This window comes from Erythrolamprus reginae, chromosome 10 (genome assembly GCF_031021105.1).
Source record: "Erythrolamprus reginae isolate rEryReg1 chromosome 10, rEryReg1.hap1, whole genome shotgun sequence".
Lineage (NCBI taxonomy): Eukaryota > Metazoa > Chordata > Lepidosauria > Squamata > Dipsadidae > Erythrolamprus > Erythrolamprus reginae.
The window spans coordinates 14908428-14977949 of NC_091959.1; the positions used below are offsets into that span (position 1 = coordinate 14908428).

General features: G+C 48.1%; 5 protein-coding genes across 6 annotated transcripts in view; 1 reads left to right on the plus strand and 4 right to left on the minus strand.

The window, feature by feature from the left end:
- The window catches only part of FURIN (furin, paired basic amino acid cleaving enzyme), a 25231-nt gene extending 7543 nt beyond the window's left edge, over positions 1–17688 (minus strand). The window contains exons 1-4 of one of the 2 annotated variants that reach the window (XM_070763542.1): positions 17555–17688; positions 9724–10026; positions 1012–1110; positions 208–303 (exon numbers count right to left, since the gene is read on the minus strand). In XM_070763542.1, the coding sequence (XP_070619643.1) occupies positions 208–303; positions 1012–1110; positions 9724–9903 (375 nt within the window). In that variant the 5' untranslated portion in view covers positions 9904–10026; positions 17555–17688. The remainder of the gene's footprint in view (positions 1–207; positions 304–1011; positions 1111–9723; positions 10027–17554) is intronic. The other variant, XM_070763543.1, reaches the window with a different exon arrangement.
- A 7891-nt stretch (positions 17689–25579) lies between these two features.
- Positions 25580–31228, plus strand: MFAP1 (microfibril associated protein 1). The gene is made up of 9 exons (XM_070763544.1): positions 25580–26088; positions 26178–26397; positions 26489–26618; positions 26967–27154; positions 27378–27486; positions 27570–27730; positions 29590–29749; positions 29916–30005; positions 30152–31228. The coding sequence occupies exons 1-9, from the start codon at positions 26007–26009 to the stop codon at positions 30332–30334; spliced, it is 1323 nt and encodes a 440-aa protein (XP_070619645.1). The 5' UTR covers positions 25580–26006; the 3' UTR covers positions 30335–31228.
- On the minus strand, positions 29560–33858 carry HYPK (huntingtin interacting protein K). Its single transcript, XM_070763545.1, has 4 exons — positions 33619–33858; positions 32293–32348; positions 31621–31672; positions 29560–31497 (listed from the first exon to the last, which is right to left on the minus strand). The coding sequence occupies exons 1-4, from the start codon at positions 33802–33804 to the stop codon at positions 31402–31404; spliced, it is 390 nt and encodes a 129-aa protein (XP_070619646.1). The 5' UTR covers positions 33805–33858; the 3' UTR covers positions 29560–31401.
- Positions 33859–39150: 5292 nt separating this feature from the next.
- On the minus strand, positions 39151–48688 carry PDIA3 (protein disulfide isomerase family A member 3). The gene is made up of 13 exons (XM_070763546.1): positions 48313–48688; positions 47950–48028; positions 47744–47861; positions 46504–46608; positions 45639–45768; positions 44926–45042; positions 43779–43904; positions 42139–42321; positions 41132–41240; positions 40520–40648; positions 40146–40225; positions 39898–39955; positions 39151–39546 (listed from the first exon to the last, which is right to left on the minus strand). The coding sequence occupies exons 1-13, from the start codon at positions 48453–48455 to the stop codon at positions 39427–39429; spliced, it is 1497 nt and encodes a 498-aa protein (XP_070619647.1). The 5' UTR covers positions 48456–48688; the 3' UTR covers positions 39151–39426.
- A 9201-nt stretch (positions 48689–57889) lies between these two features.
- LOC139173189 (zinc transporter ZIP1-like) lies at positions 57890–59081 on the minus strand. Its single transcript, XM_070762786.1, has 3 exons — positions 58957–59081; positions 58735–58852; positions 57890–58507 (listed from the first exon to the last, which is right to left on the minus strand). Exons 1-3 carry the CDS (start codon positions 59079–59081, stop codon positions 57890–57892), a joined length of 861 nt encoding a protein of 286 aa, XP_070618887.1.
- Between the last annotated feature and the right edge of the window lie 10441 nt (positions 59082–69522).

The following is a 69522-nucleotide window of genomic DNA, read 5'->3' on the forward strand; positions in this document are numbered from 1 at the left end:
ACACAAACACACACCCCTTGTCTGTGCTGCTCTCTTGCAGGGCCCACTCGGTCACTTCCCCCAGCTGCCCTTGGCCCTTGCTGGACACCAGACAGAACGCCCCTGGGACTCTCCCAGCCTCTGTCCCACTGGCTGGAGCCACCGAGCCTCCCCCTTCTTCCCCCGGCCAGCCCCGATCTGGGCCCCCAAGGCAGCTGCCTCACCTACCAGGTACCACTGCTGGGGGAACTTCGGATCTGTGGGCTCTGTGAAGGCATCCCGCTTGGTCCGGCGCTTGGCTACCTGTTGCTCTAACCACAGCACCTGGGGAGAGACGGGCATGCTGCCAGGCTTCTGCAGGGGCCAGACCAGCCCCTTCGGTCTAAAGAGCCAGTCTGGAGCCCTGCTAGCACACAGCCACCCTCCCATCGGACTCCACCAGGGCTGCAAGCCAAGAGGGCCACGGAAAGCCCCTGCCAGCCAAGCTCATGGCCAGGGGCTCTTGTCCAAGCAAGCAAAGAAGAACAACTCTCTCTACAGCTAAGCAAGCCCAGTGGAGGCTGCTCGGGTCCAGCCTTGGCCTAGTGGGGCGGAGGAAGCTTTTCCTTTCTTGGGCTTCCCTTGCCTTGTTTCTCTCCCAGGAGGACCCTGGCAGCCCTGATCCGCTCAGGAAACAAGCCCCCCCCTCCCGGCTCAGCCTGCAGACCCCGGGGACTCTGCTCAACACAGAGGGGGTGAAGCCCAGCCTCCCCCAGCCTCGTGTTTCCTGGGTTCACCTACTTCACCCACCGTGGAGCCGGAAGAGAAGTCAGAGGGAGCAACCCAACTAAGCACCTCCAGTCCCCACTGCCAGCCCCCCCCCCCAGACTTCTCCCCCAAAGACTTGGCAGGGGAAGGACCAGGACGGCAGACATCCCTGTCCCCGCGTGCAAGAGAAGAGGCCCGTGGCATGCGGGGGGCCAGATTCAGGATGCAGCCCTCCAGGCCAGCCCTCTCCCTCCGGGGCCAACTCCACGGGGCCAGAATCCGTACCTGCGGCTCCCTGGACAAGGAGCTGTGCCAGGACCGGTGTGGCGAGAGGGACCGCTTGGCTACAGCCCGATGGGAGAAGTGGTAATAGTCTCCGATGATCTGAGGAGCCAAGCAAGCACATCGGGGTCACTCGAGAGCGGGTCCCAGAGTGGGGGGTGGTCAAAGACTGGCGGGGGCATCAGGAGGCCACGGTTCCCCACAAGCAGGAAGATGCCCCCCACCCTTCTGCCCCGGCAGCCTCCCTCACCCTTTGGAGATGCCCCCCACATTCTGCCTCCCAAACAAGCATAGTTTGTTTATTTATTTATCTATCTATCTATCTATCTATCTATCTATCTATCTATCTATCTATCTATCTACCTATCTATCTATCTATCTATCTACTTACTTATTTACTTACTTATTTATGAACTTTTATTTATTTATGAACTTTTATTTATTTATTTATGAACTTTTATTTATTTATGAACATTTATTTATTTATTTATGAACTTTTATTTATTTATTTATGAACATTTATTTATTTATGAACTTTTATTTATTTATTTATGAACATTTATTTATTTATGAATTTTTTTTTATTTATTTGCTTTTATTTAGCTCTGTACTGATTGGTTTGGATCCCTCAATAAATGGAGCTGGCTCTGTCCAAAAGAGAAACCCTGAACTGCCATTATTTTCTTCGGCCACCAGAGGGGGCTGGAAATAAGCTGCAGCAGGCCATATTCCTAGAAAAGGAACTTTCTAATTCAAAAATATCCTTAGAGGTGAAGTTTTAAGAAAATTGAAAATTTACTAGATTTTTCTAGTATTGGATATGATTGTAAGCTATAAACAAACAAAAGCAAACATGGAAATTAAAGGTAGGGAACAAGAATATCCTGTAAAAAAAGATCTTTATTTTTTTAAAGCAACACTAGTTTTATTAAATAAAAAAATACAGGAAGAAGTTTTGTATGATCACTAAATGTCTTTTTAAAAAAGCCTCTTGAAAAAGCACCTTTGGGACAGCCACGACCTGGATGACTGAGGATCTCAACACGCAGGCAAAGACTGTTTTCCCAGGCTAAGTGGGGAGGGGTGGCTTTTAATTTCAAGAGGCTAAATCCACAGTAACTGAATTTAAACATGCCTGGGATAAACATAGATCCTTCCTAAGATAAAATACAGAAAATAGTAGAAGGGCAGACTAGATGGATCATGAGGTCTTTTTCTGCCGTCAGTCTTCTATGTTTCTATTATTATTATTATCATTATTATCATTACTATTATTCTCTCTCGAAGAGCCCAGCCAAAGTTTCCCAGGCTGCTTCAGCTAGTGCTCCTCGAGAGATAAATTTGCAGGGGGCCAAGCTAGCGTCCGTAAAGGACAACAAACTCCAGCTGCTTCTGGGGAGAAGGGGTTGACCATTTGGAGACCTGGTTTGTTTAGAACCATCTAGTACTGGGGGAGGGGGGGCAGATGTGCACCGGACGGTGGGATGGCAAACCCCCCAGGGAGCCGGCACAGCCTCCTTGGCTGGCGTCGATAGGAGAGGACTTTCAAATCATCCCTAGCTCCGGCGGTCACTGGGAAGGAAAAATTAAAGATATGTGCTGAAGCTGTAAAAAAACGGAGGCGAGTGATGGAAAAAAATTTTTGGGAAGAAGTTGAAAATTGGATTTGACTTAATAACAATAATAACAATTGAAAAAAATGAAATACGAAAGGCAGAGATGGGAGGTTGAACAACTATCCTTGTGGTGTGACCGGAACAATCTACAACTGAACACACTCAAAACCGTAGAAATGGTGGTAGACTTTAGGAGAAACCCTTCCACCCTTCCACCTCTCACAATAATAGACAACACAGTATCAACAGTAGAGACCTTCAAATTTCTAGGTTCTATCATATCTCAAGACCTAAAATGGTCACCTAACATCAAAAACATCATCAAAAAAGCACAACAAAGGATGTTCTTTCTACGCCAGCTCAGGAAGCACAAACTGCCCAAGGAGCTGCTGATAGAAAGGGATCGTTGAGTCTGTCATCTGCACCTCTATAACTGTCTGGTTTGGTGCTGCAACCCAACAGGACCGACACAGACTTCAGAGGATAATCAGCACTGCAGAAAAAACAGTTGCTGCCAATCTGCCTGACGGCAGAAAAAGACCTCATGGTCCATCTAGTCTGCCCCTATACTATTTCCTGTATTTTATCTTACAATGGATATATGTTTATCCCAGGCATGTTTAAATTCAGTTACTGTGGATTTACCAACCACGTCTGCTGGAAGTTTGTTCCAAGGATCTACTACTCTTTCAGTAAAATAATATTTTCTCATGTTGCTTTTGATCTTTCCCCCAACTAACTTCAGATTGTGTCCCCTTGTTCTTGTGTTCAGTTTCCTATTAAAAACACTTCCCTCCTGAACCTTATTTAACCCTTTAATATATTTAAATGTTTCGATCATGTCCCCCCTTTTCCTTCTGTCCTCCAGACTATACAGATTGAGTTCATGAAGTCTTTCCTGATACGTTTTATGCTTAAGACCTTCCACCATTCTTGTAGCCCGTATTTGGACCCGTTCAATTTTGTCAATATCTTGTTGTAGGTGAGGTCTCCAGAACTGGACACAGTATTCCAAATGGGGTCTCACCAGCGCTCTATATAAGGGGATCACAATCTCCCTCTTCCTGCTTGTTATACCTCTAGCTATGCAGCCAAGCATCCTACTTGCTTTTCCTACCGCCCGACCACACTGCTCACCCATTTTGAGACTGTCAGAAATCACTACCCCATAATCCTTCTCTTCTGAAGTTCTGAAGAATCACCTTTGAGCTATCTACGTAACTGGGTCAGTTTGTTCTATTGACCGCAACATGTTCCAAAAGACTTGGCCCCTGTCGTGAGCCCACGTCATGGGCAGGAGGCCTGTTTGCACTGGGCTGATGAAACGCTTTGCCAAGCAGACAGACAAGGGGGGGTGGGGGTGTTATCAGTTCCAACAGGGACCTTCCCACACTGAGAAAGAAGAGGAGCCTCAGTTTCCCGAGAGGAAAAGGGCCCCAGAGGAAGCAGGACTTCCGTGGGGGGTGTGAAGTGGTGGCTTCTGCTTTCCAGGCAGCCCCTACAAGGTCTCCCCACAAGCCAGCTCCGTCCCCTCGACCCACTCTCCCCCACACCCATAAGAACCTAAGAAGAGCCATGCTGAATCAGGCCAAAGCCCATCGAGTCCAGCATTCTGCGTCACACAGTGGCCCCCCAATTGTCCATGGGGATCTTGAGCAGAAAGAGAAGGCAAGACCCTCCCTTTCCCCTGACCCCCAACAAATGGTACTCGAGGGAATCCTGTCTGCCTCAACCAACATAGAAGTGGCACATGGACATCCGTTTCAATAACCACCAATGATACACTTGGCATCCATGAATCTGTCTAATCCTGCCTTGAATCTATCAAGGATGACAGCTGTCACGACCTCTTCTGGAAGAGAATTCCATCAACTAAGGACCCTCTGGGCACACACACACCCGTGTCCTCTCTCCTTGCCAGCCCCTTTCCCCCTAGGCCCAAGGAGAGGGATGGCTGTGGCCACGGGGCCAGGGAACATAGAAACATAGAAGACTGATGGCAGAAAAAGACCTCATGGTCCATCTAGTCCGCCCTTATACTATTTCCTGTATTTTATCTTACAATGGATATATGTTTATCCCAGGCATGTTTAAATTCAATTACTGTGGATTTACCAACCACGTCTGCTGGAGGTTTGTTCCAAGGATCTACTACTCTTTCAGTGAAACAATATTTTCTCACGTTACTTTTGATCTTTCCCCCAGAGCTAAAATCCCAAGGAGCCTTGAGGCCTCTCTGCATTCATCTTGCACTGGTCAAATGCCCAGAGAGAGAGAGAGAAAAGGGCAAAGGGAATGGGGAGCAAAAGAACCCGAGAGGTACCATTACCTGTGGACAGCATACAACCCCCCCTCCCCATCGTTTCCATGGTAAATGCTCCCCCCCCAAAGTCCATAAGATCATAAGCATCTAATACCACCCCCCCAGCTTTGTCGCCTTGCAATTTGCTTGACCTTTCCTCCTGTCCCCTCATCCAAGTCTTTCCTGACAACTCTGAGGGGTCAGCTGAAGAAGGCTGGTGTCCCCAGAGACCCCTGGCAGAGTCCCCTCCTCCTTGCCGACAGAGTGCCACTCAGGGCCAGCTGTTGGACATAGATGTTCAACAGGCCCACCATCTGGCGATGGGCTGCCCATCCTACACACAATTCCATTTCATCAAAAGGGTTATGGTCAACCTGGTCAGATATTTCATTGATGTCTAAATCAGTGTTTCCCAACTTTGGCAACTTGAAGATATTTGGACTTCAACTCCCAGAAGTCCCCAGCCAGCATTTGCTGGCTGTGGAATTCTGGGAGTTGAAGTCCAAATATCTTCAAGTTGCCAAGGTTGGGAAACACTGGTCTAAATATACAACCTCCACAGCTTTTCCTTGCTCTGATGATCTAGTCCAGTGTTTCTCGACCTTGGCGGTTTGAAGATGGGTGGACTTCAACTCCCAGAATTCTGGGAGTTGAAGTCCACCCATCTTCAAACCGCCAAGGTTGAGAAACATTGATCTAGCCACTGTGTCCAGAAAGACAGACTGACTGACAGCCTGTTTTTAAGTGACCCATGTGGGCTTCTGGTCATCACTCTGTTCCTTCTCTAGGATTTACGGATGTCCAGCGGATGGCTTGGTAGTTTCTAGGACCCAGTTTTCCCGCTTTTCGAAAAACAAACTAATGTCCTCTTGAAATCTTCAGTCCAGATGTTCTCTGTGGTTTTGAGTTCCTCTCTACCAGTTTATCCCCTTGGCCTCTAATCCAGTGTTTCCCAACCTTGGCAACTTGAAGATATCTGGACTTCAACTCCCAGAATTCCCCAGCCAGCATTCGCTGGCTGGGGAATTCTGGGAGTTGAAGTCCAAATATCTTCAAGTTGCCAAGGTTGGGAAACACTGCTCTAATCCATCACAGACTTACATTGCTTCACAGCAGCAAGGACTTCTCCCATCACTGGCTGCCTATTTTGGTCTGGATTTGGTCTTCATTAACCCACTGCCCCTTTTGACTTAATGGGACATTTATTTTTCCCTTTGCAAAAAGACAGGTGCAAAACAGGAACTATGCAATTCACGTTTTCACCATCTCACTGGCTTCTCCACCCCGCAGATCAACTTTCTCAAAACCTTTTGGGGTTATTTTTGGTACTCAGCTCATTCCGAATCTGAGCCCTCCTGACTCCATCCTTACAGATTGTGGCTGTTCTTTGAGATTCAACGGGTCCAAAGACAGGCTACAAGAATGGTGGAAGGCTGCAGAGGTATAACAAGCAGGAAGAGGGAGATTGTGATCCCGCTATATAGAGCGCTGGTGAGACCACATTTGGAGTACTGTGTTCAGTTCTGGAGACCTCGCCTACAAAAAGAGATGGATAAAATTGAACAGGTCCAAAGACGGGCTACAAGAATGGTGGAAGGTCTTAAGCATAAAACCTATCAAGAAAGACTTCATGAACTCAATCTGTATAGTCTGGAGGACAGAAGGAAAAGGGGGGACATTTAAATATGTTAAAGGGTTAAATAAGTTAGAAACATAGAAACATAGAAGTCTGACGGCAGAAAAAGACCTCCTGGTCCATCTAGTCTGCCCTTATACTATTTTCTGTATTTTATCTTAGGATGGATATATGTTTATCCCAGGCATGTTTAAATTCAATTACTGTAGATTTATCTACCACGTCTGCTGGAAGTTTGTTCCAAGGATCTACTACTCTTTCAGTAAAATAATATTTTCTCATGTTGCTTTTGATCCAGGAGGGAAGTGTTTTTAATAGGAAAGTGAACACAAGAACAAGGGGACACAATCTGAAGTTAGTTGGGGGAAAGATCAAAAGCAACGTGAGAAAATATTATTTTACTGAAAGAGTAGTAGATGCATGGAACAAACTTCCAGCAGAAGTGGTTGCTAAATCCACAGTAACTGAATTTAAACATGCCTGGGATAAACATGTATCCATCCTAAGATAAAATACAGAAAATAGTATAAGGGCAGACTAGATGGTCCATGAGGTCTTTTTCTGCCGTCAGTCTTCTATGTTTCTGCTTTTCGTCCCTTGAGCCCCCCCCCCCTTCCCACTTTTAAGCTTCTCCTTTTGGTTTTGTTTGGGCTTTGCATTTCTCCCGTTTTTCTTCCTCTTTGATGTCATTTGTATTTGGGTCCTAATTATCTTATTTTTCAGAACTTCCCAATCCTGACTGGGACCAAGTGGAGTAAAACCGTTGCTTCCTGTGAGCCGGGCTCAATGCACCCTCCACGCTCCCTTCCGGCAAGCCCGGGCTTTTCGGCAGCTCCATTGCCCGCGTGGGTGCAGGTGCCTTTGCCGTGGATGGCTGCCAAGCCAGCTCTCCTCAAAACATTTAAATATGTTAAAAGGTTAAATAAGGTCCAGGAGGGAAGTGTTTTTAATAGGAAAGTGAACACAAGAACAAGGGGAAACAAAAGTTAGTTGGGGGAAAGATCAAAAGCAATGTGAGAAAATATTATTTTACTGAAAGAGTAGTAGATGCTTGGAACAAACTTCCAGCAGACGTGCTTGATAAATCCACAGTCACTGAATTTAAACATGCCTGGGATAAACATAGATCCTTCCTAAGATAAAATACAGAAAATAGTATATGGGCAGACTAGATGGACCATGAGGTCTTTTTCTGCCGTCAACCTTCTATGTTTCTATGTTTCCTGTCTCCTCTGTTTGCGCCTTGTGTTTTCCTACTCAAAGAACAACACTGGATTATTTTCCCCCTTCAAATCCATCCTTTTCATTTCTACCAACTGTTTAAGCCTGCCTAGATCTTTTTTTTGCAATTTTTAGTTTTTCCCATCATAGCAATTTTGAGCTGTGGAGGTTCTCCTCTTTTGTTCTGAGTTCATCTGAGGCAGGGGTAGGTCAAGTTGGCTCTTCTACGACATGTGGACTTCAACACCCAGAATTCCTGAGCTGGCATGATTGGCGGAGGAATTCTGGGAGCTGAAGTCCACAAGTCATAGAAGAGCCAGGTTTGCCTACCCCTGATCTGAAGCATGGGTCATTCTTCCACCTTTGTGCTAACTGCAAATCTAATAACTGTTCCTTCAATCTGTTGAGCAGCTGTACCTTGGGGGCCTCCATTCAGCAATTCTCTTGAAAGCATCTATAATGTTTACAGCAGGGGTCCCCAAACTTGGCAACTTTAAGACTTGTGGACTTCAACTCCCAGAATTCTCCAGCCAGCATAGCATAGCATGGCACGCTGGAGAATTCTGGGAGTTGAAGTCCACAAGTCTTAAAGTTGCCAAGTTTGAAGACCTCTGGTTTACAGTTTCTTAGAAGTATGTGAGCTAGTGTCATTCAGTACCTTTATCCATTATTTTAAACTTCCAATCCTTAAAAACGAAATGGGAGGGGAAAGCTAAGGCTCAAACTGTAACAAAAATTAACTTTCATGAACAGTATTTCATTCTTGTCTAATCTTAGCCCATTTAAACCACTGCTAATGCAAAGTTTGAGGACAATTGTAAAGAGGGGGAGGGAGGGAGGGAAGGAAAGGAAGAGGGAGAGAGGAGGGGAGGGGAGTAGGTGATTTGTCCATTGATCCATTTGTTCTGGATTAAAACCAGTCCAAGGCTTCTTACACACCAGCTCACTCCCCAAACACCTCCAGCAATTTTCTCAGTTCTCCTGCTGTTCTCTCCTTCCCTCTTCCGTTTGTGTAGCGGATGATGCCTTACATAACACACCTTTCCGAAGAAACACTCCAGATTTTGAAGAAGGGGCACAGTGATCCTCCAAGACGTGTCGCAACAAATGTCTGTCTCTTAAGAAACTTGTGAAAGACGGTCTTTGTCAAAGCCTCCGGTGAGCGGTGAGCCTGCTCCTCACCCAACAGTGACGTGGGAGCCCTCGTTGGCCTCAAGGCCAGAAGACCGGGTGGGGACTGACGTCACCGCCACCTGGCTTTGCCAAGGGAAAGCGGCTTCAATCCGGCATCAACACTGGGCAGCTGGGCCCTCAGCCAACACCACCGATGCAAAGATAAGGGCCTGCTGCCTCTGCCACAGCTGACCAGTCCTCCAAAGAGCCAACACCAAACGTCCTAAGGAAGGGCACTGCCACTGCCCCCTTGCCAGGCCCTTGTGACGGGCAAAGGCAACCCAACGGCAGCCCAGCAGAGTTGCTCCCCAAAGGAGAAGTCAACACAAAAAACCAGCCATGAAAGCAAAGGATGCCCAGCCAAGAAAAGCCTTCTAGTCCACAAGATTCCCTCTAGCTTCAGGCTGACCTCGGGGGTCCTCAACACAGTCCATCTCAGTCCACTCCGGTGTGCTCGGTTCAGAAGCACTGAGATTGTGATCTCACCAGGTCACCCAATGCTCACAAGCTCAGAGCCAAACTCAGGGACCACCAAGGACACAGGACCAGCGAGGGCCAGGAAGGGGACCCCCCACTGTTCCTGGGGTCAAGAGCTGCACACGGGGATGTCGTGTGGCTCCTCTGGTATCCCAACATCCCAGGGCATTCTCCCCCAAGAGTCCCCACAGCAGGAAAAGCAACCCCCACACAGCCCCTCCCTCCAGCAGCACAGCCTGCAAACCTCTATGTCCATGCAGTGGCTTGGAGGCGGTGGGGAAGTCACTCACCGGTCCCAGGTTGAGGAAGCCATGCTTCCTGGCCATCCGTTCGGCTTCTTGCAGGCCAGCAGGCACCAGGACAGCCCAGGTATTGGTGTAGATGTGCTGGCCGCGTCCCTCGCTGACCAGGAAGGCCAGGGGCACCGTCATCGCCCACCAGAAAAGCAGCCAGGACAGCCTCCGATCCATGAAAGCCAGGAGGGGAAGCCGAGCTGGGCAGCCAGGAGAGGGCCTCGCGCCGCCCAGCCAGGGCTCAGTCGGCTTGCGAAACCATGGGGGCCGGTTCCGGGCCAGGCGTCGGCTGCACAGCACCTGGGGACCAAAGGAAAGCACAGGGGTCAGGCTGGGCCCCCCCCCCAGCCCAAGAGGTCAAGGAGAGAAAAGCAGGGTGCAGCCAGAGGCCAGGCCCAACGTCTGCTAACAGGAGCAGTTACCCATTTAGTAAGTAAACCCTGACTCTCAAATAACTTTGTGTTGTACCTACTATGTTATTGCTTTCCTTGGAGCAGTGTTTCCCAACCTTGGCAACTTGAAGATATCTGGACTTTTGCTGGCTGGGGGATTCTGGGAGTTGGAGTCCAGATATCTTCAAGTTGCCAAGGTTGGGAAACACTGCCTTGGAGCCCTGGGATCAAAACAATCTCATAAGGAGTTTACAGAAAAAAAGGAAAGCTGTACAGTAAGCATGTTCTATATCAGTGATGGCGAACCTATGGCACGGGTAGATAGATAGATAGATAGATAGAGATAGAGGAGATAGATAGATAGATAGATAGATAGATAGATAGATAGATAAAGAGATAGATAGATAGACAGACAGATAGATAGAGATAGATAGATAGAGATAGATAGATAGAGATAGATAAATAGAGATAGATAGAGATAGATAGAGATAGATAGATAGATAGAGATAGATAGATAGATAGATAGATAGATAGACCGACAGATAGAGATAGATAGATAGATAGATAGATAGATAGAGATAGATAAATAGAGATAGATATACTGTAGATAGAGATAGATAGATAGAGATAGATAGATAGATAGACAGACAGATAGATAATGGGCCTAGAAGTTAGAACCCCCTCAATCAAGCCCCCTGGCCCCCACCCTCTTTTGCTGACTCAGCAGGGCACGGGGCAGCATCGGTTCCCGTTGGGCAACCCCTGTTTGCGCTTCACCTCCACCTCTTGACCCAAAAACCTGCCTCCTGCCCAAGTGCTTCGGCACAGAGGATCCTGGGCTCCAGCCAAAGGGAGGCCGCGGCTCCTCTGCTCTCAAGGCTGAAGAGTCAGCAGAGAGACGACCGAGCAGAAGGTCACCCCAGCCGAGCGAAGGTCAAGCGAGCCAGAAAACAGGGAAACTCTACCCAGCCACGGGGCTTCGTTGCGCCATGCTTGGCCTTCCTGCCTGGCCCTGCACCAAACGTCAGCTCTCTCCCCCCTCCAAAAGTTGAGCTCTCCAGCAGTAGAACAAGCTGGCCGACTCACTCAAGAACCTTTCTTGGGGAGCTGAGCTCAAGGAAACAGGTGGGGGCCGTTTTTGTCACCCAAGGAAATGCCATTCTGACCGAGGACCAGGCACCGGACCAGAATATCTTCGGGACCGCCTCCTGCCGCACGAATCCCAGTGACCGGTTAGGTCCCACAGAGTCGGCCTTCTTCGGGTCCCGTCGACTAAACAATGTCGTCTGGCGGGATCCAGGGGAAGAGCCTTCTCTGTGGGGGCCCCGACCCTCTGGAACCAGCTCCCCCCTGAGATTAGGATTGCCCCCACCCTCCCTGCCTTTCGTAAACTCCTTAAGACCCACCTCTGCCGTCAGGCATGGGGGAACTAAAACATCTCCCCCTTGCCCATGTTGTTTTGTTGATTGATTGACTGTGTGCCTGTTTTTTTATATATATAGGGATTGTTTTACGACATTACTAATTTTAAATTGTAATTAGATTGGTGGGCATTGGATTTGTTATTATGTGCTGTTTTTATTATTGTTGTGAGCCGCCCCGAGTTTGCGGAGAGGGGCGGCATATAAATCCAATAAATCTAATCTAATCTAATCTAATCAGGTTCTGCCCCGGATGACAGACAGCGGTGTGTGTGTGTGTGTGTGGCAGAGGCTACCAGGAAGCTCCCCATTCTCTGGCTAGTTTGAGTAACTGATCCACCTTCAGAAAAGGGGGGGGTGCGATTCAGGCCACCTGTCTCATAGCAGAGAGGCCTCTCCCTGGATCAGTGTCAGCAGAGGGGGTGGGGGAGACATACCAGGCCACAGATGGACTTTCATGGACCCCTGGAAGGAGGATATGGATCACATACATGGTCCAAGAATGTGATAGGCAGATCACAAAACAGGCTTTTTGGGGGGGGGCTGCCACAAAGAGGGAGGAGGGGGTGGGCAATGTATTTTCCAAAGCACAACAAGAAGCAATGGATGGAAACTGAATAACGAGAGAAGCCACACAAAACAGAGAGGGGCGGCATACAAATGTAATAAATTGTTATTAATTATTATTAAAACTAAGGAGAAACTTGCTGGCAGGGAGGACTATTCAGTGGGACACCTTGTCTCCAGAAGTTGTGGGGTTGGAGGTTTTTCAGAAGAGACAAGATGACCACTTTCTAAAATGGTGTAGAACAGTGTTTCCCAACCTTGACAACTTGATATCTGGACTTCAACTCCCAGAATCCCCCAGCCAGCATTCGCTGGCTGGGGGATTCTGGGAGTTGAAGTCCAGATATCTTCAAGTTGCCAAGGTTGGGAAACACTGGGGTAGAATCCCCTCTAAGGTCCCTTCTAAGTGTTATTTATTTATTTATTTATTTGTTTGTTTGTTTGTTTATTTATTTGATTTGATTTGTATTCCGTCCCTCTCCGCAGACTCGGGGCGGCTAACAACAGCAACAAAAACAGCATGTAAATCCAATCCTAAAAATATCTAAAAAAAACACCCCTTATTTATAAAACCAAACATACATACAAACAAGCATACCATGCATAAATTGTAAAGGCTTAGGGGGAAAGAATATCTCAGTTCCCCCATGCCTGACGGCAGAGATGGGTTTTTAGGAGCTTACGAAAGGCGAGGAGTGTGAGGGCAATTCTAATCTCCGGGGGGAGTTGGTTCCAGAGGGTCGGGGCCGCCACAGAGAAGGCTCTTCCCCTGAGCCCCGCCAAATGACATTGTTTTGTTGATGGGACCTGGAGAAGTCCCACTCTGTGGGACCTAACCAGTCGCTGGGATTCGTGCGGCAGAAGGCGGTCTCGTAGATACCCTGGTCCGTTGGCATGGAGTGCTTTATAGGTGATGACCAACACTTTGAATTGTGACCGGAAATTGATCGGCAACCAATGCAGACTGCGGAGTGTTGGTGTTACATGGGCATTTTTATTCTGACATTTTTCCCAGGGGAAATCCCACTGAGATTTTGGCATCCTCGATTTTCCTGCCTGAGCAGGGGGATGGACTAGGAGACTTCCAAAGTTCCTTTCAACTTTGTTATTCCTGAGCTAAATACGTGAAGACCCTCATTGGGACCCTCTCTCTTTTGCTGCCTCTGGACTAATGAATTAACTCCAAACATGCATTTTAATAGATTTTTAGAAACCTGCAGCTGAAAGTTCTTCTTTCTTTCTTTCTTTCTTTCTTTCTTTCGTTCGTTCGTTAGTTAGTTAGTATGCCGCCCCTCTCCGAAGACTCGGGGCGGCTAACAACAATAAAAAGACAATGTAAACAAATCTAATATTAATAATCTTAAAAACCCCAATTTAAAGAACCAATCATACATACAAGCATACCATGTATAAATTCTATAAGCCTAGGGGGAAGTGAAATTTCAATCCCCCCATGCCTGACGACAGAGGTGGGTTTTAAGGAGCTTGCGAAAGGCAAGGAGGGTGGGGGCAACTCTGATATCTAGGGGGAGCTGGTTCCACAGGGTCGGGGCCGCCACAGAGAAGGCTCTTCTCCTGGGTCCCGCCAAACGACATTGCTTAGTCGATGGGACCCGGAGAAGGCCAACTCTTTGTCTCTTTGCCCTGAAGATCCAATTTCGTTTCGAATTCAATCCCAAAATTTAATCCCTTTTGGCATTGACACTTCTCCAAAACCCACCAACGAAGTCACATCTCTCTCACACACACACACAAACACACTCACACTCAATTTAAACAAATTCCCTTGTCTTGGAGCCTTTAGAATCATAGGCTAGAACAGGGGTGTCCAACTCAGGTTGTCACGACAGTGTCATGTGACGTATCAGGACTTTCCCCCCCTTCGCTAAACTGGGCGTGTGAAGGTTGATAGCTGGAGGACTTCTAGTTCAAACTTCTGCTCAAGGCAGAAGACCTCACACATCCCAGTCAAATATTTGCCCAGTCTATTTTTGAAAACCTCTAGTGATGGTGCACCAAAAAACTTTTTATATATAATCTTTATTTTTTTCTCCACAATTTCCACGTACATATCAATGCATATACAGTGATCCCTCAATTTTCGCGATCTCGTTCTTCGCGAAACGCTATATCGCGATTTTTCCACCCGATGACATCACTCTCTTCCTTCCTTTCTCATCTTTCTTTCTCTCTCTCTTTCTCTATCTTGCTTCTTCCTCTCTCACACTCTCTTCCTCCCTCTCTCATCTCTTTCTTTCCTTCTCTCTCTTTCTCTATCTCTCCCCCTCTTGCTGACGGGCGGCGGGCGGGCGAGCGGGGGCATCAGCGAGGAAGACCCAGGGAAGATCAGCTGCTGGGCGGCCGCAGCAGCAGCGAGCAGATGAAGATCAGGGTTTCCCCGCCGCCCACGCAAAGGGGAAACCCCGATCTTCGTCTGCTCGCTGCTGCTGCGCTACCGAGCAGATCAGCTGCTGGGCGGCCGAAGGAACCTTCCCTGGGTCTTCCCCGCCGCCCACGCAAATTCCACCATCTGCGCATGCGCGGCCATGAAAAAAAGGGCGCGCATGCGCAGATGGTGTTTTTACTTCCGCAACCCTACATCGCGAAAAATCGATTATCGCGAGGGGTCTTGGAACGGAACCCTCGCGATAATCGAGGGATCACTGTACTGTAAAATATATCAATAATATACACAATGATACATTTTTATCAATCATTCTCAAACCAATATATTATTTTGCACCTATTTTATATTTCTGTTCACGTCATTCTTAACCTCTTTACACTCCCCTCCCTCTTTCTCCATCTCTTCCCTCTACCTTCTTACTCCTTACACTTTTTTACTTCCTCTTCCTCCTTTACATTCCTGAGTGATTATTATCCTAATTCATCTCTTCTTTAACAGGCTGAAAGCTTGTTCCTGTGCACTTTGAATCCATCGGTGTCTCTTCTAAATTAGCAATGTTGATGATTTCTATACATACAACTCTTTATTTTAGACATATGCTGCTTATCTAATGCTACCTTCTTAAAATCTAATTTTGTCATTTGGGTCAACCACCATTCCTTCTCCATTTTCTTCTTTTTTAATCAATCTAAATTTATGCATCTTCATTTCATTTATTTATTTATTTATTTATTTATTTATTTATTTATTTATTTATTTATTTATTTATTTATTGGATTTGTATGCCGCCCCTCTCCATAGACTCGGGGCGGTTAACAACAGTAGTAAAAACAGCATGTAACAATCCAATACTAAAACAACTAAAAAAAAACACACCCCTTATTATAAAACCAAACATACATACAAACATACCATGCATAAAATTGTAAAGGCCTAGGGGGAAAGAATATCTCAATTCCCCCATGCCTGGCGGCAGAGGTGGGTTTTAAGAAGCTTACAAAAGGCAAGGAGGGTGAGGGCAATTCTAATCTCTGGGGGGAGTTGTTCCAGAGGGCTGGAGCCACCACAAAGAAGGCTCTTCCCCTGGGTCCCGCCAAATGACATTGTTTAGTCGACAGGACCCGGAGAAGGCCAACTCTGTGGGACCTAATCGGTCGCTGGGATCCATGCTTTGTTTCCAAAGCACTCATGTTGGGCATTCCTACCTCAGCACCAATTTGTACTTTCTTGGCAGATACAAGTAGCCATTTTCTCAATGATTAACCTAGGCGTTGGGTTAGCAGGACTGAGCAACTGAAGAACATGGGGAGACACAGAAATGTCCCGGCACAGGTGTGCTGAGGCTTTTTCTTTCCAACCAAGATGAGAAAGTACAGATACACTCGGGTCCTTTCAGCAGCTTGAGCAGACAACCACTTCCTAACCACCGAACTCATCTCGGCTCAGAGGCCCACGTCCCAGGCCCTGCTTGTTCAGGCCCCAAATAAGCAGGTGCAAGCCCGAAATCAGATGATCAGCCCTTCAATCCAGAGAGCTTCTCGACAGCCCACTTACTCCGAGTCTATGGAGAGGGGCGGCAGGGGGAGGGAGGGAGCGACCATGCACCTCTTCTGGGGATGGAGGAGCCCGCAGGGGGATTCGACTGAGGGGCAGGCAGGGTAAGGCCTTGTTTCAGGAGACCACTCTCCCCCCCAGCAGTGGAGCCTTAAAATCTCCTTTATTTCCCTCGACTGTCCTTCTTTCCTTCCCGCTGACTCTCTGCCCCCCACACGCTTTATTTTATTTATTCGATTTTTATGCCGCCCTTCTCCTTAGACTCAGGGCGGCTTACAACATTGTTAGCAGTGGCACTTTATAACAGAGCCAGCCTATTGCCCCCACAATCCGGGTCCTCGTTTTACCCAACTTGGAAGAATGGAAGGCTGAGTCAAACTTGAGTCAATACTTTATACTCCAAAAGTAACAAATAAGAACCCCAGCCATGCAGAGGATGAGCCCTCGAGAGGGGTGGGAGTTCCTGTGCATGGTTTGCATGGCTCTACTCCAGTGTTTCCCAACCTTGGCAACTTGAAGATATTTGGACTTCAACTCCCAGAATCCCCCAGCCAGCATTCGCTGGCTGGGGGATTCTGGGAGTTGAAGTCCAAATATCTTCAAGTTCCAAGGTTGGGAAACACTGCTGTACTCTACGGTGGCCAAAGCCAGCCACCGCTTCACCTGAGCGCCTGAGACCACCGGAGGAGGCCCGGAAGAGTCCTAGGTGCAGCGGGAGCCACTTTTAGGCTCTAAGGCTATGGAGGGTGTGTGTGTGTGTGTGCAAGGGCAAAGCGTTTGGGCAGAGGCTGACCAGGCCAAACAGGAAGGCTCTTTGGGACCAGACCCGTTCTCGGCGGTCTCCAGCTCGGGAGAAAAACCGAGTCAGAGATTTGGGCAAGAAGCGGCCTTAACTCGTCAAGAGGGGCAACTTCCGGCCCTTCGGACGTGGGGCCGCCGCTTTCACTCTCGCCGCCCCCCCCCCCCCCTCTCACGAAGGCCGGGTGTCAGACGGGCCGGGCGGCCGCAACCCCGAAACCCTCCCCGCCCTCGCAGGGCTTGTGACTCACTGGCGGCTCCGCAGGCATCCCGGCTTCGGGACCTGCGGGCGGCCTTCCTGGCTCTCCGCTGCCTCTTCCCGAGACGGCCGCACAGCCCTCCGCGACGGCGCCCGGCCCGCCCAGGACCGAAGCCTCGCGCCGCCCGATCCCTCCCGGGGGGCCCGCCAGCCCTGCACTTCGGAGCCCGGCGGGGGGCGGCTGTCCCGGGGCTGCACGCACCTCGCTCGCTGCACCGCAGTGGCGGCCTCCCCACCGGCCCGGCTGGCCCGAAAGCGACGCGCCCCCCCCCCCCCCGTCTGGATACGGGGGCCCCGGCGGAGGGCAGGGCGAGCGGGCGACAGCCGCCCGGAGGCCCCGCGCAAGGAAGCTCCACCGCCCGCTCCCCCCACCCCCACCCCGAGGCGGCCTTCGGCCCAGCCGGTGTCCCCCGCGCGCCCTCGGCCTTACCTTCCAGTCCGCGGGGCTCGTGCCGCTCTGCTCACCGCGGCTGCCCGCTCGGCCCCTGGGCGAGCGGGAGCGGCGTCATCGCGGCGGGCGGGAGGCGGACCGGGAAGCCCAGCCGAGCTACCCCCGCCCCGCAGGCTGCCAGCGGCCTGACGCGAGTTGACGCGCGGGCGGTGGGGCGGCGCCACACCGGCACCTCCCCTCGCAGCCAGGCAGGTCCGCCCTCCTCCGCCGTGGCGGGGAAGGCGATGCTCCTCCTCGGCTCGGCTCCGAGGTCCCTTCGGGGACACCGGCGGCGCCGTCGATTCCTCTGCCCAGGAACAGCCAGCAGAGAGCCGGGGGGCCGCCGGGCGGCGGGGGCCTGGTCAGGGGCCGAAGCAGCGGTGCAGGAGCCCCCAGCCAGCCGAGCCCGCCTCTCTTCCGGCCCGCGCTTGGAGGGGACAAGCGCCGTGGGAGTCCCGGGGGCTCCGAGAGCGAGGCGAAGGCCCGGCCCGCGGCGCCTCCGAGGGGAGGGCAAGCCGAAGAGAGCCGTGACGGAGCCCAGCAGCAGCCAAGCGGCCGGTTCGTGCGGAGAGAACCTGGGACCTCGGCTGCAAAAGACCGCAAGGGAAAGAAACCCGGGCCGGGGCCTTCCCATGGGGCTGGCGGACCTGGCCGAAGGAGACGGTGGGCAGGCCTCCCAGTCGGGTGTCCTGGAGTTGCGGCGCTGAAGCAGGCGGCCGTCTTTGGAAGATGAACTCAGGCGGCTGGGCCCGGACCTGGAAGGGCCATCGAGGCCATCAAGCCGGCTCTCCAGTGGGCCTGGAAAGGAAAGCCTCCCGACCCAGGGTTTGACCTCTGATCAGAGGGCATATTTGGAGAAACGGCGCCGAGATGGGAATTTTTCACTTTCAGCCAGAATTGGCCTATTAACTTGTCCCTTCCTCCACAGTCTGCATTCCAGAAGCTCTCGTGTGTCCCCCCCCCCCATGAGTTCTTTTGGAGAGGTTGTGTGGAGAGCATAGAAACATAGCAGATTGACAGCAGAAAAAGACCTCCTGGTCCATCTAGTCTGCCCTTCTACTATTTCCTGTATTTTATCTTAGGATGGATACATGTTTATCCCAGGCATGTTTACATTCAGTTACTGTGGTTTTTCCAACCACTTCTGCTGGAAGTTTGTTTCAAGCATCTACTACTCTTTCAGTCAAATATTTTCTCAGGTTGCTCCTGATCTTTTCCCCAACTAGCCTCAGATTGTGTCCCCTTGTTCTTGTGTTCATTTTCCTATTAAAAACACTTCCCTCATGAACTTTATTTAACCATTTAACATATTTGTTTCAATCATGTCCCCCCTTTCCCTTCTGTCCTCCAGACTATACAGATTGAGCTCATTAAGTCTTTCCTGGTAAGTTTTATGCTTAAGACCTTCCACCATTTATGTAGCCTGTCTTTGGATCCGTTCAATTTTGTCAATATCTTTTCGTCGGTGAGGTCTCCAGAACTGGACACAGTATTCCAAATGTGGTCTTACCAGCACTCTATACAGCGGGGTCACAATCTCCCTCTTCCTGCTTGTTATACCTCTAGCTATGCAGCCAAGCATTCTACTCGCTTTCCCTACCGCCTGACCGCAATGTAGGGACCTTTATCTTTTCTCCAGCACTTCCCATCTCTCTCCTGGGGAGCTGGCCAACTTTCTTAACCCTGGCTTCATGGTAACACACGCAAGTCACTGAAATCTCCAGGCATATTTTACCCTCTCTGGCCCCTGGTCCCCCCCCCCCCACTGCCATGTGAGGAAAGCCTGGAGGCGTCCTGGTTAAAAACCATCTTCAGGATTGAGTCTGTCCTTAGGGTTGTCTCCATAGGGCAAACTTGATTCCAGCTGTCGTTTCTTTCAATCTAATTATCCTGCACATTTAGACATAGGAAAAAGGGGTGCCTTCCTCTCACCCCCTTTCTTACTCCAAACCACTGTTTCTCCAGCAGCCCTACAGCCTTGTGAACAGACAAGGGCCAGCTTCGGTCTTCACACATCCCAAAGCCCCCCTTTCCCTCTTGGGAATCACCTGAGTTGGCCTTCCAAGCCTGCTGAGAAAGGAACATGCCATCAAGGAAGTGTGGTGATTGGAGAAAATAAAGGTCCCAGAGACTTTGGTGCTTAACGGTGCACTACCGTCCCCTGTCCTATTGTCTCTCCTATATCTTCTCTTCTATACCTATATCTTTTTCTGCTATTCTCTCATAGTTATATTTCAGTCCTTTATTTTCTCCTCTATTCCCCCTTTAATACATTCTACCTGATTATATTCTCTATAACCCTCATTGTGTATTATTGTGTATTGGACAAAACAAATAAATAAATAAAATAAATAGGGTTGCCTGAGACATCTCTATGGGTCCGATGGTTTTTGCTTTAATCAACCTTTGCTTGATTATAATCCAACTCGCTCAAAATACTGGAAGAAAATTCCATTTTTTATTGATCGCACATGCTAAGTGGTTGCAAAAGTCTCACTAAGTACAATTTGGCCTTGTGGAAAGCAGATAACTTGCCTCCAAAAATTGAATATAGCGATTCAGATTGTGGTAAGCTTTTATAAGTAAATGTAGTTCTTCTATCTAGACAGCTACACTGGGGAAGCCCCTGGGGTGCCTGAAATGAGTTTCTCAGAGAATTTGACTCAGTCAGCCAGCCCTAAGCCTGGTAGGGGCTCAGCTGGCCCAGAAGCAGTATTTGGGCAGCCACCCCCTGGCTCCTTGGGCTGCTCTGGCTGCCGGTGGGATTCAAGGGGCTGTTTATCTCCCATTAAGCCAGCCAGGCCCTTGCAGGACTGCATCTCCCATCACTTCTGCTCTGCCCCTCAGAGCTGGTAGGAGATGCACACTCTGGGTCCCTTCCAGTAAACGATTTGGGGCCTTGCTGTCTCTCTGCCTGGGCCTGCATGGAGTATGAAATTGTTGGCTCTTCAATCCACCCAGAGTCGCTGCTGTGGGACTGGCAGCCAAAGAACAATGTTTGTGCAGAGGCAAAAGAAGCTCCTCCAATAGACAGACATTGCCTGAACATGATAATATTCTTTGGGGTGGGTGGTCCACCTCATTTGCTCCCCTGGCTGCCTGTTTGACATAGTTATTTCTAGGAGAGAAGGGCAAGGGAGAGGATTCTGGCCTCTCTTAGTCAGGTTTTTGGATTTATTCATGATATATGTATTCAACCCTTTTCTGTTTTAAGAATTATTTATTTTTGTTTAATGAAGTGAAAAACATTAGCCAAAAATGATTGGCTGCTCTGACAGATATGTTAAAGATTTGTTCTGTAATCATTAGCTGATGTTTTCTATCATTGTTTATTCATTTGCTAATCCAATTCATTTGTATTTGTTGTGATTCTGTCTGAGGCTCCTCAGGGAACGGCTGACCCTCTGCCGGCTCCCTGCTCAGAGGGGGAGGATGAGGAACAGGAGGAGGAGGAGGAGGCCCAGGCAGAAGGGGAGGAGGAATATCAGGCCGAGGGAGAGGGAGAACAGCCAGAATCCCCCGGGGTGGAGCTCTCCCCAGCAAGCAGCCTGGAGTCCTTAGATGAAAATGCTCAAGCCATCATCGATCACAGGCAGAGAAGAGCAGCACAACGAAGGGAACAATTAGCCAGGTACCGTGTTTCCCCGAAAGTAAGACAGTGTCTTACTTTCTTTTTATCCCCAAAAGCCCCACTATGTCTTACTTTCGGGGTATGTCTTATATTGGAAAAAAATTGTCAAATTTTTTGTTTTAACCATAAAATTAACATTTAGATGCGGCGACGTATGGAGGGGGGCGGCGCAGGCGTGGGCAGGAGGCGGCGCTCATTTGGATCAGACGGAGGCGGCAGACGCGGTGATGTATGGAGGGGGGTGGCGCGGAAGTGGGCAGGAGGCGGCGCTCATTAAAATCAGAGGGAGGTGGCAGACGCGGCGACATATGGAGAGGGGGACGGCGCAGGCGTGGGCAGGAGGCAGCGCTCATTTGGATCAGACGGAGGCGGCAGACGCGGTGACGTATGGAGGGGGCGACGCGGAAGTGGGCAGGAGGCGGCGCTCATTTGGATCAGATGGAGGCGGCAGACGCGGTGACGTATGGAGGGGGGGCGGCGCGGAAGTGGGCAGGAGGTGGCGCTCATTAAGATCAGAGGGAGGTGGCAGACGCGGCGACGTATGGAGAGGGGGACGGTGCGGACGTGGGCAGGAGGCAGCGCGCAGCTAGATGAGAGGGAGGCGGCAATACCCCCGTGTTTCCCCGAAAGTAAGACATATGTCTTACTTTTGGCGTACGGCTTATATTAGCCGACCCCCCTGAAACCCCCGATACGTCTTACAATCGGGGGTGTCTTACTATCGGGGAAACAGGGTACTTCCAGTCCTAAATAGGTAACAGCTGGGTTTGGGTGTGGTTCTCCCCAGAAAGGCTGGAAAGGCAGACCCACCCTTCCTGTATTGTGGAGTATTATCTTTGGGTGTCCTGGGACCTGGCTGTGATCTTTGGCGTCTCTGATTCTGGCTTGTGGCCTTGAAGGCTGAAACCTTGGGGAAAAAGGCGTGGGGGCTTATTCTCTACAGTGGTGTGTGTGCCAGCAAGAAGTCTGCTGTATTGTCTGGCCGTCAGGACTTGTGAAGCCTCATAGCCTGCCTGTTGGGAAGAACAGGTTTTTCTCTGTGTTTATTTTTCAAACTATAAAGTGCTTTTGCTTTTACCAGCGTGTCTGGCTGCTTTTTCCAGTTGGTGTTGAAGTCTGGGGGCACCCAGACAGAACAGTATTAATCACTGCATACTATCACTGCATACTATTAAATACTTACAGTATTTAATGCTTACCTGGAAATGCCAAAAACACCCATGTCCTCCCACAATGTCAGAAAAATACGTTTAATGACGCAGAAAAAACCCTAATGCAGGAAGCCACTCCCATGATAAACCCTCATAAATATCAAACCAAAGAAGCACCCTTTGAATGAAACAGACATGCATATGCTACCATGATTTGTTTACTTGTGGGGAATTCCATATCAGGCTTCCTGGATTGGATTTTTTTTAAACAGGTTTTTTTTGCTGGCATTGTGGGAGGAGGTGGGTGTTTTGGCATTTCCTGGTCAGCCCTCCATCTCTGCCTTGTAGCGGAAAAAGACATAGTAAGATTTGAGGGCACTGTGCCTGCCACATTTCTGTGGCTCTAATTCTGGCACACCTTAACCGGGCAGCATTAATTCAGTGATTGAAGCAGCATATAAATACATGCATATAGAGTAGCTTCAGGTTCAAGCAGAAAGACAATCCATGTTTAAAATGTTCCAGCATCCAGAAATAAGGAATGTGGCTGATCGACAAAAAACAAGTAATTTATATTCTGATATACAAACCTGTTCTGTCTGGGTCACTCCAGAAGCCAATACCAACCCAAAAAGGGAAGCCAGACACACTGGTAAAAGGCAAAGGCAGTTTATATAATTCAAGGAAAACACAGGTAACAGAAAATGTCCTTACAAACAGGAAAAAAGCTGGAACTTCAAATATATACACGAAGGGAATAGTCCATGAAGCAATACCAGATTCTTGCTGCCAAGACGAAGCTGTAGATAGCAAACAGACACCTCCCACGAGTCTTCCAGACTGCGAGGCCACAAGCCAAGATCAGAGACGCTGAGAATCAAAACAGGTCACCGCAACTCCAATTGATAACACTCCACATGGCTTCAAGGCCTTGCCTGCCTTTTAAACCCTGTTGATGAGGACCACACCGAAACCCAGCTGTTTCTAATTCAATGGTGAAAATATTTCTTTAACTGCTCCTTTCGTTGCTGTGAAAGTCTCTGTCTCATGTCAATGACAGCTTGTGCGTCATCACCTAATGACTCCAAGCTACTGGCAGGGGAGAGCCCCCCCCCCCCGCTCTCATGCTGTTCTCCTTCATCCCATTCCTGACTCTCCTCTCCCCGTCTGACTGTTCAGCCCCCTCCTCTGCGCTGTCATCCTCCTCCGGGCATGGAGCCAGCAGAGACACAGCTGGTCCCTGAGCAGCCTCAGGCTGAATCACAACATAAATAAAGAAAATAATAAAGAAAACTAAATCCAGGAATAGCATTATGTGTAAAGCAGGCTACAATTTTAGAAAAGAGAATTATGCATTTTTATGTAATAGCTAGTATGTTCTGATAGAATACTTAATCATATACCTTCCAAGGTCAAGGACCCTCATTAATGAGTGTCATGTTCTTCAAATAAAAAAACAACACCTGGCTACCAGCATTGCAATTCTTCCTTTGTGGAAGAGTACAAAGAAAAAAACTGCCTTGAAGCCAGTCAAGGAAAGGTCAGGTTTACACAACAAACTAATCTTCAACTTTACTCATGTTAGGAAACCAGAATTCCTTTGTCACACAAAGTACTGTGCCCAAATAACCAGACCATTTTTTCAACACGTCATGTTGCTTAATATGAAGACATACAAACCAGAAACTGTTCACCTTCACTTTAGTCAACTTGCCAGGGGAACCAGACAACAATCAGACGATCGGTATCTGCAGCCAGCATGCCAAGGCTTTGCATCACAGAAGGCTGATCTTATCTGACCTGGATCAAGGCCAGCCAGGAGGGTAGTTAGAAAGGAACCATGGAAACTAGAGGAGCTGCATCCGAGCTGAGCTCCCTCTGCTATGAAGCAGGTGCTCCCCCTCCTGGAAACCATCCTTTGGCCTAGAAGCAGAACAGAGCCATTTGACATTGAAAAAGATGAGGGCTTCATACCACAAACACTTTCATAGTAGATGGCGTCCCACACAGGATATCCTGTCTCTCACCTACTGAGTCATCTGCTCTCTGTGCTGGAAACTCCTATTAGCACAGCAAATCTGGTTGTTAAAAGGGCAGAAACTGAACTCTGCCCTAACCCAGCAGACATTCTCTGCCCCTCACCAGTCCCAAATCGATCTACACAGCCAGACAGACCAGTCTTACAGCAGGCTAGAGTTTGGCGTCTGGTAAACTGTGCCAGAGCCACTTAGCCTGGCTTCTTCTGATGGCTTATTTCACACATACTAAAATAATGTCTGGGTTCCCACAACATCCCGAGCCATAAACTCTCCTACTGTGGGATGAAATGCTTTTGCCTTCTGGGGAAGATCAGGAAATGCGAATTTATTTAATTCTTTTTGTTAGTTTTTATTGTTTTCAATGTGGATTCATATTCTGTAACATAAAGTCGCCATGGGCAAATAGGCTGCAATATAAATTGAACAAATAAAATGAACATTTCCAAGGGGAAAGAAGTGTAGACCCACCCATATACATCTGGTAGGTCTGGCCCTTCCGTTAAGATGATGGAACTACTCCGAAATACAATCCACGGTGAAATCCACTCAGGCAGGCAGCACGGCGATAGGATTGGAAATTTAGCCGAACCCTCATGGGGTTTGGAACTGGAACCCTTTGACACTAGAGCCAGGGGTCCTCAAACTTGGCAACTTAGAAACATAGAAACATAGAAGACTGACGGCAGAAAAAGACCCCATGATCCATCTAGTCTGCCCTTTTACTATTTCCTGTATTTTATCTTACAATGGATATATGTTTATCCCAGGCATGTTTAAATTCGGTTACTGTGGATTTACCAACCACGTCTGCTGGAAGTTTGTTCCAAGGATCTACTACTCTTTCAGTAAAATAATACTTTCTCATGTTGCCTTTGATCTTTCCCCCAACTAACTTCAGATTGTGTCCCCTTGTTCTTGTGTTCACTTTCCTGTTAAAAACACTTCCCTCCTGAACCCTATTTAACCCTTTAACATATTTAAATGTTTCGATCATGTCCCCCCTTTTCCTTCTGTCTTCCAGACTATACAGATTGAGTTCATTAAGTCTTTCCTGATACGTTTTATACTTCAGACCTTCCACCATTCTTGTAAGACTTGTGGATTTCAATTCTGGGAGTTAACGTCCACAAGTCTTAAAGTTGCCAAGTTTGGAGACCTCTGCATACTAGACAATGTGACTGCTGCAACTCTTCCTTCCACGCAGGCGCCGCTGTTTCCAGGCAGGCGGATGGCGGTTGTGGATCAATTCCCCCTTTTTTCTCGCGCTGCTCCTTCGCCACCGACTGCCGGTCCCATCCTGCTGGGCAGAGGCGTCCAACCTCCCCGCTCGGGCTTCAGGCGCTTCCCCGCCCTCTTACCGCAATACGCGAGCCCAGCACCCGGACTCAAAAGCCGGAGCGCCCCTGCAGAGTTTCCAGGAGGGAGACAACGACGCCTCCGCTTAAGCCCCGCCTCGAAAGAAAGTGCGCAGGCGCAACTCCAACGGAAAGCCGCCGCGAGTTTGCTCCCGGAAGCGGAAGCGGGCCAGAGCAGCCGGAAGAGGAAGCCCATCGCCCAGAGTCTTGTGTTTACGTGCGGCGGAGGAGCAGCCGTCCTTGCTCGCGACCCGGGCCCCCCGTCTCCCCGCCACCATGTCGGGCTCCAGCAGCGCCCTCATGAAGCAGCCCCCGATCCAGTCCACGGCGGGAGCCGTGCCCGTCCGCAATGAGAAGGGTGAGGAGTGGGCGGGAATGGGGCCCTCGGCGGGGAGTGGGGGGCGCCGGTCTCAGCTGGGAAGCCTGAACCCCGCCCGCTTCTTCCAGGGGAGATTTCCATGGAGAAGGTGAAGGTGAAGCGCTATGTCTCGGGGAAGCGTCCCGACTATGCGCCCATGGAGTCCTCGGACGAGGAAGAGGAGGAATTCCAGTTCATCAAGAAGGCCAAGGAGCAGGAGCTGGAGCCCGAGGAGCAGGAGGAGGACCTAGCCAGTGACCCCCGCCTGCGCCGGCTGCAGAACCGCGTCAGCGAGGATGTGGAAGAGAGGTGAGTGACAGCCAAACTATCTGCACCGAGTCTGGAGAGATTTTGGTTACCCAGCGGAGGCAGAAAGAGGAAAATGGCCTATGTCTTCCAGGCTGGCAAGGCACCGCAAGATTGTGGAGCCAGAAGTGGTGGGGGAGAGCGATTCTGAAGTGGAGGGCGAAGCTTGGCACGTGGAGCGTGAGGACACCAGTGAGGAAGAAGAAGAAGAAGTTGATGATGAGGTACGTGCACGGAGAAGAGCTGGGTGTGGCATGTGACTGCATCTTTGAGCAAATTTTGGAGCTTTGTAGGAACAGCAGCATTGAGCCCAGCTAAATTTAGAAATGTGGGGGAATACTTTTTCAGTGTATACAGTAGGGCAGTGTTCTGTCCGGCAGCATCTAGAATCTTGGTCATTTTTCCTCAGCTTTTGTTAGAGATTCCAGCAGTTGAATCTGGACCATTTGACATGTAAAAGTCCTACACCTGTGTAATTTTAATATAACCATGAATTGACATGTGACTGGTTGGAATGGGGTAGAAGGTGCATGGACACATTATAACCTTTTCCCTTTATCGCTCCTTAACAGGAAATTGAACGTCGACGTAATATGATGCGCCAACGTGCTCAGGAACGCAAGAATGAGGAGATGGAAGTGATGGAGCTGGAAGATGAAGGACGTTCTGGGGAGGAATCTGAAACTGAGTCTGAATATGAGGAGTATACAGATAGTGAAGATGAAACCGAACCACGTCTTAAGCCTGTCTTCATTCGCAAGCAAGTGCTATTAGTTTAAAAAAGGAAGGGGAAGAGGTGGCAGTAGGCATTGATCTCTTGAGCCTGGGTGGTATTTCACAGCTTTTCTTTTAAAATGTTGTCAAGTACAGCTCCACTTTCAAGACATTTTTCTTGAAGCAATAAATTTTAATTCTAATAAAGTTGTTTTCTAGAAAAGATTTAATTTGGATATTATTCAACTTGGCACAAATATCTGTTGCAGAAAGGACCGAATCACAGTCCAGGAGCGAGAAGTAGAGGCACTGAAACAGAAGGAATTGGAGCAAGAGGCCAAACGTATGGCTGAAGAGAGGCGCAAGTACACTCTGAAGGTATTGGAAAAGGAAGGAGCAGGTGAATGAGACACAAGGAATGTGGTCCTTCAGGAAGCTTACTGTCCCCTAAATTGTCACAGATTGTAGAAGAAGAAGCCAAGAAGGAATTGGAGGAGAACAGGCGTTCTTTGGCCGCCCTTGATGCTTTGGATACGGATGATGAAAATGATGAAGAAGAGTATGAAGCTTGGAAAGTGCGAGAATTGAAGCGAATCAAGCGAGATCGTGAAGAGCGTGAGGCGTAAGTATAATCAGATGGATCTTTGATTGGGTAAAAGGTTAAAACCTCTCCTCACAAGAGAGGGTAAAAGAGGGTGACCATTGATGCCAAGTTATTTACTGTGCATGATTTATTTTTATCCACCCCCCTTCCCAGTGTGGGATTCCAATGCTACAGCTTTCTGATGGAGGGACCATTCAGCCTTTGCAAGTTATTATAGCACCTCCCAAAGTAGATAGCTCCATAGCCAAATACTGATCAGTGTGAAATTTTTAAAGAGTTTCATGACATGTATTATTTTTTCCCTTTTGAAGTTGCAGTTTCTGCTTTCACAGAATAACTAGATTCTTCCCGTCCCATGTGATAAACTAGGAATAGCAAGGGAAGAATCACAGGGATAAGTTGAAGCACTATGAAGTGGTATATAAGTCTTAAGTGCTATTGCTATAAGTTGCATTTTATCTAGCACCTTATCCATCTCTTCAGGCTGCAAAGCCTTCATATGTGTAAGGCTAAATCTGGAGTTGGTCAGGGGCCCTAACAGTGGTGCCTGATCTATGGCCAGTGTCAGTTCTGGGTTCTAAGAAACTATCAAGGAGAGTATTGTAAGTCTAATAATGATATGATCTGACTTTTGGGATGTTAAAAGAAAACCTTTCTGTGCTGTCAGGAACACAAAACTAGGCTGTTGTAATAAGATCATCCAAGGGCATGGGGTGAGGTATCATCAATACGCCGATGATACCCAGCTATACATGTCCAGTCAATGAAGCAGTGGAAGTGATGTGCCGGTGCCTGGAGGCTGTTGGGGCCTGGATGGGTGTCAACAAACTCAAACTCAACCCAGACAAGACGGAGTGGCTGTGGGTCTTGCCTCCCAAGGACAATTCCATCTGTCCGTCCATTACCCTGGGGGGAGAACTATTGACCCCCTCAGAGAGGGTCCGCAACTTGGGCGTCCTCCTCGATCCACAGCTGACATTGGAACATCATCTTTCAGCTTTGGCGAGGAGGGCGTTTGCCCAGGTTCGCCTGGTGCACCAGTTGCGGCCCTATTTGGACAGGGAGTCATTGCTCAGTCACTCATGCCCTCATCACCTCGAGGTTTGATTACTGCAACGCTCTCTACATGGGGCTACCTTTGAAAAGTGTTCGGAAACTTCAGATCGTGCAGAATGCGGCCGCGAGAGCCATCGTGGGGCTTCCTAGATTTGCCCACGTTTCTGCAACACTCCGCAGCCTGCACTGGCTGCCGATTGGTTTCTGGTCACAATTCAAAGTTTTGGTAATGACCTTTAAAGCCCTACATGGCATTGGGCCAGAATACATCCGGAACCGCCTTCTACCGCACGAATCCCAGCGGCCGATAAGGTCCCAGAGTTGGCCTTCTCCAGGTCCCGTCGACCAATGTCGTTTGGCGGGCCCCAGGGGTAGAGCCTTCTCTGTGGTGGCCCCGGCCCTCTGGAATCAACTCCCCCCAGAGATTAGAACGGCCCCCACCCTCCTTGTCTTTCGCAAATTACTCAAGACCCACCTTTGTCGCCAGGCATGGGGGAGTTAGGATATTCCTTCCCCATGGCCATTACAAGTTATGTATGGTATGTTTGTGTGTATGTTTGGTTTTTATAATAAGGGTTTTTAGTTGTTTTATTAAATTGTATTGTTACATGTTGTTTTTTATCATTGTTGTTAGCCACCCCAAGTTTGCAGAGAGGGGCGGCATACAAATCCAATAAATAATAATAAATAATAATAATAATTGGACAAGCCCCATGGCCACTTGGCAACCTTCTAGGGCCAAAGGTGCTCTGAGTCATTCATCAAACATCAAAAGGGACAGAGAGAGAGAGTGGCTGAAGCAGGGTTTTTATTCTATATAGGATGGAGAAGGAGAAAGCAGAGATTGAACGGGTGCGGAACTTAACCGAGGAAGAACGCCGGGCTGAGCTCCGAGCCAACGGCAAAGTCATCACCAATAAGGCCATGAAGGGCAAATACAAGTTCCTGCAGAAATATTATCACCGTGGTGCCTTCTTCATGGTAAGCATTTTGCCCCAAAATTGAAGGGATCAAATATCATCCTGTATATAACATCTTTGTCCCCATCGATTTTATCTCCCCTGCAAACTGAAGTGTTGGGGTCTTTTTCCTATCCCCAATAGTTCTTAAGACTTCTCTGTGCTCAGGTGTGCTTTTGCTTCTTCAGGATGAAGATGAGGATGTATATAAGAGGGACTTCAGTGCACCAACTCTAGAGGATCACTTCAACAAGACCATCTTACCCAAAGTCATGCAGGTAAATGGGAGAGGAGCCCAGTTGCAGATTGGAGCCAGGAAAAGCTTTGTGGCTCCCACCAGCATTCTCTGGGCAACATCAGGGCCAGGTGAGCAATTCCAGAGGCATCTCAATCCTTCCCACATTTTCTTCTCTTTGCTATCCAGGTGAAGAACTTTGGGCGTTCTGGGAGGACTAAATACACCCACCTGGTGGATCAGGACACAACTTCCTTCGACTCTGCTTGGGGGCAGGAGAGTGCCCAGAATACAAAGTTCTTCAAGCAGAAGGCAGCCGGCGTGCGGGATGTCTTCGAGAGGCCTTCCGCTAAGAAGCGGAAAGTGACTTGAGTGGAGAAGGATCATCCAGATCCCTCCGAGCTCTGGCTCCACTACCTTGTTACTTGGGACCACAAAATATTTTAATTGGCCTGAACAGACTAAGCTGGTGCTGGTTCAGCTTACGTGACACTTCCTTAGATCTTTTGCAGTCCTGTTCCTATTTTTGACTGACTGTCTAGGAACACTGTTTAAATAATGTGAGGGGGCAAACTATTAAATGACCCATTCATCTGAATTTTAAGAGTGAAAAGTGCCCTTGTCCTGGTTGTTTGCTGATCTGATCCTGTCATACAAAAACAAATTAACTAAATCTGTATTGCTGCATACACGTTAAAGATACATGTGCTGGAAAAGGCTGGAAGCAGCTTTCACGAAACATGCTAAGCCATTATTTCTATCTATACTAAATGAACCACATCATGCAAATATTTAGCATTTGTAAGAACAGATTGTTTAACAGGGGGAAAAGCCCCCTCCTTGTTCTGCTCTTACTGACAGAACAGTGACAGCATTAGAGGATTGTTTGCAAATAAAATAATAGCATTAGAGCTAATACAAGGTAACTTATACACATTTATTTTCCAGATAACATTGGATTGTTCCATGTTTATTTTGGAATCTGTTGGTCTCATAGTGCCAGGGTTGATTTTATAGCTGCAGTTTGGGAAACAACTCATGATCACTTCAAAATCATCTGGCCCCACTGATTTTGGTAAATCATCACTAAAAAGAGTACAAATAATATAGTTGGGAATAATTTATTTTTCCTATCTGGTTCTGGTTTACCTTGAAAAGATCAGTCTCAAGAATCTGATAGCCTTTTTGATTTTCTTTTAATGCATTTCTTTAAATTGCATATGTAGAAAATAAGTTCAATAAAATTCTTCGATGGTCTATTTAAAAGCATAACTCCTTAATTGGGGGAAGATAACCGGTTATAATCTGGATTAACCTATATATAACACAGTAAATTAGAAAATCACATTTTTGTTTAATTCGAAATGTGTCATGCAGTGCCTAACCTGCCCCCCAAAGGCATTTTTTTTCTCCACAGAAATGCACCCAGCACAGAGTTCTCAATTGGTAAGAGTAATTAGTGCATCCACCACATTGCCCATGTGTTCTCGTAAGCTGCGTTCTGCTGCTGCCCTAGATATCTCCATCTCATTCATCTAAAAAGGAAAAAAAGCCAATTTTTAGCCAATACAAGTTGCAGGTATCTACACAGACTTTTCTGAGATGTCAGATACCTCTGTTAAAGTCAAGCCAATTTCTAAGCTCTGTGCTAGACTTACAATCAATTCCAGATCCTCTTTCTTGATGGTGACTTTTGCCAGCTCTTTTTCTCTACAACAAAGAGAAATGACTCAGGGTTATATTCATTCAGACAGTCCTTCTGTCCCCTCTTTCCCATACAAGTATGCCAGATGGAACATAACAGAAATAATACTGCCTATATAACAGAACCTCAAGCAGCCCAGGATTGGTCTTCCCAAAAAACAGATATTAAAACAGATTTATTTCAGCTATGGCAAATAAGTTTAAACTATAACAGCAGACTTTTAATGCCAAGTTCATTTCAAATGAATTTTAAACAAGCAAACTTTTCTAAAAGGGAAATTATATGATAGTTTAGTAAACTATCAGTTTAAATGAGTTGGAAGGGACCTTGTAGGTCTTCTAATCCAATCCCCCACGCAAGCAAGAGACCCTAAATAAGCTATCAAAGAACTTCAGGGCATGCCAAAACTTTCCTATTTTGGAGTAGGACAGGTAGAGGGCCAAGACAGGTAGAGTGATGTAGAATAGTAGGTTGTCTATTTGCCTAATAAATAATATTCCACTCTCTTAATGCGTTCACTACCATCCTTAAACTCACAGCCATAATTTCCACAAATCAGTTGAATTCTGTAGTTTTATACACCCTGCTTTGGGGGAACAGAAGTTGGAACTGTTCAAGCACTCACCGCTCCTGCTTTGCTTTCTGCTCTCTAGACCTTCGGTCCCCGATCACTGACATGGCCTAGGAAAATCAAAACAAAAGGAAAGCTTAGAAATCTGAAAAGTTTGCATATATAAAAACAGATTATGCAGCAGACGGTCAGCCACTTACTTCAAGAGAGTCTCAACAGGACGTGGCTTCTCTCTTGCATTAAGGCTCCAGCCATCCCCGGCAGCTTTTTAGTTGAGGGAGGAGAGTGGGAACTCCAGCCTGAAACAGCAGGAAGCAAAGGCTGCCTTGCATACAAATGTGGCACAAGGGCAGGTACAGGGCCGCTTCACTCCTTACCCCTCTGCAACCCTCCTTCCCTCCTCTCATGACCACCTGGCCAGCTTGGGGAGAGCCTCAAGCAGCCAAGCATAGGAAAGGTGGGTGGCCACTCGCTTAAGGAGGGTCTCCCCGCACATGTGCATGCTCTCCCGGCTCAGCCATAGCCAGCCAAGAGGAGGAGGAGGGTCTCCGGCGAGTGCAGGGGTGAAGCAGCCCTGTACCTGTCTTCGTGCTACCATTGCGCATAAGGCCACCTTTGTTTCCTGCTGCTTCGGACTGGAGTTCATGCCCTCCATGTTCAGCCAAAGAGCTGCCGGGAGTGGGGGAAGAGAACCGGCCTGTTGTGACCACCCTGTGTGTGCATTTCCTGTGTTTTGACGCTCACGAGGGTCTCCCCACATGTGCTCCTGGTTCAGCCACGGCCAGCCAGTTTGTCCTGAAAGGAGAAGGTGGGAGGAGGGTGGTTGCCTAGAGATGGGAGGGGGGGAGAGATACATACATACAGGGGCAGATATACACAAAGGGGAAGATAGGGAGAGGGGCAAAGAGAGAGGGAGGAAAGGGGGGAGGCAGAGCCTGGAGGTTGTGTGTGTGTGGTGTGACTGGATGGGAATGACAGAATTGGCCACACCCATCCAGGTTTTGTGGCTGGGACTGCTGAAAGTTGCAGAGCCTGTGTAGGTAGTGAAATCCCAAACGCAAAGCTCTCTGGAGCAGAGGTGTAACATTCACATATGTACGGTTCTGACTTGAAAGCAGAAGTCTCAAATATACGCTCTAAAGATTGAAGCTGGCTAAAAACGCGGCATATTCTGGCTGGCAATTTACATATTTAGAAAAAATTCCTTAGGTTTACAACTCTGACCAGTTTCTAAACAATGATCCATCGGAGGGAAGCTGGCCAAGGCCCCGCGCTGGAGAGAAAGAGAGAGACCCGCGAGGGCATCGGGGTGTGGGGACGCAGGGCGGGCGGTGGGGCCTCTCTCCCTCCTTCCTTCCCTTCCTCCCTCCGGCCACGCACCGTCTCCAAGTTGGAGCTCTGGATCTCCTTCTCCTCCGCGTAGTCGGTCACGCGCTCCAGGTCCGCCGCGCCGCTGTCATGCTTGCGCGGCTTCTCAGCCGGCCGCCCCCCCGCGCCCTCTCCGCCCACTGCGGACCCGTTGGGCTCTGCCTCAAGCTCCAGCTCCACATCCCCCTCGGCCGCCATCGCCCCGCCAGGATCCGCCTCCCTCCCTCAAGCACACGGCGCGGAGCTCGGAAGAGGAAGCCGGGACGGCGTTTCCGGGGGAGGCCGCTTCCGCTTCCGGCGGGCGCGACGGAGAAGGCGAAGCCAGGGAGAGGGAGCGACCGCGCTTTGGGGAGGAGACGCGGCGGCATTACCAGCCCTGGGGAAGGGGGAGGGTCCAGCCTGGCCTTCAGCGGGCGGGGGCCGGAAGGCGCCGGCGAGAGAAGCCGCCTGAGGCGGGGTGGGGTGGAGCCTTCCCAAGCGGAGCCCTCAGGACAACAGAAGGGTCTCGTCAGCCGCCCCTCCCTCCCTCCAAGCGCTGGGCAGCGCCCGGAGGAAGGCTTCGTTTGGAACCTCCCCTCCCTCCCACAGCCAAGAGCATCATAGAGGCGCCTCTCTCCTCCAACCCCCTTTTCTGAAACGGGACCGTTAGAAACAGCTGGATGGATGACCTGTCAACGAGGCCGCCATCCCCACATGGACCCCAGCCCAACTCCCCTCGGCTGTTTTCACTCTCCCGGAGGGGGCTGGAGCTCAAGGACGACGGCTGAGCTGCCTCCAGTCAAAGAAGATACTCGTAGCTCAGGAGAGGGGCCCTGGCCCTTGATTCTCTGTTTAGCCGTCTTCTTGCAGACCTTTCATTACACAACTGGGCAACATCAGTGGAGTCAATGTGCTCATCCAAGTTCTCTCCAAGCAAAGAAACCAACTCCAGGTTACTGAATGTGGTGATTGAAGACTCCTGCTAAGTGACTTAAAACCAAACATTGGGAAACTGGTATCACTTCATCAAGCCCATCGATCACAATGAGAACTTACTGAACAGTGGTTACTAAATTTTATTGAGTTTACTAAGTTAGTAGTTACTAAGGTTCTTGATAAATGACCATCAGACTTTGAAAACTTGGCATTGCTTGGTCATGTTCAGCAATTTTGTTGAATTAACAAGATTTTTAAATTGGATTTTGAATCAATGTGCAATTGTTTCTGAATTTTACTGGGTCATACAAACCAATATTCCAAACAATGCTATTTATAGGAGGAGCACTGAGGATGAGTTGGTAGCACCAAGGGGGCAGTGGGCTGAAAAGATTTGGGAACCACTGGGCTAGATGAATGACTTCCTAGATTACTCAAGCCAGAATGGGAGGATAAACGCTGTTCCTGTACTCTGAAACAAGGGAGGGAATCAAGGAAAAGGCAGATTTTGGTCCCCAATTATTAAACAATTTTAAAACTATCACTCCATTACCTCCTGGAACACACCACCTGCTGGACTTGGAAAGTGAATTCTCTTTATTTCACCTCACTTTATACTTTGGGAATTTTGCAATGTATCTTCATTACAGCAAAGCATTTAACAAAATATCCCACTACTGTCCATTCTCATTTGCCCACAGTTGATAGTGACACATAATCTTCACCCCTTTCTGTACAATCTAGTTTAGGATGGGTTGCATGGTGTATTCAGGCAGCTCCACAATTGGATTCAATAACCTTTTTAGAGTCCAAGTGTAGGGCCGAAGCCATTTTACTTGGGGCCTTTAGCCTGCCACACTTTATAGTCTTTTAATGTGCATGCTTCAGCACAGCATGAAGGCTGTCTATGTAGCCATAACAAATTCCTTCTACATTGCTCAAAAAAATAAAGGGAACACTTAAGCAACAGAATATAACTCAAAGTAAATCAAACTTCTGTGAAATCAAACTGTCCACTTAGGAAGCAACACTGATTGACAATCAATTTCACATGCTGTTGTCAGCACATTCAACTTTGCACAGAACAAAGTATTCAATGAGAATATTTCTTTCATTTAGATCTACAGTAGAATATGTTCTTTGTGGGTTCCCTTTATTTTTTGAGCAGTATAGATGCCTCAGACTATGATGTAGTTTTTGATGCTATTTGGAACCCTGATACCAAGTTAGAACAATGTGTTTTACTCCAATCTTCAGTGAAATCATGGCTAGGTACATTAAATCCTGATTGTGAGGCTGTTGGCAAAGTTAGCATCATGTAGAGCTCCAAAGAGTGCTCATCAGGGCTTATCCTCAAATTGAGACATGGCAAAATCAAGAGCATCCGTTACTTTATCAGAACAGAATAGCAGAATTGACAGGCACCTTGGAGGTCTTCTAGTCCAATCTCCTGCTCAAGCGGGAAACCCTATTCCATTGCAGACAAGCGGATGTCCAGCCTTTTAGAAAGCTCCAGCAATGGGGCACCCAGAACTTTTGAAGGCAAGCTATTCGACTGGTTCTGTCAGAAAGTTTCTTAGTTCTAGGTTGGTTCACTCCTTGCTCAGCTTTCATCCATTGCTTTGTCCTGCCTTCTGATGCTTTGGAGCAGAGGTCTTCAAACTTGGCAACTTTAAGACTTGTGGACTTCAACTCCCAGAATTCTCCAGCCAGCTATGCCAAGTTTGGGGAACCCTGCTTTGGAGGATGAGCTTGTAGTCTACTTTGTCAAATGACTTTATTGTAATCCAAGTATATTATGTCCACTACATTTCACTGGACCACTAATTTCGGTACCTGTCGCTCAAGGGTCTCAAGCAGGGGTCCTCAAACTTTTTAAACAGGTGGCCATTCATGGTCGCTCAGTGTATTGGGAAGGACTGGGTGAGTGAGAGCTGTCATGTGACTAGGTGGGTGTGGCCAATTTAGCAGTCCATTAAACAATTTGCTCCAGGGGATGTTTCATTTGTCTGTTTGCCTGTTGTTTTGTGGACTTTTGCAGTAATTCTTCTCAGCCCCAAGGAGCTTACAACCGACCTGTCTTTCCCTTTGTTTCTGCCTGCCACTAGCTCTATCTTCTGGAGGCAAAGGTGAAAAACGGGGCGCACCGATACCTCAGGCCTCCATGCACCCTGTTTTGGGCCAGCAGGGTGCTATTGGAGGGGGAGGCCAAATGGTGGGCCTATTCCAGCAACTTTATGTTGGGGTAGTTCCTCACTGTTAAGATTCCCCAATAATTTCAGCAGCTAGCCAAGCAGAGACTTTTCCTAACTTCCTTGATAATTTGTTAGTCTAGGAATCAATATTGCTGGGTCCAACTGAAAAGCTCCATCTTGTTTGTAACTTGGTATACACTATGCAGTGCTCTTATGGTTTTGTTGTGATCTGAAGCTGGGGTGCCCAAGTGGGAGTCAAATTATTCTACAAACCCCTAGAGCAGAGGTCCCCAACCTTTTTTGCACCAGGGACCGGCTTTCAGCTAGACCAGTTTTCCATGGCCCGGTTGGGGGGGGGGGAGCTAGCTGTCAGCGGCGCCGTAAAAGGGGCGATCAAGAGAGGAATGGGTGAATGAATGGACGGAGGGTGGGAAGGAAGGAAGGAAAAAGGGAAGGTACAGGAACAGAAGAAAGGTGCAAAGAAGCAAAGAAAGGTGTGAAAGGGGAGAGTAAGAGAGGAAGGAGTGAAAGAAGGGAATGAGGGAGGAAAGAAGGGAGGAAGGAAAAGGAAAGCAAGAAATGGAGGGAGGAAAGGAAGGGAGGAAAGGAAGGAAGGAAGAAAGAAGGAAAGAGGGAAGGGACAGGAACAGAGGAAGGAAGCAAGGAAACTTATGAAAGGGGAGAGTAAGAGAGGAAGGACTGGAGGGAGGGAGGGAAGAAGGTAGGAAGGAGAAAGAAAAGAAATAGAGGAAGGAAAGGTAAAAGAAAGAAAAAGAGCAAGAAAGAAAGAAAGAAAAAGAAAGAAAGGCAACTTCAAAGAAAGGCTCACTGAGCATCTCTCACTCTCTCTCTCTTTCTATCCCTCTTTCTTTCTTTCTCTTCCTTTCTCTCTCTCCTCTTCCTTTATCTCCTCTTTCTCCCCCCCCTCTCTCCCCCTTTCCCTCTCTCTTTCTCTCTCCCTCTCTTGCTATCTCTCCCCCCTTTCCCTCTTTCTCCCTCTCTTTCTCTCCCTCCCCCCTCTCTCTTTCTCTCTCTCCCCCTCTTTCTCTCTCTTCTTCTCACTTTCTCTCTCTTGTTTTCTTTCTGTCTCTTTTGCTTTCTCTCTCTCTCACTCTTTCTCTCTTGTTTTGTTTCTCACGCTCTTTCTCTCTCTTGTTCTCTCTCTTGCTATCTCTTTCTCTCCCCCCTTTCTCTCACTCTCTCTTTCTCACTTTCTCTCTATCTTGCTGTCTGTTGCTTTCACTCACTCTCGTTCTCTCTCCGTTCTTCTCAGCGGTGACGCGCGCACGCCCTGCCCGCCTCACATTTGCCGAGAGGACTTTCGCCCCGGGCTCTCAGCAAGGGGGTTTGCATGAGAGGCGGGGCCGGCGGAAGGTGATATTCAATGTCGGGGGCGCACGGGCGGTTTTGCGCGCGCTCCCTATCTCCCTGCTAGCCCACTCGGAATACGTATTCAAAATAAGAAAAGCCTTTGCGAAGGCTTTTCTTATTTTGAATACGTATTCCGAGTGGGCTAGCAGGGAGATAGGGAGCGCGCGCAAAACCGCCCGTGCGCCCCCGACATTGAATATCACCTTCCGCCGGCCCCGCCTCTCATGCAGCCCCCTTGCTGAGAGCCCGGGGCGAAAGTCCTCTCGGCAAATGTGAGGCGGGCAGGGCGTGCGTTCCGGGTGCGGGAGGAGCTGCGGTGAAAGGCAGGAGGTGGCAGAGGAGCAGAGGGGGCAAATCGGGCGGGCGGTGGGCAGCGCGGAAAGGCCGAGGGGGCCCTGGTGCCGCGGACCGGCTGAAAACCCCCAACGGCCCGGTCCCGGTCCGCGGACCGGCGGTTGGAGACCCCTGCCCTAGAGGGCAGGACAAGAAGCAATGGTTGGAAACTAACCAACCAGAGAAGCAACCTGGAATAAAGAAACCTCTTAACAGTAAGGACAATAAACCAGCCTGCCTCCAGGAATCGTGGGCGCTCCATCACCGGATGTCTTTGGGAGACTAGGCAGTCACTTACCTAAAATGCTTTGAGCAGGAGGCTGGATCAGGCGGCCTCCAAGGTCCCTTCCCGCGCTGCTCTATTCTAGTCTTATTCCTACTCCTTTTACATTCCAAACATTCTATCGTATGCTGCAAAATAGTGCGCTGCTTTCAGCTCTGAGATACCGGTAGATTCAGGTTTTCCAGACTGAAATTCACACAACTGTATGTATTGTCTTGACTCCACGCAGTAGTTATAGGCTGCATGCCCATTCCTCAGCAAAAGGAGGAAGCAGAAGCAACTACTGCTGCCACTCTGGCTTCACTCACTCAGCCCAGGGCTGTTCTGGGCAGCTGTCTCCAAACCAGGCCCTGACAGAGGCAGCCCTCAGCAGCCCCTCTTAAAGACGAAGCCAGCAACACTGGCTCCCCAGCACCAGGCACCCTGGTCCCACCATCACACGGGAACTGGGGGTCAAGGGTTCATTTATTCGCTCATTCCTCCAAATGTACAAAAAAAATTAGAAAACAACCCCCCACCCCCCCTTCAGTCCAGGGCATCCATGGCAAGTGCAGCTAAGACACAAGGGGCAGGTAAAGTAGTAGGACAGCAGCCACCGGCTCTGCTCTCCTCTGCCTGAAGGGTTTTGGCTTTCCAGCAACGCAGCTGCACCCCGGAGCCCTGGCCCTCTTCTGCCAGAGCAGCCGCCAGGCTCCTCTCTGAACAAGGCGGCAGCCAAGGCTCTCACAGGTCCTCTTTCGCCACCTTCTTCTTCTTCTTGGGCTTTTCATCTTCTTGTAGAACTGGTGGGTACGTGGCCTCCCTCTTCAGATAGCTGACAAAGTCGCTCACCTCACGACCCCCCTGGCAAGGAGAGAAAAGTGAGGCCGTCAGCAAGATGGGGGTCACCCCTGCCCACCGTTTGCACCATCCGCAATTCACAACAGTCCCCCCACCTTTCACCCACTGTAATCTAGGAAGACCAAACCGCCCCATGCTCCTCTTCCCTCCTTGGAGCCAAGGTGGAATTGCCGTCAACTATTTTGAGATGCTTTTAAAACATTCTATACTAGTCTCTTGCTCTGGCATTTCAGGGTGGCTTCCCTTCCAAGGCCCAATGTAACCGGACCAAATTTCTGCTGCTGTAATTTATATCCCATCTCTTTACCTAGAAAGACCTTCTGAGAGAAGGAAGTCGGCAAAATATATGCTCACCTCGTATTTCTTTGGACTTTGCTTGCTACCAGCAGGAGAAAAATAAATTGTGGGAAAGCTGCGGCACAAAGAAAGATCCCGTCAGACATATTCAAATCTTGTTTTGGAGCAACTGCAAACGTGGATAATAACTGGCCTTCAAACCTTAATAAACCCATTATTCAAAAGGCATTTCTAAGAAAGCTCTACCTATGGTGATGTAACTCACCAGAAAAAGCCAACAGCCATTCCTGTGTTTTCTTACTTACCCTTTGACTTCGTATGGTGAAGGCACATCATTGGCTGTGGCATCCATCTTAGCTATAACAATGTAGGGGTCTTTGCTAACCTGGAAAAAGAAAGCTAATTATTAGGGAGGAGAAAACTCTCAGCCCCCCGAGAAAATGGTGATCAGAAGTATGTGAAGTCAAAGGACACATTATGTTTCAGCAGAAGGTGGAACCACCAATGTTTCCCCTTCTTAGGACTGTGCAACCCACAAAGGAACTCCCACCAGTCCTTTCACAGATAAAGTAACTTCACCCGAGACTTTTATTTATTTATTTATTTATTCGATTTTTATGCCGCCCTTCCCCTTAGACTCTTTTTAAGTTGAGGCAACCCGTGTTTCCTTTGCCCCTACCTTCTCCCCCAGCTCCTTGTATTTGGGTTCAAGATTCTTGCAGTGGCCGCACCATGGGGCATAGAACTCTATAAGGACATCCTTGTTCTCCGCATTTACGATTTCATCAAAATTTTCAGCCACAACTACCTGAGAGAGACAAGGAGGTTTAAATAAATAGACCAGTACTGTATTGAACGAACCAAAACACTTTGTGGTTAAAAAGGACAGCTTTCTCCAGATGGAAGCATACCCAGTCTTCAATGTCTCCACGCTCACATTTGTACAATGGTGGAGTTTACAATAACAGTTCAAGTCACCTGTTTGCTCATATCAAGGTGAACTGGGGTTTCAGGCAGCTATGTATGCTAGCATATAAGTACTGTAAAATTTCACATTCCCCTAATACTCCTTTTTGTTTAGTTACGGGCACTTAACATATTGAAACAAGGAGAGCTATTACTGTGCTGAATTAAGCATTGTGTTTTGAGAGCAAAACGTTGATTTTTTTATTTTTGTTTTGTTATGGTGCACTTTTTTTCTAAGGGATTCAGGAAACTACACAAAGGCTCTGATTCCCCTGTTATTTCAGAAACACTAAAGGGTTAAAGGAAGGCTAGCCCTCCAACTCACCTTTACAGGACCATCATTATTCTCTGGCACAGGCTCCGATTTCAGGTATCTTTTCAGCTTTCCATCAAAATAATCCTGAAGGAATCTCTCCAAGGCTTTACCGTCACGCCTGCAAATAGAGTAAGAATTGACAAAATATGTCTTTCATATAACAAATAAATATATAGTCAAAGAAAATATTGATGATAAGCAAATTACTATCTATGTGCATATATCGAACACCACTGAAACTGAACGCTTTTTATAAGTCAATTTGTCTGTCTACTTTCATTTTTCTTTCTTTTTCTCCTTGTATGTTTTATTTAATTCTTTTTTATACGTAGAAACTTAATAAAGATTATTTTAAAAAAAGAACTGCTTCAGCCAGCATAGACCCATTTGCACTATCCTTAAGGGCCACTAAGGAAATAACACAGGCTTCGCCTTTTTTAAAGCTCTTTCCAGAAGAATCCAATGGAAACTCTGCCCTGCAGGAACTGTTTCCATTTCAAAAGAAGGGAAACTTCCAAGCAGTGTTCCCTCTAAATTTTTTTTGGGGTGGGCGGAAAAGTATAGTGTCTGAGCGGCAGTCCCTTCGGGACTGGGCGGCACAGAAATAAATAAATAAACAAACAAACAAATAAAAAACCCACCCTGTTTTGCCTCAGAGAAATTCAAAATAAAATACTGTACTGTGTGTCTATAACAGTGAGCTCATAATAGGGCAACTCTATCAATATCAAAATGCCACTTAAATAGTTGAGCTAGTTTCAAACTAGATTTTGATTTTCTTTCTCTCTTCCTTACTCCCATTCTTTTTCTTTTCCTTCCTCTCTTTTTTCTATCTGTTTCTCTCTCTTCCTCTCTCTCTCCTTCCCTCTCACTCTTTCCCTCTCGGCTTCTGGGCAGGTTTGGAAAACTCTGAGTTGATGATGATTTTTAAGTGAGCGATTCTCAGCTTAGAGGGAACTATGCTTCCAAGTAGAAGCCATTTACTCCCAAACAAAGGAACAAAAACGTGAACTTACGAAAATTCCTCCTGCATGGCGAATTTCTCTCCTTTGGCTGTTCTGATAGCAACAAGAGGGATGTCACTGGTAGAACCATCCAGCCCGAACTCTGAGAGTTCATGGCCAAAAGTCTTTCGGCTTGCAACAGCAAAATTAAGCTTGTGTCCAGCATCCAGGAAACTTCGAGCAACCTTCATCACTCTGCAGAAACAAGGCTTGTTATTATTGTCAGGTCAAGAAAATCAGATGGCCACCTCAAGATCTGAAGGCAAAAAAATACAACAACTCCACAAGTAAACCAGATGTGTGACTTCAACTCCATCCCTGCTGAATTGTGAATGTTTTGTTAACTGAGAACTGAATTCTACAATACCAGATAACAAACTAATGGATTCACCAAAGAGGAAAAGAAAATTAGAATGTCTGTTTTCTAGCTTATATTGTTGAAATGTAATACAGTGATCCCTCTATTATCGCGAGGGTTCCGTTCCAAGACCCCTCGCGATAATCGATTTTTCGCGATGTAGGGTTGCGGAAGTAAAAACACCATCTGCGCATGCGCACCCTTTTTTCTATGGCCGCGCATGCGTAGATGGAGTTTGCGTTCCCCGCCGCCCACGCAAAGGGGAAACCCCGATTCGGCTCCTCGCTGCTGCTGCGCTACCGAGCAGATCAGCTGCTGGGCGGCCGAAGGAACCTTCCCTGGGTCTTCCCCCTCCTGCTGGCGGGCGGGCGAGCGGCGGGCATCAGCGAGGAGCCGGGGTTTCCCCTTTGCGTGGGCGGCCGGGAAGCCCCAGGTTGGGGGTTCGGGGGGGTGCTGGGAAGCCCCCCAGGCCGGCTGCGACCTTTTAAAACAGCCGCGCCGCTTCCCAGCTGAGTCCTGAAGCCAAACCCAGAAGTGGTGTTTTTTTTTTAATTAATATTTTTTTAAAAATCGCGATATAGCGTTTCGCGAAGATCGAGATCGCGAAACTCGAGGGATCACTGTAATGCCAATAGAGTGATTATAAAGTGAATGTTATTCCAAGGAAACATCCTGCACTAGAGTGATTTTCTAAGGAAACTTTGTTTCTGAAGCAACACTTCTTCAGACACAAAAATGATAAATCTACTGTGTTTCCCCAAAAATAAGACAGGGGCTTCTATTTTTCTGACACCTCCCCCCCCCCCCAAATGCTCCTAGCCTTATTTTGGGGGATGGCTTATTTTTTGGGGGGGGGGTGCAGGAAGTGGGACACTTTGTAGCTCTGTCACATTCCTCGGTGTTGTGTCCAGGGCAGCCCATTCTAAAAGAAAAGTCTTGCGAGTTCAATCAAGTTTGACTGAACTCGAGACTTTTCTTTTTAAAATACCAATGCAAGAAAATGGGACCAGCTAGGTAACTGCCCAGCTCTTCTTTAGCCACTCAGCAGCAAGCCCGCTCTCTGCCTCCTGTTCCCTCCCCACACATAGTCTCATCACTGCTTCTTTGCCTTGCTTCCCACGACAGAAAGTTTCATTTTGGAAGGCCCATGTTTAACAAGACTTTGTTCAGTGGCTTTTGCCTGGCATAAATAGAACTTTCATTTTGTTTACTGTTTTGTCCAATAATCAGATTTCATCTGTAATAAAATGATTCATCTGCCCACAGAATCCTTGACATAGAAATGGAAACTTACCTGTTGCGCCAATAGTTGGAGCCTTTGGGATTCTTTTCATAATCTATATCATAATAAGCCACCAAAAGATCTTTCCCTTGGATCAATTCTTTATTGTCTTCAGTCATGTGTGGGCATATACCAAAGCTAAAATACAGAATTTCCTCTTTGTTAATACATAAATCCCATTTAGACAAACATACGTGCTATTATTATTATTTATTATTATTATTTATTGGATTTGTATGCCGCCCCTCTCCGTAGACTCGGGGCGGCTAACAGTGGTAAAAAACAACATGTAACAATCCAATACAGTGGTACCTCGAGATACGAGTTTAATTCGTTCCGGACCTGGGCTCTTAAGTCGAGCAGCTCTTATCTCGAACGACTTTTCCCCATAGGAATTAATGTAAATAATTTTAATTGGTTCCAGCCCTCAAAAAACTCACAAAGTTAGTCTAAATTATGCAGAAAGACATGTTTTTAATGAAGAAATGTACATGTACATATAAATGAATAATGAAGTTTCTTTCACTTAACTTGTAAACTTTCTTAAACTTTTAAATTTACATATGTTCAACTTCTCTGCCACCCAATCCTGTAGGACAGAGGTCCCCAACCCTTTTTGCACCAGGGACCGGCTTTAAGCGATCAAGAGAGGAATGGGTGAATGAATGGACGGAGGGTGGGAAGGAAGGAAGGAAAGAGGGAAGGGACAGGAACAGAGGAAGGAAGCAAGGAAACTTATGAAAGGGGAGAGTAAGAGAGGAATGAGTGAAGGGAGGGAGGGAAGAAGGTGGGAAGGAGAAAGAAAAGAAGAAATAGAGGAAGGGAAGGTAAAAGAGAGAAAGAAAAAGAGCAAGAAAGAAAGCTGCAAGCACCCCCCCCGAGCCCCCCAGGCCGGCTGCAACCTTTTAAAACACGCGCGCCGCTTCGCAGCTGTCTCCTGAAGCCGAACGCGGAAGTTAGCGTTTGGCTTCAGGAGACAGCTCCTTGGCGCTTGTATCTCGAATTTGGGCTTGTAAGTAGAACAAAAATATCTCTCCCCTCCCAGCTCTTATCTCGAGTTGCTCTTAAGTAGAGCAGCTCTTATGTCGGGGTTCCACTGTATTAAGATGGCTAAAAACCCTTATTTTAAAAGCTATAGGAAAGAAATCACTATGCTCACATGTTTTCTTGAAGAAATTTCTTGATCTTGCCAGTTGTGATCTTTTCTTCTGTATATCGCACAGAATCATCCTCAAATTTGTTTGCAAGGTGTTGGGGACGGAACAGGATGATGCCCCTGTGAAAAGGAGACTGTTGTATTTTGACAGTCAAACCAAATCAAGCATCCCTTTGGTTTACAGAACTCTTAAGAGTCAGAAGGAGACCAAGTGCAATCACATTCACACTGCAGGATTCACTGAACCATCCCCTAGAGATGACTGAATGTTCCTCCAGGATAGGGCCCCAGTCCCTGAGCAAGTCTCATCTGTTTCAGCCAATTCCAAAGGGAGAAGCTAACGCAAAGCCAGCAAGCACATCAAGTTCTGACTTGCCAGCACCTGCAAGCAGGTAAACAAGAACCAACCCAGAAGGGACTTGGCAATCTGTACCATTGTATAAACGTGACACCCCACCTTTCACAGAAGGATACTCAGAACAAGGCTTTAAAAGAACCGTGACACATATGTGATCCTTCAAGGACCAAAGACAATAGTAAAAACTCCTTCAGATAAATTAACTCAACACTGTAAAGTTCTGTCCTTTATATTTTGAAATTATGAGCAGCTTCTAAAATCGCTTGGTTGGCAAGTCACACAAAAACAAAAACCTCAAAACTTCTATAACCTTTTAAGTCAAATCAGGACAATACAAGGCCAACCACTGAACACTTACTCGCCATCTGGCTCATATTTCTTAAAGAGGTCCTCATCACTGACGTGCGCAAAGCGGTAATGGTCGCGCAAATTGCTTGCTGCTTTCATGTACTCTGAATGTGCATCGCCAAACATCTCCCTGAAGAATCCTGTAATTCATAAGAAATAAACAGTTGTGTAAGAGGTCCAAGATAAATCATTTAGCTCTGCCTTTGAGCAACCAGACTGATGAAATGGAAGGAAAAGCAAATATTTGCCTTGTGGCGGTTGGCTTTCTTTTTTGGGGGGGGAGGGGGGGGAGAGAGAAGACAATGCAGAACTGTTGTTTAAAATGACAAACAAGAACTTCAAGCCTGTCCAAGATTTAACATGCCTCATTGTTAAACCTTTGTTAGCCATTGATGTTATAGATAAGTATCTGGTAAAACCAAAAGTTAGCATTTTATTGCTGAATTTTGACGGTATCACTTTCTGGATTTCAGGTCAATGTATTTCACAAGGGATTACCTTATGAATTATTCCGTAAAGTACAAGCCATACACAAAAATTGTCCCAGTCTTCAAATCCCACCCACCGCAACCAACCCGCCTTTGGTATTTTTACTGGAGAATGTGCCTTGCCAAGACAGATTCTCATCTAAAAGACAAAGTCATAGGAAGAGCACTTCCAACAGGAAAACAGAAGGCAGGAGATACTTCAAACCAACTGATCAAGTTATTTAATCATTTTTTAAACACAACATGCTTAACAAATCATCCCATTCTAGCTTTATTTAATCCATTCGTCCCTGAACCAAATCCTACACAGAAATGAAAATCAAAAATATCACTAATTAAGGTAAGCACTAATTTGCATTGCAATCTCCTGCCCCACAAGCTACTTACCCACCACAGCAGCATCCTTTTCAGTGATGAACTTCTCAAAGCCCTCAGGAGCAAGAGGGACTGAGGCAGGCCCAGCCTGTTTCTTTAGATGACTCACAATTCCATCTTGAAAAAATAGATATTTGTTATGTTAATACAGTATAGGCTAATCTCTTACTCCCATATCTACAAGTAATCCTCGACTTACAATAATTCATTTAATGAGCATTCAGTTACGACAGCATTAAAAAAAAAGTGACTTATGACCATTTTTTCACTTACAATAGTTGTAACACTCCCATGATCAAAAATCAGATTCCTTGGCAGCTTACTAACAATGACTGCAGTGTCCTGGGTCACGTGATCACCTTTTGCAATCTTCTGACAAGCAACGTCAAAGGGGAATCCAGTTTTGCTTAACAACTATGCTATTAACTAAACAACTGCACTGCGGAAAGCTCGGTCTTAAAATGAGGCAAACTAACTTCACATAAATTTGGGGCTCAATTATAGTGGAAGACTCACTGTGACAGTTTCAAGGAAATGGAGCACCTCCCTTATGAAACCAGGTTGGAACCTTGGTCTCTTCAGCCTTGAAAGACGGCGTTTAAGGGGTGACTTGATCGAAGTGTATAAAATCATGCATGGGATAGAAAAGGTGGATAGAGAAAAATTATTTTCTCTATCACACAATACCAGGACCAGGGGGCACTCCATAAAGCTCATAGGTGAGAAAGCAAGGACAAATAAAGGGAAATATTTCTTCACCCAGAGGGTCCTTGGTATATGGAATTCACTTCCAGAAGAGGTTGTGAGCCTTGATAGCTTCAAGGCAGGATTAGACAGATTCATGGATGCCAAGTGTATCGGTGGTTATTGAAACATTGAATGTCCATGTGCCGCCTCTACGTTGGTTGAGGCAGGCAGGATTCCCTTGGGTACCATTTGTTGGGGGTCAGGGGAAAGGGAGATCCCCATGTGCAATTGGTGGGCCACTATGTGACACAGAATGCTGAACTCCATGGGCTTTGGCCCGATTCAGCAGGGCTCTTCTTAGGTTCTTATGTTCCAACAGCAGCCCCATTGTGACAATTTAGCTGCCAGCTGAGAGTCCAGATCCCAAAGCCAAAACTGGGGTCTCACAACTGAAATCTGCAGCGGCGTCCTGCCCCAGGCCTCCGCCGGACCACCGCCAAGGGAGGGCCGCCACGGGCACCCGGGGAAGGGGCGGCGCCTGCACGGAACCCCGGGAGTCGCTCACCGGCTGTCCGGGGCCCGTCGTAAGTGCCGGACTCCTCCCCGTTGCGGAAGATCTTCAGCGTCGGGTAGCCGCTCACCCCGTACTTGTTGCAGGTCTCTGTGTTGGCCGTGCAGTCCACCTGGGGGGGAGGTGGAGGAGAGCGCGTCACCCTCCCGGCTGAGGCCTCCTCCCTCCCTCCGTCCCCCTCGCCCCCCGCCTCAACGCACCTTCACCAGTGGGACGACGCCCTTCAGCCGCGTGGCCGCCGATTCGTACTCGGGCGCCAGGCGCTTGCAGTGGCCGCACCTGCAGGGCAACGCAGCCGGTCAGCCCGCGCCTGCCCTCCACCCACCCCCCCCACGCCGCCCTCCCAGAGTCTGGAGGCAGCCAATCGGCAGCCGCCCGCGCGCCGTGCCAGCCACTCAGGAGAGGCCACGGCGGCCGACGCCCCGCCCCCTGACAGCAGCCGCAGCGCCAGGCCCGCCGCGAGGACCCCACCGCGCCCCCCCTCCCGCGCCCCCGTCGGCCGGAGCGTCCTGACGGGGAAGAAGGCCGGCGAAGGGCCCCCCGCGCGCGCGCCCCCGACCCACCAGGGCGCGTAGAACTCCACGAGGGCGACGTTGCGGTCGGCCAGGCCGCTGTCGAAGTCGTCGTCGCTCAGCTCCAGCACGTCGGAAGCGCGGGCGGGCCAGGCGGCCGCGGCGAGCAGCAGCACGAGGAGCGACGTCGCCATCAGGCCCAGCGGAGAGGACGGCGGTCGGGAACGGCGGCGGTGGCTTTCGCTTTCCCCGGCGGTCGCTTCAGCGCGGGGCTAAAGAGGAAGCGGAAGGCCCGCCCCCTGCGCAGACGGGACGGATCCACCGTGTGGCACGCGCCCATTGGCCCGAAACTCTCGGCCGGGGCGGGGCTTCCCTCATCGTCGGACACCTCCCCTGCTCTGGGGTTCGCGCAGGCGCCCTGGCGCGCAAGGGGGAGCGGGTCCCCCTGTGCGCAGACAAAGTCCCGGAGCGGATCCCCCGCTGACCCTTCAGCCGGTCAGCCGGGACGGGGCTGAAGGGGACCCGGGGAGGGAGAGCGGCGGAGGGTCAGGAGAGGCGGGCGGAGCGGCCCTTTGGGAACCGGATTGCCAGCGCCTGGAGCAAAGCCGAGCGGGGGAAGCACAGGCCGGGGCCCGCTGTTGGGGCTCGCGGTTCCTGCCCTCTCGGGCGCTGCCTGGCCCCTGCGGCTCGGCTTGCCGGGCGGGAAGGAGCCGCGTCCGTCCTCTGGCTGCCCGCCTGGAAGGGCGACGCGTCGGGGAGAGCAACGCAGAAAAGAGCGAAGGGAGCGGAGCGTCTTCCGCCTTTCTTCACAGCAAACGAATTCGTTATTCCCCCTTTTATCTTTACAATAAAATTCAACTTTATCATCTCACCAGCCTGTTATTTTTTCCACCAGAAATTACCAATTCAATTTTTTTCTCCATTTTCAGCAAAAAGTCCATAAAAGGGAGAGACCAGAAGAAGGCATTTAGTGAGATGGGGGCATGAGTCCCATTGGGGGTGGGAGGCATAGAACTCAATTAAATGTAGTAATTAAAGTCCTCAGAGAGGGGCGGCATACAAATCCAATAAATAAAATAAATACAAGGAACGGTGCATTTAAATTACAGGAAGAAGCTTTGGGTTGATGTCAGGAAAGTTACTAACTGTTGCATAGTGGTACAGATTCTCTTGTGACTTGTGTTTAAAACAAAGAGTATTCAACAGTCAGGGAGGCAATATTCCTGCATTGCATTTATCGCTATTTTTGAGAAGGCCACAAATCTCATTTCACACTTCTGTGACATCATTAGGTCACTAATTCTGCTTCCTCTGGCTCTTAACAACTCAAAATCCAGAAAGAATAATATTTGTAGGAAAAATTCACCATGCTACCCTATAAATCTCTTAATGTTGCTCCCAGATTGGGAAATTGCAACATTTATATAGCTTCTCATCTCCCTTATTGACTGAGTGAGACGAACAGCTATAGTGAATCAAAAAGTAATTCTACTTTAACCCTTGATCTGAAAAGTGCAATCAAAGACTCCTGAGATGGAGAAGGGATTGGAAGCACAGTCCCCGTAGAAACAGTCAAGTCTGCTTAGAGCAGTGTTTCCCAACCTTGGCAACTTGAAGATATCTGGACTTCAACTCCCAGAATTCCCTAGCCAGCAAATGCTGGCTGGGGAATTCTGGGAGTTGAAGTCCAAATATCTTCAAGTTGCCAAGGTTGGGAAACACTGGCTTAGAGGAGGGGGTAAGCCCTTGTGCTTCTGAAGAATCTCCATATGGAGGAGGACCAAAACCAATTCTCTCTTGCCTTGGAAGGGAGCACTAGACCCAATGAGGTGAAACAAGGGAAGTAACGGTAAAGCCTAAGGAATTCCGGGTGGTGACCTCTCCACCAGTGGCCTAAAAGCAGATGAAGCGTTGAGTTCTTTGCTGGAGAACTTCCAACATTTAAGTTTAAAGTTTAATTCGATTTGTATGCCACCCCTCTCCAAGGACTTGGGGCGGCTCACAGCCCATAATAAAACAATCCAATTAATAACATAAATTTCTAACTTTAAAACTTCAATTAACAATTCATACAACAGTCATACTAGGAAACATTCATTAACCAGGGGAAAACTCTAATAAACCCCAGGCCTGGCGACAGATGAGTTTTGTGTACGCGTGGGCTAGATGACCTTTAATGTGCTTTTTGACCTGCTGCTCCGCAGCTTGACCAGGGCACAGCTGGTGAATTCAGAACTTTCTGAGCTTTCAAGGCGTGTGCAGAGGGAGGAAAAAACTAAGTTCAGAACAGCAGCTAGTTCCAAGAGCAGAAACATGGAAGGGGAACTTTTGAGCTGTGTCTTCTACCAAGATGTCGCTCTGTGTGACAGCAGCATTGGATGGAGGCGAGTTCAACTTCGGGCATTGTTAGCAGGAGCAATTGAGAACTGGGGAAGCCACCACTGATTTGCCAGCTGTCTTGTGGTTTGGAGGAGGAGAGGAGGTGTCAAACTGACAGCCTGCGGGCGCCGGGATGAATGACATGCAGGCCACTCCCACCATGCTTCCACATAGGCAAAAAATGCAACGCTATTGAGCTGGACCTCCATCCTGTAGATCCTTTGTCTTTGGACGGACTGAGTGCTGGAGATCCCGCAGACTCTTCCTGGGAAGATCTGGGGCTCCTACTCAGAAAGTTCCTTATTCAGCTGCGAGAAATATAGAAGACTGACGGCAGAAAAAGACCTCATGGTCCATCTAGTCTGCCCTTATACTATTTCCTGTATTTTATCTTACAATGGATATATGTTTATCCCAGGCATGTTTAAATTCAGTTACTGTGGATTTACCAACCACGTGTGCTGGAAGTTTGTTCCAAGGATCTACTACTCTTTCAGTGAAATAATATTTTCTCACATTGCTTTTGATCTTTCCCCCAACTAACTTCAGATTGTGTCCCCTTGTTCTTGTGTTCACTTTCCTATTAAAAACACTTCCCTCCTGAACCTTATTTAACCCTTTAACATATTTAAATGTTTCGATCATGTCCCCCCTTTTCCTTCTGTCCTCCAGACTATACAGATTGAGTTCATTAAGTCTTTCCTGATACGTTTTATGCTTAAGACCTTCCACCATTCTTGTAGCCCGTCTTCGGACCCGTTCAATTTTGTCAATATCTTTTTGTAGGTCAGGTCTCCAGAACTGAACACAGTATTCCAAATGTGGTCTCACCAACACTCTATATATGGGGATCACAATGTCCCTCTTCCTGCTTGTTATACCTCTAGCTATGCAGCCAAGCATCCTACTTGCTTTTCCTACTGCCCGACCACACTGCTCACCCATTTTGAGACTGTCAGAAATCACTACCCCTAAATCCTTCTCTTCTGAAGTTTTTGCTAACACAGAACTGCCAATGCAATACTCAGATTGAGGATTCCTTTTCCCCAAGTGCATTATTTTACATTTGGAAACATTCAACTGCAGTTTCCATTGCTTTGACCATGGCAGCCTTGAGGACAACACTGACCAGGCAGCCTTGAGGAAAACACTGAGAAACCATCATGTAAGCAAAGTGAGCAGGACCTTCCTTACGCCTCGAGCAGAGCAACAGGGCAGGTAGGACACTTACTGACCACAGCTGAGACCTGCAACTTTGTCACTAAGCAACAAGTGAAATGTTGTGCGAGTGCCTGACTTACAACACCAGTCCCATCTGCGGTTGTTACGCTCAATGTCACATTGTGGCTGCCAACTTCCTGCCAGCTTCCCTCTTCTCTGTTATCAGAAGCTAGCTGAGAAGATTGCAAAGAGTGATCCTGGGCACATCAGACGCTACAACCATGGTAAATGCACACCAGTTACCAAATACAGTGGTGCCTCTACTTAAGAACTTAATTCATTCTGTGACCAGGTTCTTAAGTAGAAAAGTTTGTAAGTAGAAGCAATTTTTCCCATAGGAATCAATGTAAAAGCAAATAATGCGTGCAAACCCATTAGGAAAGAAATAAAACATTGGAATATGGGTGGGAGGAGGAGGAGGAGGAAGAAGAGGAGGAGGAGAGTCGCCGAAGGAAGAAGGTGAGGTGAGTGGCCCCTTTGGCCTTTCTGCGCCCAGACGCTCCGGGAAGCAACCTCGCACTGGGTGTATGGGAGGCAGCGCAAGGGAGTCACCACAGTAAAGTGGTTTATTCCCTCTCCAAGCGCCCAGAGAAAGGAAAACGCTCTGTTTGCTCTGGGCTGCCAAAGCCTCCTTAAGCACCACTGAAAGGCTCCTCTGGCAGCCCAGAAAAGCCCGAGATGGCCGGGATTAAAGGGAAAATGGCAGGAAACTGGGCAGGCCTTCGTGCCACTCTCAAATTTCCTGGGAAATTTTTCCAGGCTCGCGTTCTTAAGTAGAAAATGGTTCTTAAGTAGAGGCAAAAAAATCTTGAGCACCCGGTTCTTATCTAAAAAAAGTTCTTAAGTAGAGGCGTTCTTAGGTAGAGGTACCACTATACAGCCAAATCATGATCGCAGTGGCCACAATATCAAGGGCTAAATAAATCTCCTTTTTCAGCACCATTGTAGTTTGACTGGTCACCGAAGGAGTGACTGGTAAGTGTGAGGACTATGGTTCTTATATGGGAAACAAGTGTCTTTTGCTTAGTGAGGGTAATTGAGGCTTCATTGCGATGGAAGGCAGGTGAATCCCAGGTCAGGCAGGGCCCCCTGCGCTTCTCATTCCAGGGAAAGAAAAGTTGCCAATTTTGTGGTTATCATTTGGCAGCCAGGGTGTCTCATTCTTGGGCCTGGGGAACTTCCCTGGCCGCAAGCTTTGAGGATAAATGCAAGGCCTGTTTGCAACAGGGCTGCGTACCTTTGCAAGTTCATCAGGTACCTGGCTAGGTGAGGAGAGGAATGCAGCCTCTGCTTTGTGCTTCAGGTTTCCAGTCCACCTTGGGGGGGAAACTATTGACCCCCTCAGAGAGGGTCCGCAACTTGGGCATCCTCCTCGATCCACAGCTGGCATTGGAACATCATCTTTCGGCTGTGGTGAGGGGGGCGTTGGCCCAGGTTCGCCTGGTGCACCAGTTGTGGCCGTATTTGGACAGGGAGTCACTGCTCACGGTCACTCATGCCCTCATCACCTCGAGGTTCGATTACTGCAACGCTCTCTACATGGGGCTACCTTTGAAAAGTGTTCGTAAACTTCAGATCGTGCAGAATGCGGCCGCGAGAGCCATCGTGGGGCTTCCTAGATTCGCCCACGTTTCTGCAACACTCCGCGGCCTCACTGGCTGCCGATCGGTTTCCGGTCACAATTGAAAGTGTTGGTAATGACCTTTAAAGCCCTACATGGCATTGGGCCAGAATATATCCGGAACCGCTTTCTACCGCACGAATCCCAGCGGCCGATAAGGTCCCACAGAGTTGGCCTTCTCCGGGTCCCCTCGACCAAACAATGTCGTTTGGCGGGCCCCAGGGGAAGAGCCTTCTCTGTGGTGGCCCCGGCCCTCTGGAATCAGCTCCCCCCAGAGATTAGAACGGCCCCCACCCTCCTTGTCTTTCACAAACTTCTTAAGACCCACCTTTGTCGCCAGGCATGGGGGAGTTAGGCTATTCTTTCCCCCTAGGCCACTACAAGTTATGCATGGTATGTTTGTGTGTATGTTTGGTTTTTTTATAATAAGGGTTTTTAGTTGTTTTATTAAATTAGATTGCTACATGTTGTTTTACCATTGTTGTTAGCCGCCCCGAGTCTGCGGAGAGGGGCGGCATACAAATCCAATAAATAAATAAACAGCCTCGGTGCTAAGGCTGGGAGCATTAACAATGAACGGCCTTGCTATTGAACTGGGGATCCTGCTGGGGCCCTTGCCACCCCATTGCCTGTTAGGGTAACTGCCCAGCCAACTTTATTTCAAGTGGTATTTGATGATATCATTCTCCATGTTTTTGGGCCTGGTCGAACCAGGGTTTGGAAGTTTATGGCATCCAGGCTGGCTGCCAAGCACTTAAATTTTGATCATGACCGTGGGATGCTGCAACATCCATTACTTTGGGGATTCGGCGCCACCTTAAATTCGAATGGTTCTTGAGGACTACCTGCACTTCAAGGCTCAGTCATAGAAACAAAGAGGGGGGTCTGCTGAACACAGGAAGCTACTAGGACGGGGGTCAGGGGTCAAGAGAATTATACACCCCCTCCCCTTGCCATTTCCCCCATTCGTCACCTTCATCAATTGAAACGTAACACTGGAACAATTCTTATTTATTTATTTATTCGATTTTTTTATGCCGCCCTTCTCCTTAGACTCAGGCCGGCTTACATGTTAGCAATCGCACTTTTTAACAGAGCCAGCATGCTTGCTTGCTTGCTTGCTTGCTTGCTCGTTCATTCATTCATTCATTCAACATGTTAGCAATAGCACTTTTGTAACAGAGCTAGGCTATTGCCCCCACAATCCAGGTCCTCATTTGACCCACCTCGGAAGGATGGAAGGCTGAGTCAACCTTGAGCCGGTGATGAGATTTGAACCGCTGACCTTCAGATCTACAGCCAGCTTCAGTGGCCTGCAGTACAGCACTCTACCTGCTGCGCCACCCCGGCTCATTTTGTGAAGTGCCTCGTCTTCCTCGAATCTCAGCTGATCACCAATCCACCTCAAAAAGTGCAGAGTCAGAAGTTGCAGTTCAGTGCAGGAAAAGGGGGTGACTGCAGAGAGCCCCCCCTAGTGTAGCTGCCCTCTGCTCTGAACCCTCTACAACAGTGTCTCCCAACCTTGGCAACTTATTTATTATTTATTTATTAAATTTGTATGCCGCCCCCTCTCCGTAGACTCGGGGCGGCTCATAACAGTAATAGAAAAAAAAATCTACAATACAAATCTAATAATTAAAACTAAAAATCCATAATTAAAAAAAACATGCACATAACATGCTTGGCGGGACCCAGGGGAAGAGCCTTCTCTGTGGCGGCCCCGGCCCTCTGGAACCAACTCCCCCCAGAGATTAGAATTGCCCCCACCCTCCTTGCCTTTTGTAAGCTACTTAAAACCCACCTCTGCCAACAGGCATGGGGGAACTGAGATATCCTTTCCCCCTAGGCCTTTACAATTTTATGCATGGTATGTTTGTATGTATGTTTGGTTTTTATTATAATGGGTTTTTAATTGTTTTTATTATTGGATTATTGTTATATGCTGTTTTATTGTTGCTGTTAGCTGCCCCGAGTCTCCGGAGAGGGGCAGCATACAAATCAAACAAACAAACAAACAAACAAACAAACAAATATACCATACATAAACAGTATAGGCCTGGGGAAGTTATCTCAGTTCCCCCATGCCTGACGGCAGAGGTGGGTTTTAAGGAGTTTACGAAAGGCAAGGAGGGTGGGGTCAGTTCTAATTTCAGGGGGGAGCTGGTTCCAGAGGGTCGGGGCTGCCACAGAGAAGGCTCTTCACCTGGGACCCGCCAAATGCCATTGTTTAGTTGATGGGATCCGGAGAAGGCCAACTCTGTGGGACCTAACCGGTCGCTGGGATTCGTGCGGCAGAAGGCAGTCCCGGAGATATTCTGGTCCGATGCCATGAAGGGCTTTATAGGTCATAGCCAACTTGAAGATATTTGGACTTCAACTCCCAGAATCTCACAACATATGATAAAACAATATACTGTATAACATTTTCGGTCAAATTTTATTTATTTATTAGAGTTGAAAGGGGCCTTACAAGTCATCAAGTCCAACCCCCTGCTCAAGCAGGAAACCCTACATCTCCCTAGCCAGATGTCAGTCCAATCTCCTCTTGAATGTGTCCTGAGTTGGGGCGTTCACAACCTCCGCTGGCAGGCTGTTCTACTGATTGATCGCTCTGACCAACAGGAAGTTCTTCCTTATTTCCAGGTTGAATCTCTCCTTGGTCAGTTTCCATCCATTGCTCCTGGTCTGGCCCTCTGGTGCCCTGGAAAATAGTGTGAGCCCCTTCCTCTCTGTGGCAGCCCCTCAAGTACCTATACAGTGTTCCCTCGATTTTCGCGGGGGATGCGTTCTGAGACCGCCCGAAAAAGTCGAATTTCCGCAAAGTAGAGATGCGGAAGTAAATACACCATTTTTGGCTATGGACAGTATCACAAGCCATCCATTAACACTTTAAACCCCTAAATTACCATTTCCCATTCCCTTAACAACAATTTACTCACCATTATTACTGGTATTCACCATTGAATAACACACTTAGTAATCCTGATATTTATAAACATAATTATTTATTAACAATAATTATTTTTTTTGTTATTTATTTGCAAAAATTATTAGTTTGGTGATGATGTATGATGTCATCGGGCGGGAAAAACCGTGGTATAGAAAAAAACCCGCGAAGTATTTTTTAATTAATATTTTTTGAAAAACCGTGCTATAGGCTATTCGCGAAGTTCGAACCCGCGAAAATCAAGGGAACACTGTATACTGGTATCATGTCCCCATGGCCCTTCTTTTCACTGGGCTATCCTAGTTAAATATTATAACCCTTAATTAAATATAAAATCTAAAAACCATAAAAAACCAACCATTCCATTCAATCAGGTTTCTCTCAGTCCACCTCTCTGGGTTATGATCTGGGGTAGCTTCTCCTGCTTGTGTTAATCAGGGTGTGACTTTCCCAGATTTTGTCCAGGGGGGGTGTTGCAGCCCCCCTGCAGCTGCTCAGGTCCTGACCCAAACACCTCCACAACCCACCAGGCTGGAAAGAAGGGGGGGCTAGGCGGACAGACGGGCTTCTAGCAAATAGTATAAACTTGCCAAATTACAACAGCAAGGCCCCTCCATCTCCCCCCCCCCAGCTAAGATCATGAAATGAAGCCGGAAGAGCCCAGGTAGGCAACCCGGAGACCTCTTGGTCCAGACAAGTACAAACCTCAATCTGAGTGTTGTATTGGCAGTTCTGTGCTAGCAAAAACTTCAGAAGAGAAGGATTTAGGGGTCGTGATTTCTAACAGTCTCAAAATGGGTGAACAGTGCAGTCAGGCGGTAGGGAAAGAAAGTAGAATCCTTGGCTGCATAGCTAGAGGTACAACAAGCAGGAAGAGGGAGGTTGTGATCCCGCTGTATAGAGTGCTGGTGAGACCCCATTTGGAATACAGTACTGTGTTCAGTTCTGGAGACCTCACCTACAAAAAGATATTGACAAAATGGAACGGGTCCAAAAACGGGCTACAAAAATGGTGGAAGGGCTTAAACATAAAATTTATCAGGAAAGACTTCATGAACTCAATCTGTATAGTCTGGAGGACAGAAGGGAAAGGGGGGGGGGGGACGACATGATGGAAACACTTAAATATGTTAAAGGGTTAAATAAGGTTCAGGAGGGAAGTGTTTTTACTAGGAAAGTGAACACAAGAACAAGGGGACACAATATGAGGTTAGTTGGGGGAAAGATCAGAAGCAACGTGAGAAAATATTGTTTGACTGAAAGAGGAGTAGATGCTTGGAACAAACTTCCAGCAGACGCGGTTGCTAACTCCACAGTACTGTAATTGAATTGAAACATGTCTGGGATAAACATGTGTCCATCCTAAAAAAAAATACAGATGGACCTGGAGGTCTTTTCCTGCCGTCAATCTTCGATGTTTCTAAACCCATTGAATAAAATCCCCAGGAGGGAGCCCCCGTTCAGCCCAGGAAGCACAGCCCTGCCATCCCGGAGAAGCCGAGGAGCAGCGCCAGGACTTTTGGCAGGCGGGCCGAGGGGAGGCGCAGCTCCTGCGGGAGGATCTCCAGGAAGGTGATGTAGAGGAAGGTCCCGGCGGCCGCCCCCTCCAGGAGGCTCTGGGCCAGGGAACCCCCGCTGCCGCCCCCACGCAGCACGGCCATGCCCACCGCCATGCCCACCGGGGAGAGGAGAGCGAAGCAGGCCAGGGCGGCCACCAGCCAGGGCAGCGTCAGGCCGCTGTGGAGCAGTAGCAAGCCCAGGCTGGCCGCGATCAGGCACTTGTGGAGCACGACGGCGGCCGCCAGCCGCAGCACCTGGCCCGGCGTGTCCTGCAAGCCCAGCGCCAGGCCCTCGAAGGCCGAGTGCAGCGACAGCGACGCCACCAGCACCAGCGAGCGGAAGGGGGGCCGCGACGCCTCCGCCCGCGGTTCCCCGACGGCGGCAGCTTCCGGGCTGCCCGCGAGGGGCTGCGTGTCCTCGGTCCCCGGCCGCTCGCTGCAGTCCAGCATCACGTGCTCCAGCACCAACACCAGCAGGAAGCCCATCGCTACGACCATCTCGGGCGCAGGGAAGGCCGCCTGCAACGGAGAGGAGCCTGGCGTCAGTGCCCCGACGGCCACGGAGGCCCAAGCACCCGGGAGGGGAGGCGCTGCTTTAGACGGCGGGAGCGGCTCAGGAACCCGGCCAGAGGCGGCCAGCCAGGACTGCCCCGCTGGTCCTCCAGCGGTCAGCAGCCACCCCAGGGAGTCCCCGCGCGGGACCGGGCCCAGCCGTCCACCAGTCAACCCCTCCCCCCGCCAGGTACCGAGAGATTCTGCCGCCGGAGCTCGTCCCGAAGATCGGCCAGCGCATCGGGCACCACGTCCAGCAAGCAGGCGGCCATGAAGACGCCGCCGGCCGCGCAGCTCAGGATGCTTCGTCCGCTCCCTGCGGCGCCTGCGGAGAGTCGGGGAGAAGGAGGCGGCTGAAGGAGGCCCGGCGCGGCCCCCCCCTCCCGCTGGCATCCCCGCCCCCCGGGAGAGCCCACGCACCGCTGGCCGCGGCCCCGCCGCTCCGCAGACGGACGAGCAGCGCCGGCAGGAGCCCGCAGAGCAGCGGCAGCGTGGCCAGCGCCAAGAGGCAACCCAGCTTCAGCGCCTCCAGAGACCACATGGCGCCCCGTCGAGTCGGGGGCGGCTCCGGCCGGCCCTTTATGCCCTCGCCCCGCACCTGGCCCGCCCCCCGCCGGCCACCCCGCCCCGCTCTTGTGGTCTGGTGGAGGGGCCGGAGACCTTGGCCGGCCGCCAGTCCGTTGGGGAGGGTCTGGCCCGAGGAGGAGAAGTTGCCGCGCTTGGCACCGGAGCCTCTCCGGGCCCGAGTTTGGCTTTGGCTCCGGTGGGGGAAGCTTTCCTCCCTCGAGACGGTCCCGGGGCTCCGAGAGCCAGCTCCGAAGCGGCCGTCGGGGTCGCAATGCGGGCGGCTTGGTGGGAAGCGCGGGGAGCAGATTCGGCGTCGGTGCGGCTCTTGGGATTACACCCACCCACCTACGGCCTGGAAGAGTCCCCGAAGTTTGAGGGGCTGTGAATGTCCCCAGTTGCTCCTCCGAGTTCCTCCAGGGCCCCTGGGGGTCAATGTGGTCCTTGGGGTCCCTCTTCCTTGCCCCCCCCCCAGTATCCCTGGAGCTGTTGGAGCATTTTGTAGACATGGACCCTGGAATTTGTTGAACCTTGGACCCCAGCTGGAGACATCCTTGGCAAGGGTCAGTTACTTCTAGTCTGGTTGTTTCCATTGTTTTGGACCAGAAGGCTGGGATGTCCATTGGGGACCTTGAGGGTTGTCCCGGGGCCTCCAACCAATTGGTCTCCATGTAGCTGATGCTGAGGGACAGTCACCCAGGGCCCCAGAAGACATCTCACCTGTAGACCATGTCCAGCGCAGGTCCAGCCCTACACCAGCTGCCCCCCCTCCATGTCTCCTGGTGAACCCAGGCACAGCTGTCCTGCAGCTCCACTTGGGGGCTTTCTAAGCCATCAGCTGAGGCATAAGGGGGCCATGAGGACTAGAACCACAGGCATGATTTTGTAGCAGTCCCAGCCAGCGAGAGGCTGAGTTGTCTCTTCTCTCCAATTTGATTCCCTCTTTATGTCCTAAGAGCTGGGTGTGATACAGCAGGTAGAGTGCGGTACTGCAGGCCACTGAAGCCGACTGCTAGATCTGCAGGTCAGCAGTTCAAATCTCATCAGCGGCTCAAGGTGAACTCAGCCTTCCACCCTTCTGAGATGAATCAAATGAAGACCCGGATTGTGGGGGCAATAGGCTGGCTCTCTTAAAAAGGGCTATTGCTAACATGTTGTAAGCTGCCCTGAGTCTAAGGAGAAAGACGGCATTAAAAAATCGAATAAAATAAAATAAGGGGCTGAGGAAAACCCTGCAGAGTCTGGCTTTGCTACCACAATCTACCCAGTATGTAACTCTGCCATAGGCTTGGGGGGGGGGTTCTGTTTCCTGTCCCTGCTGACTCACTCACATCATCTGTGTGGGGGGGAGGGGGCTGCCTTTTTCTGCCTGGGATGATGATCTGCCCCGAGTTGACATTGAGTCAGCCTGAAACCTTTGGACTCGGTCAAAAGCTTGAAGAAGCCTCCTTCCTCTTTGGAGGGCGGCTGGAAACTTGCCGTAGTATAAGAACATGAAGTTGCTGGGAGGGCCGGTATTACTCTTGTGCCCCCCCTCACCCTCTCAAGTACCACATAGTCATAGACGCATCAGGACGAGACACTGAGTGAGTCCCCCTGGAAGCCGAAAATTTATTTTTATTTATTTATTTATTGGATTTGTATGCCGCCCCTCTCCGTAGACTCGGGGCAGCTAACAACAGTAATAAAAACAGCATATAACAATCCAATATTAAAACAGTTAAAAACCCTTATTATAAAACCAAACATACATACAGACATACCATGCATAAAATTGTAAATGCCTAGGGGAAAAGAGTATCTCAGTTCCCCCATGCCTGGCGGCAGAGGTGGGTTTTAAGAAGCTTACGAAAGGCAAGGAGGGTGGGGGCCAAAGTTCCCTCTAAGCTGAGCAGTGAGCAATCGCTCACTTAAAAATCATCATCAACTCAGAGTTTTCCAAACCTGCCCAGAAGCCGAGAGGGAAAGAGTGAGAGGGAAGGAGAGAGAGAGGAAGAGAGGAAGAGAGAGAAACAGATAGAAAAAAGAGAGGAAGGAAAAGAGAAAGAAAAAGAATGGGAGTAAGGAAGAGAGAAAGAAAATCAAAATCTAGTTTGAAACTAGCTCAACTATTTAAGTGGCATTTTGATATTGATAGAGTTGCCCTATTATGAGCTCACTGTTATAGACACACAGTACAGTATTTTATTTTGAATTTCTCTGAGGCAAAACAGGGTGGGTTTTTTATTTATTTATTTATTTGTTTGTTTGTTTGTTTGTTTGTTTATCTATTTATCTATTTATCTATTTATCTATTTATCTATTTATCTATTTATCTATTTATCTATTTATCTATTTATCTATTTATCTATTTATCTATTTATCTATTTATCTATTTATCTATTTATCTATTTATCTATTTATCTATTTATCTATTTATCTATTTATCTATTTATCTATTTATCTATTTATCTATCTATTTATTTATTTATTAATTATTTCTGTGCTGCCCAGTCCCGAAGGGACTGCCGCTCAGACAATATACTTTTCCACCCACCCCCCAAAAAAATTAGAGGGAACACTGGTGGGGGCAATTCTAATCTCTGTGGGGAGTTGGTTCCAGAGGGCCGGGGCCTCCACAGAGAAGGCTCTTCCCTTGGGTCCCAGCAAGTGACATTGTTTAGTTGACGGGACCCGGAGAAGATCCACTCTGTGGGACCTAACTGGTCGCTGGGATTCGTGCAGCAGAAGGCGGTCCTGGAGATAATCTGGTCCAGTGCCATGAAGGGCTTTATAGGTCATAACCAACACTTTGAATTGTGACCGGAAACTGATCGGCAACCAATGCAGACTGCGGAGACTAGACTTTCAATCCTGGGCCTAGAAAATTTAGAACTAAGACGCCTTAAACAAGATCTAAGTATTGCCCACAAGATGGTATGCTGTAACGTCCTGCCTGTCGGCGACTACTTCATCATGTATTTTAACATGTGTATATAGATATATACCCACTAAAACCCTCATTGTGTATTGGACAAAATAAATAAATAAATAAATAACATTAAAAAAAAACAAAACATGGGCATATTTGGGAAAGCCCATGATTGCTCTCGCAGCTGCATTCTGCACGACCTGAAGTTTCCGAACACTTTTCAAAGGTAGCCCCACTAGTCGAGCCTCAGCTGACCGGCATGCACAAGCGTGCTGGAACTGAGCTAGGGGAACGGCTCACATGCTCACCAGTGCCATAGGTTTGCCATTATTACCTTATGTAAACTGGATGGCTCTTAAAAATCAATCAGAAAGTGGCCAAAAAAATGGGAAGAGGTTCCCCTATTCAGAGATGAGAAAGCTGAAGGAATAAGGGGAGTTAAAGGCAGCTTGCACAGGAGCTCCCGAAAAGCAAGTCCAGAGTTCCCAAGGAGTTCTGGGATCTGCAGGAGGAGTTTAGCGAGAAGGACTCTGACACGCTGTTGCCTCGTTGCCCCACTGACTGTGGCCCTGAAATCCTTCCTGGGACTAAACTCCCAAAGCCTAAATTTATTTATTTATTATTTAGATTTGTATGCCGCCCCTCTCCGCGAACTCGGGGCGGCATACAAATCTAAATAATTATACTCAGTGTTCTGTCGGGCTCTCTGGTAGACTCCTCCCAAAAATACACAGGTACAAATTTCAGACACACACGTTTGAAAATTCAAAACAATGTTCTTTATAATGAAAATTCACTTAAACTAAGCCCTCTTTTGGTATAGCAAAGAGCACTGGTCTCCAAACAAACTGGTAATTTGTACAAGTCCCTTATCAGTCCTGTGATACTTAGCTTGCAGCTGTGAGGCAATTCACAGTCCTTCTTCTTTCACAAAGTGAAACACACTTTGCTCTGGTTTAGTTTTAAAGCGGGGAAAAATCAGCACACAAAAGGTCAAAGTCAGCAAAGCAGGCACGAAACACAAGGATCAGATAATCCTCCACAATGGCCAAACCCACAGGCTGCTATTTATAGCAGCCTCACTAATGACCACAGCCCCACCCAACCACAGGTGGCCTCATTTTCTTTGATAATAATCTCTCAGTTGTTGTTGCCTATGCATTGCTCTCCGCATGCGTGGCTGTATCATTAACTCTTGTTCTGAATCCAAGGAGGAGCTAGATAATTGATCTCCTTCTGAGCTGTCTGCCACTCTCTCCTCCTCCCTGTCACTTATGTCTTCTTGGTCAGAGGAGCCTTCATCAGCAGATTCCACCAGGGGCAAAACAGGCCTGCAGCACGTGGATGTCTCCCCTACATCCACAGTCCTTGGAGCAGGAGCTGGGCCTGAGCTAACCACAACACTTTCTTTCTTTCTTTCTTTCTTTCTTTCTTTCTTTCTTTCTTCTTCTCAGTGACTCAGTGACTCCACAAGAGCTGAAAGAGCTCCAGGGTTTCATAGACAAGAACTTTAACCACGGATTTATTTAACTGGCTAGAGTGGGTTTTGGCAACCTGCAGCTCCAGTTCTTTTGTTCTCCTGCTGTGGCTCCCTATCAGCTGGACCCCGCACTGGCTGGCCCCTCCCTTCACCTTCCCCTCCGAATCACTCCTCGCCTGTCCTGAGAAGGGGAGGGCAGGGGATGGAGACTCACTCCACAGTCCAGAGTGGACAGAGCAAAGCGTCCCTGGACTTGCCTCCTCTCGCGGGCGCTTCTCCCGGCCCTTGTTGGTGCTGCGTGCAGTTTGGTCCCTCGGGGAGATGCGCGGGTTGCTCTCTGTCCCGAGACCCTGGCCCTGCACAGCTGCAGCCAACGCCGTTGCTCCCACCACCTCTGCTGCACCGCCTGCCCACTGTTCTCGCAGCACAGTTAAATTTAGCCTGCTTCACAAAGGCGAGGGGCGGGGGACATAGCATCTCTTCCTCCTTCTCCACATTTTTCAATTTGATGCATTCGTTTTGGTCCAGACTCTAAGGGTTCTTCTAACGCAGGGGTAGGGAACGTTGGCTCTTCTATGACTTGTGGACTTCAACTCCCAGAATTCCTGAGCCAATCATGCTAGCTCAGGAATTCTGGGAGTTGAAGTCCACAAGTCACAGAAGAGCCAACGTTCCCTACCCCTGTTCTAACGTGAACACCAAGTCTTCTGCAAATGCTCGTAAATTATAATCTTCTTTTTTAATTTTCATTCCAGTAATGTCTTTATTTTGTCATATATTTCTAGTTAAAACCTCCAAGTCAATACAAACAACAAAGGGGACAATGGGTATCTTTGTCTTGTGCCTCATCATGTCTATTTTCTCCGTCATTTATTTATTTATCTATCTATCTATCTATCTATCTATCTATCTATCTATCTATCTATCTATTTGTATGCCGCCCCTCTCCGAAGACTCGGGGTGGCTAACAACAATAAAAAAGACAATGTAAACAAATCTAATATTAAAAATAATCTTAAAAAACTCCAATTTAAAGAACCACTCATACATGCAAGCATATCATGTATAAATTCTATAAGCCTAGGGGGAAGGGAAATTTCAATTCCCCCATGCCTGACGACAAGAGGTGGGTTTTAAGGAGCTTGCGAAAGGCAAGGAGGGTGGGGGCTGGTTCCAGAGGGTCGGGGCCGCCACAGAGAAGGCTCTTCTCCTGGGTCCCGCCAAACGACATTGCTTATTATTATTATTGCACTTTGTTTACTATAGATTGTTTTTATCCCTTCAATAAATCTTCTCCCAAAGTCCATATTTTGCCACTTCACAATTGGTTCTCTTTTTGATTGGTCGTTTGAATGGTCTGGTTTCTTACATATTCATATGCTGGATCCAAATCAATATGCTTGTTAAAATTGCTAGAATACCAGGCTTCGATAAATTTGCGTGGGTGGTGGGTGCTGGCATGGCCAATCGTTTTTGTTTCTTTTGAATTGAATTGGTGTCGTTCATTATCATTGTGGCTTAAGATCAGGGATTTTCAGTCGTGCAATTTAACCGCCAGTCAGTGTTCATGAATCCTTGTTTTCAATTGTCTGGTTACAATTCTCGCAATTGATTTTGTATACTATTTTACTGTTGCCGCCCTTGTATATTTTGTCTTCGACTTTAAATAACTCTTTCCCGGTGTAAATGTGGGTTTGTGAGCTATCATTATTCCTAGGGCTATTCTATGAAGTATTCTGGCCACCATTTCAAATGTCATTCATTCATTCATTCATTCATTCATTCATTCATTCATTCATTCGATTTTTATGCCGCCCTTCTCCTTAGACTCAAGGCGGCTTACAACATGTTAGCAATAGCACTTTTTAACAGAGCCAGCCTATTGCCCCCACAATCTGGGTCCTCATTTTACCCACCTCAGAAGGATGGAAGGCTGAGTCAACCTTGAGCCGGTGATGAGATTTGAACCGCTGACCTGCAGATCTACAGTCAGCTTCAGTGGCCTGCAATACAGCACTCTACCTGCTGCGCCACCCCGGCTCTATGTCCCTTTAATGTATGTCAGGATTTTTGTGTTGTGGTTGTCTATGTATTTTGTTGGAGTTTGAATGACATAAATTGTTTGGCTAGTCATTGGGAAGTATTCCCTATACCACCAGCCTTGAAACTGGGGCTTGGACAATTTGGAACTGCGCCGCCTGTGGTCCTCTCTAAGCATAAGAACATAAGAAACATAAGACCCTATGAAGAGCCATGCTGAATCATGCCAAAGCCCATCGAATCCAGCATTTTGTGTCATACAGTGGCCCACCAATTGTACATGGGGATCTTGAGCAGAAAGAGAAAGCAAAACCCTCCCTTTCCCCTGACCCCCAACAAATGGGACCCAAGGGAATCCTGCCTGCCTCAACCAACATAGAGATGACATATGGACATCCGTTTCAATAACCACCTATGATACACTTGGCATCCATGAATCTGTCTAATCCTGCCTTGAAGCTATCAAGGCTGACAGCTGTCACGACCTCTTTTGGAAGTGAATTTCATAAACCAATGGCCCTCTGGGTGAAGAAATAATTCCCTTTATTTGTCCTCACTTTCTTACCTATGAGCTTTATGGAGTGCCCCCTTGTCTTAGTATTGTGTGATAGAGAAAATAATTTTTCTCTATCCACCTTTTCTATCCCATGCATGATTTTATACCCTTCGATCAAGTCACCCCTTAAATGCCGTCTTTCAAGGCTGAAGAGACCAAGGCGTTGCAACCTGGTTTCATAAGGGAGGGGCTCCAAGTATAGTACATTAAATTGTCTTGCCTGTCAACGACTTCTCCAGCTTCAACCACAATAATACATGGGCCAACACGTGATGCAAACTCAAAGGAAACCACTTCAAAATCGACTGTAAGAAACTCAACTTCAGCACATAGTGATCAATGCCTGGAATGCTCTACCTGACTCCGTTGTTACAGCCTCAAACCCTCCCAGTTTCAATCTCAAACTGTCTACCTGTCAGTCTTGCCATGTTTCATCCTTCAACTGCTCTTCAGCTGTCATGAGAAATGGAGTGGGGTGCGGGCAGGTGTTGGGATTTGGGAGTGGGGATGAGAAGCATGACGCGACGGTGAAGATGCATCCACCTGACGAGGATGGACAATGGGGATTGGGTGAATTGCCAAGGATTACTTTGTAATGGGCAACTATCACACCTTTTAAATAGTAATAGTAATAATAATAATAATTATTATTATTAATAATAATAATAATATTAATAATATTAATATTAATAATATTATTAATTAGATTTGTATGCTAGCCCTCTCCGAAGACTCGGGGCGGCTCACAACAATGGTAAACAATATATAACAAATCCAATAATTAAAAACTTAGTCTAAAAACCCGTATCATTAAAATAATCACACAACCCAATCATACCATACATACATTCTATTAGCCAAGGGATATATCAGTTACCCCATGCCTGGTGACATAGGTGGGTTTTCAGCGACTTGCGAAAGGCAAGGAGGGTGGGGTCAGTCCTAATCTCTGAGGGTAGTTGATTCCAGAGGGCCGGGGCAGCCACAGAGAAGGCTCTTCCCCTGGGCCCCACCAGAAAACATTGTTTTGTCGATGGGACCCAGAGAAGGTCAACTCTGTGGGACCTAATTGGCCGCTGGGATTCGTGAGGCAGAAGACGGTCCTGGAGGTATTCTGGTCCGATGCCATGTAAGGCTTTATAGGTCATTACCAACACTTTGAATTGTGACCGGAAACTGATTGGCAGATCATGGAGTGTTGGCGAGACATGGGCATATCTAGGCAAGCCCATGATTGCTCTCGCGGCCACATTTTGCACGATCTGAAGTTTCCGGACACTCTTCAAAGGTAGCCCCATGTAGAGAGCATTGCAGTAGTCAAACCTCGAGGTGATGAGGGTATGAGTGACTGTGAGCAAAGACTGCCAGGTCCAAATAGGGTTGCAACCTTTTCCTCACTTTGCTTTCCTTTAGATGCATTCACTTCTCATTTAGTAAAGATGACCTTTGAAGTTCAAAATGGACTCTGAGTTTTGCTTTTCCTAAATTCTGAGCAAAGCCAGCCTGACAATACCTTGGACATTGCCCCTATCCTTAAGAGCTCCATAAAGTCTCTGAGTCTACGGAGAGGGGCGGCATACAAATCTAAATAATAATAATAATAATAATAATAATAATAATAATAATAATAATAATAATAATAATAATATAAATGGGAGGATAAGCACACCAGCGTGACTCCCTGTCTCACTGTCCCCATTTATCTGTATTTACTTCCTTTGTTCATGTTTATTTATTTATTTTATTTATTTATTTATTTATTTATTTTATTATTTATATTTGTATGCCGCCCCTCTCCGCAAACTCGGGGCGGCTCACAACAAAGTGAAACAATTTACAACAAATCTAAATTACAGTTTAAAAATATTTTAAAAACCCCATTTTCTAAACAAACATACATACAGACATACCATTCAAAAATTGTTCCCCCATGCCTGATGACAAAGGTGGGTCTTAAGGAGCTTACGAAAGGCAAGGAGAGTAGGGGCAGTTCTAATCTCCGGGGGGAGTTGGTTCCAGAGGGTCGGGGCCGCCACAGAGAAGGCTCTTCCCCTGGGGCCCGCCAACCGACATTGTTTAGTTGACGGGACCCGGAGAAGGCCCACTCTGTGGGACCTAATCGGTCGCTGGGATTCGTGCGGCAGCAGGCGGTCTCGGAGATATTCTGGTCTAGTACCATGAAGGGCTTTAAAGGTCATAACCAACACTTTGAATTGTGACCGGAAATTGATCGGCAACCAATGCAGACTGCGGAGTGTTGGTGAAACATGGGCATACTTAGAGAAGCCCATGACTGCTCTCGCAGCTGCATTCTGCACGATCTGAAGTTTCCGAACACTTTTCAAAGGTAGCCCCATGTAGAGAGCATTACAGTAGTCGAACCTCGAGGTGATGAGGGCATGAGTGACTGTGAGCAGTGAGTCCCGGTCCAAATAGGGCCACAACTGGTGCACCAGGCGAACCTGGGCAAACGCCCCCCTCGCCACAGCTGAAAGTTGGTTCTCTAATGTGAACTGTGGATCGAAGAGGACGCCCAAGTTGCGGACCCTCTCCGAGGGGGTCAATAATTCCCCCCCCAGGGTAATGGATGTTATTATGTTCATACCTATACTTGTTATCTTGTACTTGTTTGACAAATAAATAAAAGAAAGAAAGAAAGCATGGAAAAAGTGTTTGTCTTCTGCTTTTTCTTAATGACTAAGTGCTGCCGTATCTTTTCGCTCTTTTGAAAAAGGTCTGGGGGCAGGGGTTGCTTGTGAAATTTAGAATTTGCTCTGGGGGGTGTGGATTTTTGATAATGCAGATTGTTATTTCTCCATTATCTTGTCTCCTTATGTCAATATCTAGGAATGTGAGTCATCCTTCTTCTCCTTCTTCACGTGTCAAACTGATCCCAGCGAATACGTTGTTGTTTTGTTTTGGTACTTTGGGAAGTCTTTAGAATCTGGGTAGAGTCGAGTCTTGTGGTAGTAAAAATTTTATTTCGATTGAAGTTAGTTGTTTTTCTTCTTCCATTTTTATCATTATTGTCCATTGTTCTTATTCTGTTGTCTAATTGTTTTGCTGCATCTTTGTTGATTATCTGGTAGGTTATTATTTTATTATTATTTATTGGATTTGTATGCCGCCCCTCTCCGCAGACTCGGGGCGGCTAACAACAATGATAAAAAACAATATGTAACAATCCAATTTAATAAAACAACTAAAAACCCTTATTATAAAAACCAAACATACACACAAACATACCATACATAACTTGTAATGGCCTAGGGGAAGGAATATCCTAACTCCCCCATGCCTGGCGACAAAGTGGGTCTTGAGTAATTTGTGAAAGACAAGGAGGGTGGGGGCCGTTCTAATCTCTGGGGGGAGTTGATTCCAGAGGGCCGGGGCCGCCACAGAGAAGGCTCTTCCCCTGGGGCCCGCCAAAC

Coding starts and splice junctions, on each gene's coding strand:
- MFAP1 (XM_070763544.1), top strand. CDS start 26,007: ATGTCGGGCTCCAGCAGCGCCCTCATGAAGCAGCCCCCGATCCAGTCC. Junction 27,155..27,377: donor AAGCCTGTCTTCATTCGCAA/GCAAGTGCTATT, acceptor TATCTGTTGCAG/AAAGGACCGAATCACAGTCC. Junction 27,731..29,589: donor GATCGTGAAGAGCGTGAGGC/GTAAGTATAATC, acceptor TATTCTATATAG/GATGGAGAAGGAGAAAGCAG.
- HYPK (XM_070763545.1), bottom strand. CDS start 33,804: ATGGCGGCCGAGGGGGATGTGGAGCTGGAGCTTGAGGCAGAGCCCAAC. Junction 32,349..33,618: donor AGAGCTCCAACTTGGAGACG/GTGCGTGGCCGG, acceptor TGATTTTCCTAG/GCCATGTCAGTGATCGGGGA. Junction 31,673..32,292: donor CAGAAAGCAAAGCAGGAGCG/GTGAGTGCTTGA, acceptor TCTTTGTTGTAG/AGAAAAAGAGCTGGCAAAAG.
- PDIA3 (XM_070763546.1), bottom strand. CDS start 48,455: ATGGCGACGTCGCTCCTCGTGCTGCTGCTCGCCGCGGCCGCCTGGCCC. Junction 48,029..48,312: donor GTGGAGTTCTACGCGCCCTG/GTGGGTCGGGGG, acceptor GTTGCCCTGCAG/GTGCGGCCACTGCAAGCGCC. Junction 42,322..43,778: donor TCCAACTATTGGCGCAACAG/GTAAGTTTCCAT, acceptor TTGTTTCTGCAG/AGTGATGAAGGTTGCTCGAA.
- LOC139173189 (XM_070762786.1), bottom strand. CDS start 59,081: ATGTGGTCTCTGGAGGCGCTGAAGCTGGGTTGCCTCTTGGCGCTGGCC. Junction 58,853..58,956: donor GGGGCCGCGGCCAGCGGTGC/GTGGGCTCTCCC, acceptor CGCCGCAGGGAG/CGGACGAAGCATCCTGAGCT. Junction 58,508..58,734: donor TCCGGCGGCAGAATCTCTCG/GTACCTGGCGGG, acceptor TCTCCGTTGCAG/GCGGCCTTCCCTGCGCCCGA.